Source organism: Balaenoptera ricei, chromosome 7 (genome assembly GCF_028023285.1).
Source record: "Balaenoptera ricei isolate mBalRic1 chromosome 7, mBalRic1.hap2, whole genome shotgun sequence".
NCBI lineage: Eukaryota > Metazoa > Chordata > Mammalia > Artiodactyla > Balaenopteridae > Balaenoptera > Balaenoptera ricei.
This window is the reverse complement of record NC_082645.1, coordinates 68,588,797-68,660,885: the sequence shown is the minus strand read 5'-3', so window position 1 is coordinate 68,660,885 and position 72,089 is coordinate 68,588,797.

Below are 72,089 nucleotides of genomic sequence, written 5' to 3'. Positions count from 1 at the left end.
GCATTGGGACTTTTCCAAGAGTATACCCCATAATCATCTAAAAAATAAATATCTAAAGTAAAAATCATTTCCCCCAACAACACTATTATATATAAATCCCCTCACTGTCTCTTAGCACTCTTGTTTCCCCTTTATTCTTTTTACCACGATTGTAATTCAATATTTATTTGCTCATGCATTTTTCTCCATCACTAAAGTGGTAGCTCCACGAGGGCAGGGACAAAGTTTATTTTGTTCACACGATATTGTCAGTGGGTAGAACAGTATGTGATTTATAGTTGAAACCAAAAAAAAAAGCATTTGGTAAATGAATGAGTGAAAGAGCAAATGACACCTGTATCTCCTCCCGGATTTACTGACATGATAAATAGCAAGACCATCCACATTCACATGGTCCAAGCCAGAAAATGTCAAGTCAGCACAGACTTGCTCTTCTTCATTTCCACTCCAGTGACAGCCCAGGTCCTTTATTTTCTCTTTGTATCAATATAACTGCAATAGCCTCTTTACTGGGCTCCTTACTGCTGGTTTCATCTTCAAATGATTTTTTACACTCCTGCCAGAGTGGTCTTTCTAAAGCAGTATTTGTCACACTTTGTAACTTTCAAAAATGTTTTTTTCTTTACCTTCCATATAGTTCCATGAAGATCTTATCAAACTTTACTTTCTGCTGTTTATATCACAAAAACAAGAGGTATAGTGATATGCTTTGAAAAAGCAAATCCCCCAAGATTTGGGCATGGCTCTCCATAGGCCCTCCCACTTCAAGAACTAATACTGTTGTTAGCATAAATTTGCTTAAAATTCTTTAATGGTTCTACATTACCTAGCATTGATGTTCAGATCTATGATTTTCATAACGGTGGTGGTTTTGCTCAAGCTGGGGTCCCATTCTCTCATAGATCCCATGACTAAATAAAAATATATTTTACATTTGTATTTTCAGTTTCATGATGATCTAAGATGATATAAACAAGTGTATTCTGGAAGATCTCAATGACTACCTTATTTAGTGTCCTTGTCTACTTTTATGTTTATGAGAGCATGCCCAAAAAATAGTACAAGTTTTTGTGTTGTGGGTGAATTATAAAAGAAAATAATGAAATGTGGCAGAGATTGCAATTTGTCTACCAATAATCTGTCACAGTCTGTTGTTCCCTTTTCCTCAGTAATAGAAACACTGCCTTTAATAAAGGCTCTTATTTTCCAGCATCCCTTGCAGCTAGGTGTGGCCATGGGATATAATTAAACATGGAACATGCAACCTGTGGGGAGTGCCCTTAAACAAAGAAAGCATGACCTTTTCCTTCCCTTTTCTCTATTCTGTTGTGTGGAATGTAGTCTCATGACTGGAGTTGGAGTACCCCTCTTAGATGATGAGATACTTAGTGCTCATTTAGGGCTGAGCAACAGGATAGTGTACAAGAAGCCTGAGTTTCTGACACTGTGGAGACTATACCAAGCCTGTATCACCTTCCCAGACTTATATAAGAGAGTAATAAACATCTATCCAGTTTAATTATTTGGGTTACTGCCACTTGTAAATGAACTTAATCCTAATAAGTACATGGACTCAATATCCAAAAAATTTTTAAGTGGAGGTCAGATGACATCCAAGTGGGCTGCATAAATTAGAATTCACAGTAGTTCAAATAGGAAAAAATGTTGGATGAACTGAGTCATCACATGATATACAATCTTATCCATATGCTAAACCCTGAAGATCTATCACTACAGCAGCAGGAAGAATCGTAGTCACTAAGAAAGCAACAATTTGTCTCAACAAACAACATCATCGCACAATTGAAATTGATGTTACTAGATTTAAATTTCATTGGTTTCTCAATTTTTTGTTTGTATTTTATTTAGAAATAATTGTGGTCAATTAAAATTTATTTTTCCTACAAAAATGGTCCATATGTTCACTAATTTTAGAAACACTGACTAGGAGAGCTTACTATAATGTCTAATTCTCAGTCCACAGAATCTGATTAAATGGGTCTCTGGTGGGAAATAAGAATCTATAATTCTACTAAGTGTTCTAGGTGATTCTAATGTAGCTAGTGTTCTGGAAACAAATTGGTATATCTGAATTCTTAAATTGGTTCACAAATTCTTTTAAGATCTGCCCCTGCCAATCCCTCTAGCTTCTTTTCTGTCTCACTGTCACCACACACCCTTTTCCTTACAGCCGTAATAAACAACTTGATGCCTCTGAAGTTGTAAACTCTGTTTCTGCCTTGTGCTTTGACATACATCTATCTAAGATTTCCTCAAGCTTTCCTTTAGTTGACAAAATCCTATTTATCCTTCAAAATCAGTCATGACTTCCTAAAAGAAGCTTCCTCTCATCCTCCTACTACCCCTCCTCTGTGCTAACAGCACCCACAACCAACTGCTATTTCTGTTCATTTATCACCTTCTATTATCATGATTGGTTTGTCTATCCTATTAGACCTTACATTTCTGGAGCACAGAATTAGCAATATTCCTCTTGCTATCCCCATTGCCTAGTGTAATGTTTGATCATAATAGGGGCTCAACAGATGCTTTCTAACTGAATTAATGGGAAAGTGAATGAATGAAGTAGTGAACAAAACATATAATACATTCCAAACATATAGAAGTTCTTAACATTTTAAGATAGATGCATCTAAGCATAGTGGTAATGGTACTATAAATACTAAAGTACTGGAGTTGTGTTTGTTTGTTTATTTATTTTTTTGCATTATCAGGAGTTTCATCAAGATCTTTGAAATAAATTTACCCACATCACACAGAACACAACAGGGCGTTGTAATCTACTAAGATTGATTATAAAAATTTCCACCGAAAATCAGACTATAATGATGTGTTTCTCCACAGAAGACCGAATTTTATATAGTGAGCGGCCCCATTCCAAATACCCAAAATATGACTGGACAAATTTCAGGACAGAACGAAAACAGATGTACTATATAGCACACAATGTTATGTTGTATTAGTTATTTATTGCCATGTAACAAATAACCCCAAAACTCAGTGTGTGGAAACAACAAACATTTATTACCTCACACAGATTCTGTGGCTCAGGAATCTGGGAGTGGCTTATCTGGATGGTTTTGGCTCAAGGTTACTCCTGAGATTACAGTCCAGCTGTCAGCCAGAGCAGTAGTTTCATCTATAGGAGTATCCACTTCAGAGCTTACTCATGTGGCTCTTGGCCGGCCTCAGAAGATTCACTTCCAAGATTACACATATGCATCTTTTCACAGGACTGCCTCACTTATGGCAGTTGGCTTCCCCAAGGTGAGTCAAGAGAGAGCAAGATTCAAAATAGAACAAGAGAGTGAGCAAGAGTACCCAAGACAGAAGCCACAGTCTTTTTATAACCTCATATCAAAAGGGGTAAAACATTACTTCTGCCATATTGTATTTTTTAGAAATGAGTCACTAAGTCCAGCCCACACTCAAGGGGAGGTAATACACAGTATGAATACTAGGAGGTGGGGATCATTGGGGGCCATCTCACAGGCTGCCAACCAAAAACATATTCTCTGTATTTCAGATATATTTTAAACAGAACAAAATAACAGCATTTTACAGGTTAATTACATAGAAATTTAGTTGATAGAAACAAATAATAAAGAAGAAAGGCCTAGGGAGTTCCCTGGTGGTCCAGTTGGTAAGACTCTGCTCTCCCAATGCAGTGGGCCCCAGTTCGATCCCTGGTCGGGGAACTAGCTCCCTCATGCATGCCACAACTAAAAGTCTGCATGCTGCAACTAAAGATCCCACATGCCACAACAAAGATCCCACATGCTTGGGCTTCCCTGGTGGCACAGTGGTTGGGAATCTGCCTGCCAATGCAGGGGACATGGGTTCGAGCCCTGGTCTGGGAAGATCCCACATGCCGCGGAGCAACTAAGCCCGTGAGCCACAATTACTGAGCTTGCATGTCTGGAGCCTGTGCTCCACAACAAGAGAGGCCGCGATAGTGAGAGGCCCGCGCACCGCGATGAAGAGTGGCCTCCGCTTGCCACAACTAGAGAAAGCCCTCGCACAGAAACAAAGACCCAACACAGCCATAAATAAATAAATAAAAACTTAAAAAAAAATAAAAGAAAATTATAAAAAAAAAAAAAAAAAAAAAAAGATCCCACATGCTGCAACTAAGACCCGGTGCATCCAAAATAAATATATAAATAAATGTTTTTTAAAAAAGAAGAAAGTCCTTAAAATAATGTTTAAACTCAATTTTTCCCAGTTTTATTGAGATATAATTGACTTAGAATATTAAATTAGTTTCAGGTGTACAACATAATGATTTGATATACGTCTACACTGCAAAACGATTACCGCAATAAGATTAGTTAACAACTGTCACCTCACATAGTTACATTTTTTCCCCCCTTATGACGAGAACTTTTAAGATCTACTCTCTTAGCAACTTTCAAATATACAATATCTATTAACTATAGTCATCATATTGTGCATTACACCCCCAAAACTTATTTATCTTATAACTGGAAGTTTATATTTTTTTTATTACCTTCACCTAATTCCCCCCACTCCCACCTCTGGCAACCACCAGTCTCACCTCTGTTTCTCTGAGCTTGGTTTTTTTTAGATTCCATATAGAATCTTGTCTTTCTAAACTCAGAGTTTAAAATGAATTCATGTTATGTAGAGGTGGCTTCTGAGATAATATATCGTGGGCACAATCCATCTAATAGTCATTAAAATTGTAATGGTTTATGCCTATTTTGGAATTACAGTCAGGTTAAGGCATTAGTTCTAACTACAATTCAGGTTCCTTACCATCAAAATATAGCAACTGAAAACAATCATTTGCTATAGATATTGTATACTCTATTTAACTATTACCATTAGCATCATTTGACTTTTCCTCTTAACTGAAGGGGAAATAATATTCTTTTAATTACTAGGTTAACCATATTCTACCTACCCACTAACATATGTCTCTAGGCGGTTCAGTATGATTCCTTAAAATAAACTAGCAGTAAAGTAACCATGAAGTATTAACTGTCTTCTGTTTCTGATGTGCTCAAAGAAATAAATATTAGTTTAGTTAGGAACACAAGATTTTGAATTTCATATTGTTAAAAAAACAGCAAAAAACAAACAAAAAAACAACAAAAAACCCCCTAATATCCATGTCTGAATCATAGCAGAAATTTCCAATCCTGTTTAAAAGCAATTTTATGTTATTAGCTTCATTTTCTTCATTCATATTTAATAGTAGAACTAGACCTACAATAGGAAAAACACATATCCATTATTTGTTGTATCCTTTCTTGAATAATTATGAGTTTCTAAATTGAACACACTTTAATATATGTGAGTCTCAGTCCTAAATTTTCTAATCCTTTTTGATGGAGGTCTATTTTTGGTTCTCCAAAGCCCTAAGACCCTTGGGAAAGGGGGGCTGTGATGGTCAGAGAGGAGAGGAATGCTGAAGGTGGATACTGAGAGTGAGAATTTGAGCACCTAACCCAGAAGCAAGTTAGCATCACGGCAGCTACTAGAAATCAACTAGATCAGGTTTTATAGGGGATCAATCAGGGACTCCTATTTCAGGCAATCAAATAGGATTTGGTGAACTCCTTTGGGGGGATTCAAATAAGTAGAGAAAGGTCATGAAGTACACAGTCTAGTTGGAGAGAGATGACAAATCCATAACAAGATGGCAATACAAGGTAACATATAATAGACAATGAATAGTATTGCAATTGGGCAACCCACTATATTTTTATCCATTTATTTTACTCCACCATGTTCCCCAAATTATTTAAGGTAGCTCATAAATATTGCGTGAATATGACATTAAAAAATACTTATATAAGGCTTCAAAAGAGAAGCGGCTTCCCATGGGTGGGTTTTAAAAGGAAGAATTGATGTAGATAAGCAGAGAGCAGTGGAAAGCATTGTAGTCAGGAAATAGGAAAACAAGAAAGGTGATAGTCCTCTTGTGTGTCTGGGGACAACAGTTTATCTCAAATGAAAAAATTAAAGTTAATAGCTTCTATGAGTTTGCTAGGACTGCCATAACAGAGTATCACAAGCTGAGTGCCTTAAACAACAGAAATACCTCACATGGAGCACAGAAGTCTGAGACCAAGCTGTTGGCATAGTCATGCTCCCTCTGAAGGTACAAGCAAAGCATCTGTTCTAGGGCTGTCTTCTAGCTTCTGGTATTTCCTTGGCTTGTGGCAGCATTAACTCCAATCTGTACATGGCGCTCTCCCTCTATGCACACGTCTGTGTCCAAATTTCCCCTTTTTATAAGGATATGAGTTATATGGATTAGCAGTCCACCATATCCCAGAATGACCTTTCGTTCACTATTACATCTATTTCCAAATAAGGTCACTATTTCCCCTGTCTCCAAATAAGGTCACATTTTGAGATCCTAGGGGTAGAGACTTCAACATACAAATTTTGGGGGGACACAATTCAACCCAAATCAAAGTCCAAGGAGTCTACTGAGTCTGTAGGCAGTGGTGAGCTTCTAAGTGATAATTTTTTTTTTTTCTGTTTTCTTTGTGTCAGGAAACTGATGTGTTCCAGCAGATCTTTTAGAAAGATGTATCTAGTTGTAGTGGGCAATAGTAGTTCTATAACCTGGAGGCAGAGGCTAACTTTAGGCTGTTCAAGGGCTACAATCTAGTACATAGCCTACAAGGGGCAGCATGATCTGGCCACCCTACCTTGCCAGCCTCAGGGTAGACCTCCTCTCTTTGTCCTCCATCCAAATGGCTTTGCCCCAGTATTCTGAATGCCCCAGGTCCTTTTCTCCTCAGTTTCTTTGAACATACTTTTCTTTATGCCTAGATTGCTTCTCCCTGCTTCCTGTAGTTAATGCCACCACTTCAGAGCTCAAGGTAAATGGCACCTCCTCAAGAAATCTTCACTTGAGCCCTCCAGACTAGATCTGCCTCTCTAGTTACTTTCTGTTAACAATTCTTAGTTCTTCTTTGAAGCAACTGTAGTTACATGATTAATTGTATAATTAATTGTATAACTGTCTGTCCACCCAACTATACTATATATTCCACAAGGGTAGAAACAACATCTGTCCTAATATCATTGCCACAGTGGAATGCCTTGTACAGACTAGGTGTTCCATAAATATTTGTTGCATAAAAGAGGTAATAAAAACCTGTGATAGGGTGGGCGCTATGGGAATGGAAAAGAAAGGACTGAAAACAGGTTCAGGAGAGTTTATGATTTGGTAACTGGATATGGTAGGCAAAGAAGGAGAAAGTCAAAGCTAGCTCAAAGGTTTCAAGTGTGAGAGAAGGACGGTACCACTGGTAGAAATGAGGCTAATGGAAGCTAGGTTTGGAGTCCCATTTTTAATGTAAGATGGATGATGATACACTTAAGTAGAAACACCTACCAATCAAAGAAAGGAAGGTAAACAGATATTTGAGGTTGACATATGGGTCTCATGCTGGTTCCAAGAAACTCTAACAATCACTGTTGAGGGATGAGAGGTTATATCTCATTTGATCTGCATTTCTAATACTGTATCTTCACAGCCATTTTTCTAACATATGTAAGTATTTTTTATTATTAAAATATTTTTGTTTAATTCAGATAATTTGGACAATAAAGAAAAATACAAAGAAGATCTGGTAAGCTAGGTACACATGTAGAAACTGGCTTGCTTACAATAAAAATATATAAGTTGGTATAATACCTCTGGATGGTCATTTGAAAATGTGACATAAAACACTTAAAAATAGCAATATTCCTCATATCATTTCTACGTTTAGGAATTTACTCAAAATAATTAATCAAATATTATTTGTAATATTAATTATTAAATATTTATATAATATTTGTAAAGAAGGATGCAATCTCTTCACCTAGATATGACTGCTACATGGTTGAATTTCCTTCCAGTAATTTAAAAATATTGAGTCTTATTATATAAATAATTTTAAAAATTCATATCATATATACATGTAATGCATCAAACTCTACCTTTTTGTACCCTATCTTTGATTATAACTATGTATTAGATTATGTCCTAACAATTTAATAATTAGGTTATTCCCATTTTTTTCTTTTATAAATATGCTATTACAAACATCACTTTATATAAATCTACTTTATCCAAAGGAGGTGATCAGATGTGAGCACAAAGTAGAATTGCTGTGCCTTTAAAAACTCTTGATACATTATCAAATGATCTTCCAAATGGTTGAACCAACTTACATTCTCACTACCAGGATATGACATTTTATAGTGACACCAAATTCTGGCCAAATTTAAAGTTACCTCTGATTAGATCTAGATGACTCACTGGGTCCATTCAATGTCAAACAGCCATTTTTCTGGGCTTTGAGAAAGGAGAGAAGGAAAGGAGGTCACCACTACACATCGGTCATTAGTGCCATAAATTTTAGGATAAATGGACTTAAACCAATGTAATAAGTATTTCAGTCTATTTACATTGAGTTAATTTGAATTGCTTAAAAATTGCATATATAATTGCATATATAAACATAGAACTAACATCTATTTTGGAAATGTCTTATTACCCTCCACTTTTATTTTTTAGAGAATCATTAGTTTTTGATTGAGGTATTATAGCACTATATGTGCAATAGGTGAATATCAGCATTTTTTAAAATAGATCTTTATTGGAGTATAATTGCTTCACAATACTGTGTTAGTTTCTGTGTGCACCAAAGTGAATCAGCCATATGCATACATATGTCCCCTTATCCCCTCCCTCTTGAGCCTCCCTCCCATCCTCCCTATCCCACCCCTCTAGGTCATCGCAAAGCACCGAGCTGATCTCCCTGTGCTATGGTGCTGCTTCCCACTAGCTAACTATTTTACATTTGGAAGTGTATATATGTCGATACTACAACCACTATGGAAAACAGTATGGAGGTTCCTTAAAAAACTAAAAACAGAACTACCATATGACCCAGCAATCCCACTACTGGGCATATACCCTGAGAAAACCATAATTCAAAAAGAGTCATGTATCACAATGTTCATTGCAGCACTATTTACAATAGCCAGGACATGGAACCAACCTAAATGTCCACTGACAGATGAATATCAGCATCTTAACTGCACAGTAGCCCCTCGGTATCTGTCGGGGATTGGTTCCAGGACTCCCTCACCCTCAAGGATACCAAAATCCGAGGATGCTCAAGTCCCTTATATAAAATGGTGTAGTATTTGCATATAACCCACACACATCCTCCTGTATACTTTTTTTTTAAATTAATTAATTAATTAATTTATTGGCTGCGTTGGGTCTTCGTTGTTGCACACGGGCTCTCTCTAGTTGTGGCGAGCGGGGGCTACTCTTCGTGTGGTGAGCGGGCTTCTCATTGCGGGGGCTTCTCTTGTTTCAGAGCACAGGCTCTAGGTGCGTGAGCTCAGTAGCTGTGGTGTACGGGCTCAGTTGCTCCGGCCTGTGGGATCTTCCCGGACCAGGGCTCGAACCCGTGTCCCCTGCATTGGCAGGTGGATTCTTAACCACTGTGTCACCAGGGAAGTCCCCTCCTGTATGCTTTAAATCATCTCTAGATTACTTACAATAGCTAATACAATGTAAATGCTATGTAAATAGTTGTAAATACAATGTAAATGCTATGTAAATAGTTGCCGGCATAGGGCAAATTTAAGTTTTGCTTTTTTGAATTTTTTTTTCTGAATATTTTTAATCCATGGTTGGTTGAATCCTCAGATGTGAAACCCAGGCATATGAAGAGCTAACTGTATATGTTGGTCTTTCCCTGATTTCCGTCTACTCTCTGGTGTATTTAGAGGTGGATTCACCAGTATTAACAGTTACCAAAAGGAAACTATTCTGAGGACATTTTTCTTCCCAAATGGGGATTCAGACTAAATAAGCCATGCTCAAACGTATTATGCAAGGGTTATTCTCCAATGAACTCTTACATATTACATCACGGATGTTTTTAAACTGGGAGCATAACTTATTGCATTGCATTTGCTGCACTAGAAACTATGAAAAGCCTCTTTGCAGAGACAGATGAGAATTCCATTTTCTAGAGAAGAGATAAGTAATGCTGGGCAATCTGGAGAAAAGCTCTCTACTGCTCTTGTAAAAATTCTGTTCTGAAATAGAGAAAAAAATTAAAAGTCAAACAAAAATAGACAAAGACAGAATGGAAACTGAATATCACTCTAGAAAAGCAGCACAACCAGGAAGAGCAAAATGTAATTACCTCAAAATGGCAGGTAACTCTGAAATTCAAGATTTTTTTAAGTTGAAAATTCCTTTATGTTTGATTGCCTCAACTAAGATAGTTTTACAGTTTTTAATTATGCCCTTCCTCTCCCCACAAACACTACAAAAATTAATTTTACATTCACAAAAAGCTTTTATGTGAACATCAATGAGGAACATTTTTTTCTGCATGGATGAAGAAATTTGGCTTAGAAATTTGATTAGTTATACATGTTTGGAAACAGCTTATACATAATACAACGGCTTCCACTTAAACATGAGGTTGTGATTATATACATCCTTGCAGATGTGAAATTTAAATATAACATTTACTGAGTGACACAATACATTTATTTAAAAACTCATAGCAGAGTGCACTGTACTTTGCTATTTTAAGACTTTTTGGTAAATGTTAAGAATTCGTCGGTAGAGCCAATTCTATCCAATTTTTGATAGTTTTTAGATGAGTCTGGTAAGTGCTACCCAACCAATATTTATTTTTCCCCTCCACCCTTACTAACAAATTCTCACTTTGCTCAAGGCAACAAAGTGCATCACTAAAAATACTGACCTCCTGATGCTGCCTGGCACCCAGCTAGGTAACGTGACACACTTCTGGCCAAAGATAAGCAGAAGTCTGCTGTGTATGTGCTCTCCTAAAACAGATAACTACTCCTTCACTCTTCCATCTTATTCTTTTCTGAAACTTAGATGTGAAACGGAGGGGTTTAAGAACCATCTTGCAATGACGAGGCAACAAGCGTGATGAGGATGGCTAGGATGGTGGAAGACAAAGATGAAAGGAGCCTGGGTCCCTGATGATGTCACTGTGTATCCCTATGTCCACACCCTAGACTTCTCATAGCTAGTCTGTTTTATCATGACATGAAAAAACTCTTCTGTTTAAGCCACTGTGGTAGAGTTGTCTATTATTTGCAGCTATGCACATTCCAAACCTCATACAGTGACCAATAATTTTACAAACACTTTTCACTTTCTACTTAGAAAAGTGGGGGGGGGGGGGAGGAACATTTTATTTAAAATAGTGGAATACTTCCATACAGTTTGTAAAAAGCTACTGCCCCAAGGCTTCCAAGTGCCAGACCCTTGCCCCAGTGGTCTTGATTATTCCCCTGAGATCTACTGAACTTCCCAAGATCCAGCATGAACTCCACCAGGTCAATGTCAGGCACAGCAAAGGGCCTCCAGAACCCTGCACCCTAGAGGCCCTGCATCCTTCCAAATAGGTCTTTCTCATGCCTTAAGGTTGTTAAATATTATGAATGTCATCTCAGATGAATTCCCCTCTCTTTCAGTTCTAACTAGATATCCATGAACTTATTTTCTTTATGGCAGATAATATGGATAATAAGAGTCTTTTGTTCAGTTTTGGATCTATCAATGCTTTCTGATTTTCTGTATCCAACGTTATTCAATCTTATGCTCCCGGGACCTGTACCTTGGTCAGGACTCATGTCTCCTGTCTTACCTCCTTGCTGCTTTAGCTAAGGGATGGAAAAGAACTTGGATTGAACTGGAAAAAAACCATGAGTCATCTGTGTTTAATACACTCACCATCATAAAGCAGGTATTTCTTACTCTCTCCAAATACTCAGTTTTATAAAGTCTCAGTTCCTTCTATGATCACTTTAAGCCAAAGAACATGTATTTGGCTTCCTTCCTTTCTCCTTACAGATGTCAAAAGAAGGCATTCTTGAAGCCTACATTTACTTTTCCCCCTCTTATTCTTTTTAAATTTTATATCTCTTTGTAGGGGGGGAAAAACCCCCTATTTTTACTTCTCCACCTCTATTTCATTTCTACTCTCTATTTTCCTCTCCCAAATCTTTTCCTAATTAGATGCAATGAGAGGGGATCACCACTGTCTTACATTAGAGCTGAAATTCTCACAGTCATTGAAAATATATACAGAAGGGAATTTCATAGTTGGACAGGGTAAGGAAGAGATTACTGAATTCAGTGAGCTGCTTTGTTAGGTAACAATTTTTAAAGTGATTTCAAATTATACTGTAATATACATGGGTTAAAGGATAGATTTTTTAAAGGGTAAAATCATAATTCTCATACAAATATAAAATGAAGATATGTCAAAGATTTTATTTAACTCACTAATTAATGAGGGAATAAGTAGATGCTACAAGCAGTTCAAATGACAACTTACAGTCAGATGAGGAATGCTGAAATGAATATATAAATGGATAAAACTGGCCAAAAGAAGCCATTGTCCACAGGGCAATAATCAAGCATTCCACCAGACACAGTTTGCATTTCTATGGACAGGAATTATTTGCATTACTATCCATTTTCTACAAGTTAATTTCTATATCTACAAAGCTGTAAAATAGCTCAGTCAAAGACAAGCAAAGGTGGTCACTAGCTGTATAAACTAGCAAGGACATCCCATAATTTCCAAGTCTTTCACAGTTTTTCCTTATACATGGAACCTGGTGCAGTATAACCAAAAGGTGGTGCTCTTTCCTGACTCCCATCCTGGAAACTGGCTTATTAGTCTTTCCTAGGAGATAAAAATGGGGGTGAGGGAGAGTGGGGAGAGAGGACAGTTTCAAAGGTCAAAACTTGGAAACTGAGTAAGAGTGAGGCAAACTGTCCTTTCTCACTTGACTTGCGGTGGTGTTAAGAGCTTGGGCCGTAGAACCACAGCATATCGTTCAAATCCCATTTTTATCACAGTACACAAGCTGCCGATTAGGCAATTTACTTAATCCTTTGAAGCCCCAGTTTCTTTATCTAGATAATGGAGTTATTAGTAGTACCTAATAGTTGGTTAAGTTGGTTGATGGGGATCAAGTGAGATGACCTAAGTAACAGGCTTAACATAACTGGCATGGCAAAGTGCCCAATAAATATTAGTTGTCATCGTTAATAGTTTTTTCAACATTATACTTTTAAGTGAAACTAATATGTCCAAGCTAAACAAGCTCAGATATATAATAACATCAAATTAATTTTTTAAACAGCTTTGTTTAGATATAATTGGTATATAATAAACTGGATATACTTGAAGTATACAATTGAAGTTTGGCATCTGTATACAGTAGTCACCCCTTATCTGTGGGAGGATATGTTCCAAGACCCCTAGTGGATGCCTGAAACCTTAGATAGTACCGAACCCTATTCATACTATGTTCTTTCCTATACATATATACCTATGATAAAGTTTAATTTATAAATTAGGCACAGTAAGAGATTAACAATAACTACTACTAATAATAAAATAGAACAATTACAACAATATACTGTAATAAAAGTTATGTGAATGTAGTCTCTTTCTCAAAATATCTTATTGTACAAATTTAATGCCTTTTCCATCTTAACTAAGTACTTATCACACACCTTTGCAGTTTGGAGTGCAACAGTAAAGCTAGCGTGAATTCCTTTTTCCTTTTTCACTATTTTACGGAGAGAAGATTGGTAGATCTTGGCAACCTCAGATATGACTTTTTCTGTTCCTTATTAAGTCAAGCACTGTCACCTTTTTACATAAAGAAAGCACTCTGGCTGGCTTCTCTTTGGCATACTGGAATTGCCAGCATCATTACTCTTGGCGCTGGGGCCATTTTTAAGTAAAGTAATGGTTATTTGAATGCAAGCACTGAGATAGGCAACAGTCGATCAGGTAACTGAGATGCCTACTAAGTGACTAACAGGTAGGATATACAGGACAAAGGGATGATTCACCTTCTCGGCAGGATGGAGTGGGACAGCATGAGACTTCATCATGCTACTCAGAACAGCACGCAATTTAAAATTTATGAATTGTTGGTTTCTAGAATTTTCTATTTAATACTTTCAGACCCCATTGACCTCAGGTAACTGAAACTACAAAAAGCAAAACTGCAGATAAGGAGGAACTACTGTAGTGTGAAACCATCACCGTAATGAACATGGCCATCACCTCCAGCAGCCCCCTAACTCCATAATTTCTCCCTCCCACCTTCCCCTATTTCCCATCCTCATCCCCAGACAACTACTGATCTACTTTTTGACACTATAGATTAGTTTACATTTTCTAGAATGTTTATAAATAAAATGTAGTATGCTTTTTTGTCTGGCTTCTTTTACTCAGCTTAATTATTTTGAGATTTAGTCATACTGATGTTTGTATTAATAGCCCGTTCTTTTTAATTCCCAAGTAGCATTGCCTTGTATATATATACCACAGTTTATTTACCTATCCAGCTGTTGATGGAATTTGGACTGTTTCTCATTTTTGGCTGTTACAAATAAAGATGTCATAAACATTCATGTACCAGTATTTATATGGAGGAATGCATTAATTGGATAAATACCAAAGAGTGGACTGGCTAAATCATATATGTAGGTATACGCTTAACTTTTTAAAAAACTGCTAAGCTATTTTCCAAATTGGTTGTATAATTTTTCATTCTCACCAGCAATGTATGAACACTCCTGTTGTTCTATATCACTGTTAACACTTGGTATGATCAGTCTTTAATTTTAGCTATTCTAATAATTGTGGGGTAGCATCTCATTGTGGTTTTAATTTATATTTTCCTAATGACTAACGATATTGAGCATCTTTTCATGTGCTTACTGTCATGTACTTTTGAACTAATATAAGGTGCTTTGCTAAAACCATTGTGGGCTTTGGTCAGTTGGGTAGTAGATCCATGTGTAATATATTTCACCTAGATGAAACCCATAACAGATTAAGTGGAAAAGCCATAGACAGAGTCCAAAACATGTAAACATCTTCAAGGCTCATAAACAGACAGAAATGTGAACGAGTAAGTGAGACTGAAGCTGAAGGCCTGCCAGATGATGGGCCTGGAAATAGAAGTGGGGAATGGATGGCTCCTGCTGGTAATGAACATTTTAACTTCTCCCCAGGAGATGGGGGATCTGGCCTGTTTCATAGTTTGAAGCCAGTGGCTGGAGTGGGGCCTCTCTGCCTCACCTTTTTGAAAGGAAGCTGAAAAAGAAAAGCTCTATTTTCCTGCTTTTCTCCTTGTTGCTGACCTGCTGTCTGAGGCCTACAGGAAGCTATAGGCTAAGGAAGCAAGAGGACTTGTGACTAGGAACTGAGTCAAGCTGCTTCTGGTGCCAAGGCCTAAATTCATTATAAACCCATAGGTCATAATAGTGTAGGAATCTCAAAACACATTATAAGACTCAACCCTGGACCTGAGGTCTGAAGGAGTGGGAGAGAAGGCAAAAGTAAGATGGGTACAGGAGAGAGACTGAGAACAAACCAAAACAACAAATCAAAACAAAATCTACCCCTCAAAATAAATCTCATGAAAAAAGTAATGATAAAACAGATAACAAAATCAAGAATCAGAAAATAAATCCACCCCGTATGAAATCAATTGCATGGCACAATATGCCAAAGACCTTAAAATAAGTTTGTTCTTTCAAGGAAAGAAAGGAATTCATTACAAGGAACAAGATTTCATGAAATAAAATAGGCATAGAAATGAATATGTGGATATGAAAAAGAACTAGTTAGAAATACTGGAAAAGAAAAACTATATTTGCAATACAAAATATAGAAGATGGATAAACTCTAGCCAGGTATGGTAAACTGCAAAGATTGGCCAAACGTGCTTTGTACCTCCTACTATCAAAAGGTGGAGTCCATTTCTCCATCCCTTGAATCTGGGCTAGGCAACATGACTTGTTTTAGCCAACGGATCACTAGCAAAAGTGACTCAAGTAGAGGTTTGAAAAAGTACTTGAGTATGGGGGTCTTTCATACCCTTGCTTCTGGGAACACTAAAGCCACCATGAAAGAAGCCTGGGTTGCTACCTCCTGGGTAGTGAGAGAGCACGTGGAATAAGGCGTTCAGCCATCTCAGCTGTCCGACAGCCCAGTGAAGTCCAGACCCTAGCTGACCTGCCAGACAAATGGAGTTACATGAAGGAGTCCAGGCATGAAAACACCTAGCCAACCTACAAAATCATGAAAAATAAGAGATTGCTCTTATTTCAAACCACTAGTTTTGATGTGATTTGTTAGGCAGCAATAGATAATTGATACACTGTTGTCGTAAAAGAGAGAATTTCGGAATGAGAAGATAGTCTGAGAAATTCACCTAAAACACAGCATAGGGAGACAAAAGAGGTTAAAATATGAAAAGCCAATTAAGAGATATAGAGGATAGACATGAAAATTCTAATGTCCTTCTAACAAGAGTTCTCACGGAAGAGAATGGAGGGACTGGCAGAGAGGTAACACTTGAAATAGTGATACCTTGGAACTTTCCAGAACTGAAGAAAGTCATGAGTCTCTAGCTCCAAAACTATTAGGGTATATTTTATGGGTTTAATAATATAATTCACATACCAATTAAAGTTTACCACTCTTAGAAGATGTTTGCATATTGAGTTGAAGAAAATGTGAATTCTGCTCAAGTTAAACCGAAATGGGTCAGTTTCTCATTTTGAAATCCAAGTTTCTCAAAGTTTGACAGGTGGCCAGGATGGCGGTGGGGAAGGCCTCCTTGTAGCAAGTGTCAGCATATTGAACATGCTTTGTTTTTGTTGGTCAAGGCCCCCTTTCTTTTAGGAATTAACCCTGCCACAAGCCACATGGCTTTGATTGTCTCTACATCATGAATCCTCAACCCCAGCTCCAGTACTGCAGGGAACAATATATTCCAAACGGTGTGTTCTCTCCTAGGAATTTTCCACTTCAGATAAATTCATTATAAACGTGCCATATATTCTCATATTGCACACATACAGCATATTATTTCTTCCATTTCTAAGGATTTGGGAAAAGAAAGACGAGGCATACACACGTGGTCAGTCTACCATTTTGATCTAATCTTTTGTATGGATTCTTTTTCTGCTTAAATTATCCATTTTTCAAAACAGAGGCAGATAAAAAGCAGCAAATTTAATGTCAGGAAAAAGTCTGCTAGAGATAGACTTATTAACAGGATTGAAGAATGACAGACTAGATTCTGATAGTAAGGAAGAAAACCAAAAAACTTTAAAAAGGAGACACTACTAGTCAAAACACACATCAATGGGATGTTAATGTAGGGATACATATATATATATATATATATATATATATATACACACACACACACACACACACACACACACACACGTGTTTCAGCAGACTCCAAGGGCATCAGTGTAAGCTGAGTATAGAGTGATAATTGTGTGGGTCAGAAAGGCACTTTAAAATACGTTTTTGTAGTCTGTGTTTAACAAGACAGGAAAGTGGCAAATGTGCCTATAAGTTTGTAAAAAGATTTCTATCAAAACAAAACTTTTATTGTTTAAAGGAATAAACACTCGTGTAAAATTTATTCTATAAGGACTTGAGATTTTATTCCATTAGCTAAACTCTGATGGTTTATAAATGTATCAACATTTTTGTTTTTTTTTCACTTTGTCATGCTTGTTTTCATAGAAAACACTCTATAGTCCCATGTTGATAAAAATATAACATTTTCTTTCCTTGATATGGTATGTAATGTTTTAAATTTTATCCAAGGGAAATTTCTCTTCTTTGTGTAATTCAGAGTAGTTCTATTTTTCACAAGGGAACTCTGTGTCCTCTAAGGTTGTTTTGTATTTAATGTATTGACTACTGGTTGTTCTGAGTCACAGAAAGATCAGGACCTAATTATTTTTGCCACTAGAAGATTGTGAATACAGCTTTTCCCAGATATTCTCTTTCAGATGTGTTTTCAGTTATGTTTAAAAGTGTGGTGTGTAAGGACTGATTTATCATATTAGGAAATAAAAAGATGAAATGAAAGACCAGGCTTCCCAAGTTAGTTACCTACCCAGATTAACTAATTTAGTTGTCATTTGGTACTACCCTTCTTTTAAAATAGGAATGAATCTTCTGTACAAAACTCTGACGGCTGTCATCCAGTCTCTGCTTGAATGCTTGTGGTTACAAGGGTTCATAACTTTACAAGGCATCCCATTTTACCTTTAGACAGTTCACACTGTTAAAACACTATGTTGCTTATCCTGAAGAAAATATGCCTCCCTATACCTTATATCACTGAATTCAAAATGAGTTCTTTTTGTATTTCTATACATGGGTCCTTAAACTATCTGAAGACAATGATCATAGTTCCTTTTCTGTTTTCCTTTGTCTAAAATAAATTCCCCTAATTTCTTATATAGCCCTCTTTCAAAAAAAAATAAATGAAAACCAAGCTTTCTTCTTTACTCCCTCTCTGTTCATCCCTCCTTCCCTTCCATCCTTTCTTCCTGTCTTTTTTCCTAATTCAGTCCAAAAGCCATGAAATGGAGCTAAGCAAAGCAGGGGTATATGTGGTGGGGAGAGGAGTGATGTCACAGTACAGGGTATTGGAGCCTGACTGAGGTGAGGACAGTAGGCTTGACTGGAGATGCAAGGTCAAATGATCAACAGGTGTCCCTCCATCTCTTGGCTTCCAAGCAGTGGCAACATGGCCATCTTAGCTCCAGACTTACTCAGACAAAAGTCTGGGGCTTGACTCTCTCAATCCCATCCCTGAATCAGTATCTGTGACTGTCTGGGAATACGATTGGCTGAGATTAGGTCACATGCCTACCCCTTTGTTGAGCTTGGGTTTGAGTTAATTTTACCCAATCATTGGGCAGAAGATAAGAAAGGGATAATTGGAAAGCCTGCGTCTTGTGGTTAGGAGAAGGAGAAATGGGTCCTGGATGAGCCAAAACAACCGATGTCCACGCTAGCATAGCTGTTCATATTTTGAGTAATGATATCTACATTTAAAAAATAAACATAGGGGCTTCCCTGGCGGCGCAGTGGTTGAGAATCTGCCTGCCAATGCAGGGGACACGGGTTCGAGCCTTGGTCTGGGAAGATCCCACATGCCGCGGAGCAACTGGGCCCGTGAGCCACAACTACTGAGCCTGCGCGTCTGGAGCCTGTGCTCCGCAGCAAGAGAGGCCGCGATAGTGAGAGGCCCGCGCACCGCGATGAAGAGTGGCCCCCGCTCGCCGCAACTAGAGAAAGCCCTTGCACAGAAACGAAGACCCAACACAGCTAAAAATAAATAAATTAATTAATTAATTAAAAAAAATAAAAAAATAAAAAAATAAACATATATTTTCTACAGTGGGATCATTATATGGAAACTCTATTTTGTGACTTGTTTTCATTTTATTTAAAACCAATAATAAAAATCTTTCCCCATGTCAATGAATATTCTTTAGAAAATCATTTTGACAGCTACTAAATACAAATTTTATTTAACAGTCCCTTACTTCTGAACAAGGTAAGTTCTTTGCATGTTTTTCTTTGCTGAACAACACTGTGAAAAGACCCTTTGCACACAATTCTTTGTGCACTTATCCAGGTATTTTCTCAGGATAAATCTATAAAGGTAGGATCATCAAGTCAAAGAATATGCTAATTTTAAGATTTTCAACCATCTGTAAGTACCATTCTTCATTTGGCATTTGAGAAACACTCAACAATGTTTGTTGGCTATTACCTTGCCTACTTACTCCAGTTTGTCAATGCCTTTCTATATCAGTGTCAGAAAGGAACATAAAACTCCCAGTGTGTGTGCAGATATTATTGGGACAAATACTTCATTTTAAAAAGTATATATTTTCCACTGCTTATGAGTCTATTAATTTGTGCATTTAGCAATACTGGTATTCACACCAATAGAATCAATAGACTACAACAGAAATTATGGCATGTTACTTCTGAGATTTGGTTATAAAAGACATCATGGGATATTCTCTCTCTCTCTCTCCACACACTCACACACACACACACACACATACATTACTGTATCACTTACTCTAGGGTAAGTCAGCTGCCATGCTGTGAGGACAGTGAGGTAGCCTATGAAGAAGCCCACAAGGGGAGGAACTGGGGTTTCCAGCCAATGACCAGCAAGGTACTGAGGCTGCCAAAAACCACATGAGTGGTTTGAGGTGGACTCTCCTCCAGTTGAATCTTCAGATGATGGCAGCTTAGGCTGACATTTTGACCGAAATCTCACAAGAGATTCTGAGCCAGAAGCACCCAGTTAAGCTGCTCCCTGATTTCTGACCCATAGAAACTATGAGATAATAAATGTTTGTTCTTTTAACTGCTAAGTTTTAGGGATAATTTGTTACACAGCAATAAAAGTCAATATAACTAATACTTTAAAGAGATTGAAATTTTAATAAAAGCCTTTCCACAAAGAAAATTCCTGGCCCAGATGGCTTCAGTGGTGAGTTCTGTCAAATGTTTAATTAAGAAATAATATTAAACTTACACAAAGTCTTTCAGAAAATAGAGGCGAAAAAGGTAATTCTCATTTTGTAAGGCCAGCATTATGCTATTACCAAAACCAGATAAAAATACTGCAAGAAAAAAATTATGAACTAGTATTTCTCATAACCATAGTTGTAGGAAATCTTAATAAAATCTTAGCACATCAAATTAAGTAATATATTTTAAAACCATAATACATCATGACCACATAGTGTTGACATAAATGCAAGATTCTTTTAAATTTCAGAAATCAACGTAATTCAGATTACATTGCAATAGTTTATTAAAGTAGGAAAACCCTCACAATCATTGCAAGAAATGCAGAAATAGTATTTGGCAAAATTTAGCACCTATTCATGATAAAAATTCACACCAAACTACAGATGGATGGAAACATCACCCATCTGATAGAATGCCCTTTATGAAAAGCTTACTGCTCAGTGTTGAAATTTTAAGTTTCCCCTACTTCTGTATAACATTGTACGAGATAGACATTCTAGCCAATGCATTAAGAAAAAAAAGAGACAAGATTTTAAGGGAAACACAAAACTATTTTCAGATAATATGGTTGTGTACAGAAAATTCTAAAAAATCTCCAAACATAAAATACTTAGAAATAAATTTAACAAAATGTATAGAACCTCTACTCTGAAAACTACAAAATATTGCTGAGAGCAACTAAATTAAGCTTAAATAAATAAAAAGATATACCATGTTCTTGGATGGGCAGACTCAATATCTTTAAGATATAAATTCTTCCCAAATTGATCTGCATTTTCAATGAAATCTTAATAAAAACAACTGCAAGATTTTTGAGAAATTGACAAGCTGATTCTAAAACTTATATGGAAGATTTGGGCAAATCTCTAAAATGGCTAAAATAATCTTAAAAGTTGAAGGGCTTACATTACTTAATTTCAAAACTTGTATAAAGGTTTAGTAATCAAAATAGTGTGGTATTGGTCAAATATAGACAAATAGATCAATGGCATAGAATAAAGAGCCCCCAAATAGACCTATGTACATATGGTCAAATGCTTTAATACAAAATTACTGAAGTAGTTTTATGGAGAAGGAAGGTTTTTCAACAAATGGTGTAGGAACATTTGGATATCCACATGGGAAAAAAATGAACATACCACCCTACTTATTCCATACTACACGTCAAAATTAATTCAAGAGGGCTTATAGACTTAAAGGCTAATTTATAAAGCTTCTAGACAAATTCATTGTAAAATAGCTTTGCAATCTTGAGCAAAATGAAAATTTCTTAGCAATGAAACAGAAAGCACTAATCATAAAAGAAAAAAAAATGTTGTTGATTGAAGTTCATCAAAATCAAAACCTGTTTTTCCAAAGACACCACCAAGAAATGAATAGTCAATTCATGAACTGGGAGAAAATATTCACGACATATATCTGACAAAGAACTTATCGCTCAGCATCATGAAGCACAGGAAAGCAAATTAAAACCACGAGATACCTCTTATTAGGAGGGTTAAAATTTAAAACAAAAACAAAATAAAAAAAACAACTTGCAACACCAAATACTGGCAAGGATATGGAGCTTTCAAAATTCTCATAATGCTAGTGGAAATAAATATGGTAAACCACTCTGGGAAATAGTGTGGCAGTTTCTTACAGAGTTAAAGTTTAAAATCATATATTTACATAGCATTGTACTTCCTAATGTTTATCCAAGAGAAATGAAAATATATATCAACAGAAAGCCTAGTAGAAGAATGTTTATAGCAGCTCTATTCATAATAGTAAAAACTGGAAACCACCCAGGTGTTTGTCCATCAACTGGAGAATAGATAAACAAACTAGCATATTCATACAATGGAATACTATTCAGCAAAAAAAGGATCAAATTAGTAGCATACTCTGCAGTATGGATGCATCTCAAAAAATATTATGCTAAGTGAAAGAGGCCAGAGTCCAAAAAGTACATATTGCATGATTTCACTTATATGAAGTTCTCAACCATGCAAAATTAATTTTTTTGTGATAGGAATCAGAGCAGAGTTATTTTCTAGGTGGAAGGGACTGACTGCAGAAAGGGGCACAGGGAACTTCCTGAAGAGAGAAATACCCTATGCCTTGAGAGATGGGTGGGTTACTTCGGTGCCTGCATTTGTTAAAAGTGAAAGATACCTTAAAATCTGTGCACTTCTATGTGCCTTAAGCATCTATCAATAACTTTTAAAACAGCATATAACATTTTAATTGTTGTTCTCCATTAGAGCCTCCCCTTCCTCAATCCATTAATTAGCACATGTTGGGCAGGGCAATTCAGTTGCCATTGAATCAATCTATCTGAATCTTATGCAGTCAGTGTTTGCCCATTGTCTCCAAGGATATCATGAGTTACTTGATCATGTTAAATAAAGTTATGTTATATTTGTGATACTCCTTAATACATAAAAAGGTCCAGTAATTCTAACCACTGATGAGATTAGACACAGAAGTCAGTTTTAAGTTTCATAATTAACTGTTCATTTTTTGACCTTATTTTCTCTTTGCTTCTTATATCTTGTTCTATATTTATATAACTTATTGTGATGTTTAACTCCTTTAATACATCATAGAGTCTATTTCCTAGCAACTTGGATTCTGTCCCCAAATGTGAAATATACAGAACGTTAAAAAGGAAGAATAACAGAATAGGAGTAACAAAATCCTTCTAAACTTAAAGGTGGTGGTGGGGTGGCTGGGAGAAGTATTGGAGCTGGGCATTGAACAAGAGGGAGAACGAGAGGAGTAAGGGAGTCACAGAATGAGAAATTTAGGGGCTGTGCAAGGAGCTGTCCAAGGTGTAAATCAAACAGATGTCAGGCAGCCACCTTTTTCAGAATGGTGCAAAAAATGGTAGAAGACACCATGAGAAAGAAGTCTTACTTTATTAACAGCAAGTCCATTACAAGCCTCTTCAGTGAGAGAGTCAATTATAGTAGAATATTATCATCCAAAAATGAAAAATGTATTTTGTAGAGGCCCAGACTTAACTAAAGCTATATTATTAGAAGTATTCCAGTCTGTAATGCTGTACAGATTTCTTGGTTTCAATAGCTCATGAGTTAATGAGACGCTTTTGGTCCCATCAATATCTGTCAATATTCAATACAAGGGCATTTGTGTACTATATTATATAATACTATTAAGGATTAAATATGTCATGTTATTTTAGAATCTAATTATTTTAGATAGTTATTACTGCAATGTATAAGGATTATTTATAACAGTGATGATGACGATGACAGCAGCTAATACTCCTTGAGTCCTTAATATGTACCAAGTAGTAGTCAAATATTTTCCATGGATTTATCTAAATAATTCTTCACAACAACACTAGGACACAGTACTGTTATTATTTCTGTTTTACAGATAAGGCAAGTGAAATTACAAGTGCGTATAACACACATTCAATGTTACTTAGCTAGCAATGACTAAGTCCAAAGCTTTCCTCTTAACCAAAGTGGTTTCAAAGATGCCCATTTGCATGTAACTGAATGCTTATATAGATGCTCTTTTCTTTTTAAAGTATTCTACTCAAAACATGTTGCTAGTTTTAAAGTCCTTTTTTCTTCGGGTTGTTTATTGTTTACTTGTGACAGCATCTTCAAAGAACAGGGACAGAAATCTTATTTCTGTGTTCTTCCATGTAAAAATGGAGATTTTGCCCAGCATGAAAGTATTAATACAATCTTTTCCCAGAGAGATGGATTATCAGTGAAAGTAAACAACAATATTCTCTGGCAATAAAAATAACGAGACAGACAGGACAAAAGTAATGACATCCTCTAGCATAATCTTGGCAGAAAATATCTAAATCACCTTGAAGGAGATAAATTGTTACAAAACACCATCCTTGTTTAATGTGGATTGACAGGGAATGACAGGATCCTTCAAGAGGATGGCAGCCCATAGGCCCATGTGCTTTCAAGGGATCAAAGGGACTGATACCGTCCACCAGCCCCATCTAAGCAGAAAACAACTAGATTCTCTCTAGGCGGATATTTACTCTAAGATATTATTTCTGGGAAAAGAGAGCTTATTTGGGAAGGGTGACAGCATCTTTCCTACACATCCTGTCATCTGTTAGAGTAGGACTGGGGTGGGGGGAGAATCTACCAAACCTGTCCTTGGGATCCAAATTAGTCATAAATCTTTAGCAAGCTAGGGAAACTGAATGTGACACGCTGTTTTAAAGATAGAACATGTGGAACATTTAGTTTACAGATTGTTATTGATTTCCCTTCTATCGATAGAAAACTTTTTAAAAAGTTTTACATAGACTCAGTTTATCATCCTCCAAAGTGGATTTTAATTATGATCTAGAAAGCAAAATAGTGATAATAAAACAATAAAAGTTCCAGAAAAAGAAGCCATGGAAGAATGTTTTTATATTCTTGGGAATAGAGAAGATTTTTCTAAACATGATATGAAATCCTGAATCCCTATGAAAAAGACTGATTTGATTTTATGAAATTACAAAACACTATTAAAAAGTTGAAGACAGGATAAACTAGTGAAATTAACATTTACAATCAATATTACATTGGTTATTGTTCTGAACATAATAATTCTTATAAATGATTAAGAAAAAAATGACATCTGAAATGGCAAAGTGTATGAACAGGCACTTTAAAGAGAATGAAATTCAAATGGTTATTGAATATATGAAAGGATGTTCAACCTCTCTACCAGTCAAAGGAATGAAAATCCCAACAGCAAGGAGATCTCATTTCTTACTTATCAGACTCCATTCAAAAGTAGGACAGTGTTCACTGATGTTGAGGTATCAGAAAATGTGCTATCTTCTGTGTCATCTGTGGACTGTCAAATAGTACACAGGAGAAAAATAGAATTTTGTTATTTTCTCTGAAAATCTAAGATGTGTGTATTCTTTGATTTAACAATTCCACTTGGAATTTATCCCACAATAACACCTTTAGAATAACACAAATATTTATATGTATTGATGTTCACTAGAGTACTGTTTATAAAATTTACTGTTCCTACATTCTGAGATTTATAGAAAAATTGCAAGAATAACCAAAGAATACAGCTTTTACCTGGAATTCTCAAATATTAACATTTTATCGTATTTCTTCTCCTTCTTTTCCTCTCACGCTCTCTCCACACACACTCACACACTTCTTTTTTTCTGCACTGGGAGTAAATTGCAGACAAAGCACTCCTTTACCCCTCAGTACTTCATAGTGTATTTCCTAATAATCCAGAACATTTTCATACAATCTCAGTACATTCATCAAAGTTCAGAAATTAATATTGATACAATACTATAATCTTATCTAGAGAACTGAATAAGTTCTCTAGGTAAGATTCAGATTTCTTCAATTGTCCCAGTAATGCTCTTTATCGCAAGAAAATCCATGAGTTGTATTCATTGGCTTATCTCTTTAGTGTCATTTAATCTGGAACAGTTACTGTGTCTTTCTTCGTATGTCATGACTTTGACATTTTTGAAAGAGTACAGGCCAGGTAGTTTGTAGAGTTTTTCTCATTTTGGGTTAATCTGATGTTTTCTGGTGATTAGGTTCATGTCCTGCACTTTTGGCAAGAATACCACAGAAGTGTTGCTGTATTTTCCTTAGTGAACCACACTGAGAGGCACATGCTGCAGTTTTGTCTACTTACTGGTATTAACTTTGATCACTTGGCTAAGGTGTTTGCCAGGTTATTTTAGTGTAAAGATACTACATTTCTCTTTGTAATTAATAAGTATCTTGTGGGTATACTTTGAGACCAAAAGAAAAAAAAATTGGTTATTCCTCAAACTTTCACCCACTAATTTTAGTGTCCAATGCTGATTCGTACATGAGTCAATTATTAATATGATGGTTGCCAAATGGTGATTTTCTAATTCTATCATTTCTTCTATATTTTTTGCTTTGTACTCTAAGGAAGAGCTTTCTCTTTTTCTCTATGTATTTGGTTTTTCTTTATATCCATGTGGACTAATAGATTCTAATTTTAGATAATAAAATAATCTTTATTAACATGTAATATTAACAATATTATATTAATTATTAAGATATAATCTTTATTATTTTGGTGCTCAAATTGGACCAGATTGGCAAATAGGACCACTTCAAGCAAGCTTCTGTGTTCTTCTGATATATCCCGATCATTTTTAGAACACTTTCCTACTTTCTGGCACAACATGATAGTCTAGACTCACTGTTTTTGTGCAAGCCCTGGAATCAGCCATTTTCCCAAGGATCCCTGGTTCCATTTAGTGGAGAAAGGTATTTTGAAACCAGGATCTGGGCAGTAGGTGTGTAGAGCACTGCTCTTTCTTTGTTTTTATTGTTTTGTTTTTTTGAGCACCATTTTAAATAGTAAACAAATGAGAAACAATTTAACATTTATCAGAAGAATGAGTTAAAGTATATCCATGGAATGGAATATTATACGCTATTAAAAATCATTAAGACCCTTTATTGAACTGATATGGAAGAGGGTCTAATATATATTACATTTGGGATAAGCAAGTTAGTGAAAAGTATAGTTTATTTTAAATATACATAAGTAGTATGCATTCAAATAGAATATTTTAAAAATCTGGAAGATTATATACCAAACCACAGCATTTAAAAAAAACTTCTGGCAGTGGGATACGAAAGGTATAACTTTCATTTATTCATAGGCTCCTATAACTTTATTTTTTTGCATTAAGTATTTATGAATTTTAATTTAGATGTATAAATCTGAAACGAATACAAAATAAAACAACAAAAAAACTGAGTATTAATGGCTTGCAAGAGAATAAAAGTCATCTATGGGAAGCTTAGGGAAACTTGACCTCATTGTACATTAGTATTGAATAAAATTGCTAGGATTAGTACTGACTAGTCAATTTGTTTGTAATAATTGCCTCAATCAGTTAGTCAACTTTCTCCAAGTGTCATTCGGTATCGTCATTAGTTAAGTGTTTTCATCTGTAAATACAATTTCATTTCCCAGGGCACAGACTTGTTAACATATCCCCAAATCAAGACTAGTAGATGCTTCTGAGGCATGCTTTACACTCTCTCAGCCCACTCTGCATTTCAGCTGAAGCTACAAGGGCAGTTCTGTGCCAGTTCAGACTCACCTTGCACGGACACTGACCAGCGCGAGGTCCCTAGATCACATGCAGCATAACTCCCCATTTAGCCACGGGCTTCTCAACTCTGTAAGGCATTACTTGCCCTTCTTACAAGCAAGGCCAGGAAGTGAGGAAGATATAAAACTCCTTCTGGAAATCCTTCAACAGTTGTGGATAGGAACTTGAGGATAAATGCTCTTAAATAGGAGTAGACAAATTTGTTCTGAAGAGGGCCAGATGGTAATTATTTCAGGTTTGTAGGCTGTATGGTCGCTGTGGCAATTACTCAACTCTGTCCTTATTGCCCCAACACAGCCACAAGCAATAAGTAAACAAATCAGCGTGGCTATGTTCCAATAAAACTTTATTTACAAGTCACTGTCCAGATTTGGCCCATGGGCCACAGTTGGTCTACCCCTGCTCTAATTGTCTGCCTTCAGGTGGACAATCCTGGGAGGACCCTTATACAGGCTTCTGAGGAAGTCCCAGTGACATTGGGACTGTTGCCCACAGCAGTGACGTGGATAATATCCCTTTATATTGGCCTTTTCCTCCTTTTCTCTTCACTCTACGTGCTTCCTCCCTCCTGCTTCCTATGGTAGCTTCTAAAATCAACCACATACACCCAAGTCAGAATCTCACATCCTAAAGGAAGACACAGAGTTCCCATATTACATTGCTTTGCGAATGAACTGAGAATAAAGTGGAGAAGATAGCATCTGCCTGATGACTATGGAGTCATAAAAAGACTGAAATAAATTTGGAGATTATGCTACAGACAATAGCTCACACTCCAAAGAGGACATAGCTAAAGTGTAAAATGAGTAGGAAGGGAGGTAGCATTATGCTCTATTTTTTATTGTCAAAATTACTTAAATGATCTCCCATGCATAGTGTAGAATGTGGAGGCTCGCTGACATTTCACACTGAAAAATAAATGATACAGAGCTAACTTTAGGGAAAATGCACACTAGACAAAATTTATCTTTAGTACCTGTATATTCCCAATTAGGTCCTACTTCTTTCCTCTCTCATACACCTTTCCAGCATCTCTCATGCTGCTTTCTCATCACCCGAACTCCTCCTGGCATCAGAAATTCATTCATTCACAAAATAGTTGCTATATGCCAGGCACTGTTCCTGGCACTGGAGGCACAAGAGTGAACAAAACAGACAAAGTCCCTGCCCTCTAGGAACTAGTGTTTAAGTAGCAGGAGAATGACGCAAATAAATATGCGATTAGTCAGGGGGTGGTCAGGGCTAAGAGGTAGAAATAAAGGTGGGAAAGTGGGATGGAGGGTTAGATGCTATTTTGTTTAGTGTGCTCAGGGAAGCCTTTTTGATAAGGTGTTATTTGAGCAGACAGTTGAATTAAAGTGTAAAGTTCACTGGGGGATGACCTTTTTGAAGCAGAGAAGCAGATGCAAGTGTCCTGAGGTGGCAGCAGGTAGGAGGCCAGTGTGGATGGTAGTGACTGAGGACCAGAGGGTGAGAGATGAGACCTGAGAAGAAGGGAGAAAATGTGTGTGAGGGGGCAACCAGGAGGGGGGGAGGAGGGGGAGATAATAAACATTAATTTTCCTTCGAGAAAGCCGATGAGTTGAGACATTTTATTTTAAAATGATCCCATCAGCTCCTGTATGTGGAGAATACACTAGCAAGAGGCCAGTTGGAGGGGATTTCAATAGAAGCCCATTGCAACAATCAGATAAGAGAGGTGATGGTTTAGGATATAGGATAAAAGTGGAGGTAAAGTAGTTAGAGTCTGGGTATAATCTGAAGGCGGAGTTGACAAGATTTGCCAACTGAATATAGCTCATGAGAAAAAATTGAGGAGACATGGACAATCTTGAGGTCTTCGCCTGAGCAGTGAGAAGGCAATTATCATTTACTGACGTAGAAAAGACAGTAAAGAGAAGTCTTGGGGAAAATTCAAATGGTGTGTTTTGTCATGTTAGATGTGATATCCCTATTCAGTATCAAAGAGGAGATGTAGGATATATGAGCCTGGAGTTCACAGGAGAGATTGGGACTGGAGATAAAAATATAGTTGTTCCTTTGTAGATTGTTTTTAAAGTCATGGGACTGGATATGACCACCTAGAGTGTGACTGTAGTTGGAGTGATGAAGAGAAGTGTCTCAGGCTCGACCCTAGGCACTCTAATGCTGGGTTGGGGAGAAGATGCAGTAACGTGCATTGACGTTAGGTTTTACATGTGTGTGTGTGTGTGTGTGTGTGTGTGTGAGATAAGCTAGCAGTTCGGTATGTTCATACTTTGGGCTCTTTCCCTTTTTTCTTCCTGTATCAAAACATACCCACACCTTGTTGATGTGGTAAATGAAATCATCCTAGTATTGATAGTATCAACTCCCGACTAAACTTAGTATTTTAACTGGAACCTTAAGTGCCTAGAATGAAAAAGGTTAGGATTATAGGCTGTGTCTGAAAAGGCCAGTGGAAAGAAATATTTTGAGGTATTGCTGATATGGGGATTCAGTATATAACGTATAGGTAAAGCAATTTCCCAACATGTGAGCTTGAAGTTAACTCTAAAAGAAATATACCTGGAGTAAAATAATCTCATCCTCTTAAGTAAAGAAATTAAAGTTTTAAATTTTAGTAATGAGACAAAAAATACCAGAAATTATTCTTTAGAGAATGCACAAATGAAAATGCAGGTTATGACCACTGGCAAAGCTATCAGTTCAGACATAAAATACAAATATTTCTTTTCTTGTAAAAAAAACAAAACAAAACAGCTAAAGATTAAAATTAGAAGTAACTAACTCCCCGTGACTTTCAATTTTGAAGTAGCAAATTTAAGTGGAATAGGCTCTTTTGATTTTCAAAATTCTTTTGGAATTACTGGGGAACTCTTAAGTGTGATAGGAATAATTGGAAAGATTCTTAGAACTAGGGGAATTTCTGGGAAAATTTTTAGCTTTACTTAAAAAAAAAAGGTATGTATTTTTTGCTTTCCTCAATGGGACACTTTGCTTATGAAGAACTTTGTCACTGCTGCATCTGTAAGTATTAAGCACCAACTATGTGTAAAATTTCATGACTTTTCATATATATCTATAGATATTTCTCAAGCATTTGACTGTGTATCATTTCAATTTCCCAGTTTCTATTTTACTGGTATCACATTCTTTGGAAATATTTAAATCCCATGTCATTTTAATGTTATTTAAAAAGATAATAAATGAATAGGACAATCATTATTAAGAGGCTGAATGAATGTACATTTCACTATTTATCCAGTTCTTTTAGGATAAACACATAGAAGGAGGGATATATCTGTCAGCAGAGTATAGGTTATACTGCAGTAACAAACAACCCCAGCATTTTTAGTGGTCATAACCACAAAAGTTTCTCACTCATGGTATATGCTCATTGCAAGCGGGCTGTGGCTCTCCTCCATATTTCCATATCTCTAGAAACCAGGCTGAAGGAGCTACCTTTATGTTGTTGTTCTTGAGGCAGAGAAAAGTGACACAGCAAAGCATAAGCTGGCTCTTAACAGCTTCCACACTAAAGCCACACATTCACTTCTAAGTTTCATGAACAACTTCTAAGTGCAACAGGAAAGGAATGTATAATCCTCCCACAGGGAGGACCCTGAGATGAGGAACACTGCAGGGAGAGGAATCAATATTTGGCGAACAGAAGTATAGTTTACGACAAAGGATAAAGAGTTGAAGTTGGAAAAGTCTTTGTCTTTCCACTTCTCCAATATAATGACTATAAACTACTATATCTTTTCTTTTTTTGATTCATTATCTGGTACTTTTCTCCATTGATTCACAATGCCTAATGAAATATTTCCCAGCAACCAAGGACCCCAATCAGCCTTTCAAATGTATCTTAGGGTTCATCCAAATGAGAATAAGAGCAAATTCTAGGACATGGGCCGTTGACATTCTTATCATGGGATAGTTCTCATCTAATCCTTCTGTATAACAGTTCTTTAAGTTCTTTGTTTTCTTTTTATTCCAATTGAGGCTCTTGCTATTTAGGTCTATCCTCCTCTAATGTCATTTATTCTAGACCTATACCACCTAACCTCTGGCTCTATCTCTTCTTCGAATCCTTCTGATGGAATTTTTAAAGAAACCATAAATTTCCTCATAGTTGTAATATAGTGAAAAGAATACGCTATTCAAAATTGATGGAGATCTGTGTCCACTGATGTCCTCACGCTGTCACTCTCTAGCTTCTTCACTTGAGGCAAGTGATTTACACTCTAAGAACCTCAGTTTTCTTATCTGTACAATTGGAATAGTTACACCTACCTTACAGGCGCTTGTGAGGATCAAATCAGATAGCATACGTAAGGTGCTTTATGAATTATAAAGGAGGAAAATGTTGATTGATGTTATGGTTGCTTTCACCTCAGATGAGTTCGGAATCTGCAATTCTGACATGTTATTAATTCTGGAGTGAGGGAAATAACAAAGAGATTTTATGGGACCCTACCATGTTGTTTTTCATCACATTTTCTGGTGACTAAAATATCCTATTTTGGAAAGAGACTAGATGATTAAGTAAATGGAAAGAAAGAATCTTCTAACCTACAGGTCTGGCATCACTGTACTATGTACACAAAAGACTGATTATAACAAAATGAATTTCTACTTGTCAAGGTTCCAATTCCTTTTTGTCTACCACTTGTCAAGTTTCCCGAGTGACTTTGGTGGAAGCAGCCTTTACGTTAGCAAACTTGTCTCTGGTCAGCGTCGCTGTAACTGATTAGCTCCTGAGGTAGCGAATCCACAATGATACGGCTTATTTCTACATGTTAGGATTTCAGAAAAGACTAAGTGTTCTATGCCTTAATACATATAAAATACCAAGTCCTAAAGATATCAAGTCTGAATACATGGGGAATTTAATAATTGTCATGTACCTCTTCAAATTTTCCACCATATGGAATAATAATTCTAAGGTAAAGGCATGTTAGCAATAATAGTAATAAAACTTCATTGAATAACGGCTTACATTTACAAAGACCTTTCTCATCCCATTTGGTGCTGCCAAAGCTTTATCCATAAGAAATCTGTATGAATTGGGAAGAGTAGTTCCCCAGATTTTTCTGCTTAAACCAAAGAGAAAAACATCCGGTCAAACTCATTTATCACAACTGTTTGTCTATAGTATGAAGGTTTCCTTGGCCATATTCTTGGCTAATTTGTACTTGCCAGTAACTCAAAGATCATAAAAAAGTATTAAAGTAGGAAAACAGATTTCAAATTTCTCAGTGAAAAGACAGATACATTTCTAAATTAGGGACTCTAAAATGATATACGGCATACAATGGGTAAGAGATTTCTGGTTTGTTTTTTTTTTATTTTTTAGAAACATCGTTGAGGGTTGGAGATTTGCAAAAATGGCACTGAAAATGAAATTCCTCAAAGAAAGAGGATACAAGGTAGCATTAGTAAAAAATCAGTATGACTGTTTCTGATTAACATCTTTTGTTTAAAAAGACGTGCAAAAAGATGAAGAAGAGACTCAAAAATAAGGGCTAATTCAAAAGGGCATCACAAATATCTAGAAATAATATTAGAAAGATTAAGATCTGGAATAAACTGAAGGTTTGAAAAAAGTTACTGGAAACAACCCACGCTGTGTTTAGAGCAGGCAGAAGAATAAGAAAGGGTTAGACTCAATGTTAGAGGAAAATGATTTCAGGTTTATAGAGGTCACAAACAATATCCAAAACCTGTTTTGCATCCATATTTGCTACCAAATGGCAAGCTTTCCAAATAAAAATGGAAAATCAACAAATTATAGAAGGAATCAAAGACCAAGATATGTAAGAAGGTTATATGAAACTTCTGATAACTTCAAATGAGTTTTAATCTCCAGAAGCAAATAAAGTGTCATTTCAGAATGGCAAAGAAACTTTCATCAGTTACCTAAGATTTTCTATTAGCAAAATACCAAAAAAATCATAGAGTCCTGCAAAGTTTTGGACTGGAAACTTGAAAGATAACATCCCCATTTCAGAGAGTAAAAACCTATTCATTGTGAGATGGTAGAACAAATTATTAAATAAATGATTAATATTTAGAAAAGAGCATAAGATTTTACATGGATTCTTTAGGATAAAACATTCCAAAATACTTTATTATATTTTATCAGAGTTACTAGACTGGTAGGGATGGAATGTTAGGACTGGTATACAATAATTTTAGAAAAAAGAATTACGTCTCATGATATCCTTATGGATAAGATGGTTATATAGGTGAATAATAGTCCAGATATATTCACAGCTTATTTAACATCTGTAGCTAAAACACTCATGGCTGTATTACTTTAAATATTGGCTCTCTTGGTTTATCATGAATGGAGTGCATATGAGTTTAGGGGATACTGAAGATGTTCCTTTCTTCCTGTTACAGCCTGGATCTCAATGGCAGCCATGTTGGTAGTGATGGAGCCTGTTTCCCTCCTCAGAGTAAGCATGAATCCCATTGAAACCTACAATAGGACATAAGGGGAGAAATTAGGCTGTGCTCTAGTCCTAACTGTGACTTTTGGTAGCTGTGTGGTCTTGCAAGTATACTTATCTCTAAAATAAAGATACAACAGTTGCTATAAGTAAATCTTTCAGGTGGTTGTGAGGTTTAAAAGGCTTTACAAAGTATACCTAGGCATCAAAATACAAGACAAGGCTATCATCACTGTCTCTGTTTCAATCTGGAATGAGCGCAAATATGGAAGACCAGAGGGTTGCCTTCCTAAAGCGATCCTGACCAATACTCTCATCAATGGAAACAGAAGACATTAGAAATAAAAAGCTTGGCAACGGTAGCCTCAAGATTCAAAACTTTACTCCCCAACTCTGCCAAATTATATTTCCAGGCAAAAAAATATCAGACCGAAACAAGATGAAATTTAGCAGGAATAAAGGGCTGCCGCTTAGATTGGAGATGCTAATATACAAGCACAAAACAGTAGGAAAAAGCAATCAGGTAGCAGTTTATGTGAAACAATCTGCAGTGTTTGGTTGACCACATGGTTCATAAGAATATTATGAAAAGCTCAGTTCTCTTCAGTCTCAGACAGACCACATTGGTCGAATGCCTGGAATGTAAGAGATACATGAAAAAGTTACTTTGCTCAATTCAGCACCCCTTTCCCCTTAATTCAAGGCAGGCATCTATGGTCTGTTACGTGACCAGTAGATCTGGCAGTGTCAGGAAACTATGATCTACAGGAAGAGTGGAAGGAACTAAGACAGGTTAACCTTAGGAATCAGACTAGTGAAAAACCTTAATAGCTATCTTCAAATATCTAAAGGACTGTCAAGTGTTGTCACAGGGTTTATTTTCACTCTGTGTCATTCCAGAGAGCAGAGCAGGAATCAGTGGATGAAAGCAAAAAGGAGGCAGACGGTTGGCTCACAGAAACAACTTTATAATAACACCTCTCTCGGTACAACAATAAGAAGGGCTGCTTGGTGAAAAAATAAGATCTCTATTGTTGAAGGTTTCAGCCAAGGCTGGCTGCAATCTATTAAGGAATCTATACAGCACGTTTCTGCTTTGGACTGGTCCCTAAGGTCCTTACCAACTCTCAGGTTCTATGATTTTATTAGAAATTTGTCTTTATTTCCAAGACTATTATATGTCCAAATGTTTATTTTTACTTCTCTTATTACATAGATATCAATAGACAGTTTGCACTAGAAGGTATGTTGTTTTTCTGCCCACAGGACATCTTGCAGAAGCTAGTCAGCCCTTAAAAATTGCTGATTTACCATCTTAGAGGTTTCTTTACTCCACAGAAATAATTTATTGTGCACAATTATGATATATAATATCTCCAGCTTATTAAGCATGAAAAAGCCATGTTTCTGTAGTATTATGGTTGAGTTTTCTACTTTAGAAATCCTTAATGTTCATAGTTAAGGTTACTATGGTAACCATAACTCAGTTCTCTGTGACTATAAATTACTTTTTATTCCTATACATTAACTTTGATTCTTTATGTCCATGTGATACCTAGCTATTCAAAGTGACAAACTATAGTCTCTCCATAAAGATAAGTTAAATGGGTTAAAGATCTTTCCCCCTAATGATTATAAAAAGAACTGTTTGAAGTAGATAGCTATTATGAGCAAGAATAGAAAAATTAGTATGTTGTGTGATAAGGGAGGGAAAGCAGAGGGTCATGGTAGATTACAGCATGGATTGTAGTGAAAAATAAAGTGACCATAAATCAGTAAAATTGTATTGTAGGTAAAATGTATAAACTGTGCAGCTCTACAGATGATTGGGGACGAAAAATACTTTAGCTGTATACAAGTACTTCCCCTTTCTACGCCCATGGTAACATCAATGATTAATTATGGCACTTTTTTTTTTTTTTGCACTTTTTAAAATTAATCTCAAACAAGGCTTCAGATCCTTTTCAGCACAATATTGTAAGAAGTGACTATTAATTGACCTCAGTTCTTCTCAATTCTCATTTCTGAATACAGAGAAGGCAATCCTCTCCATAAATTTTGCATAGATCAGATTCTACTCTTCCTGGGGCTAGATCTAGGCAGTTGGTTGGGGGATCTACTAAAGGAACAATGATTCTGACATTAGTGGTTCCATAGTGACCATGTTTTATTGACAAGATTGGGACTTAGACTCAAAAGGAATCCTAGATGTGGCACTTGGGCAAAGAACCTAACTTCTCCGAGTCCTAATTTCTTGGTATGTAAAATGTACATAATAAAATCTATCTATCAGTGTTGTTCAGAGGAAAGCACTTTGGACATTTTATGACGGGTGCTCTATGCTGGGCTAAGAGGTGAAGGGAAACAGATACATTTGTCAAGTCAGTCAGATCAACTAAATCAATACTGGTGATTGGGGCTTCCCTGGTGGCGCAGTGGTTGAGAGTCTGCCTGCCAATGCAGGGGACACGGGTTCGAGCCCTGGTCTGGGAAGACCCCACAGGCCGCGGAGCAACTGGGCCCGTGAGCCACAACTACTGAGCCTGCGCGTCTGGAGCCTGTGCTCCGCAGCAAGAGAGGCCGCGATAGTGAGAGGCCCGCGCACCGCGATGAAGAGAGGCCCCCACTCGCCACAACTAGAGAAAGCCCTCGCACAGAAACGAAGACCCAACACAGCCAAAAATAAATAAATAAATAAATTAATTTGAAAAAAAAATACTGGTGATTAATGAGGTCTGGACTGTTGCAGCCACATTATCTTCGTATTCAAGTGAATATGAAGTTTACACGTCACAGTTTACACTGACAATCCAAAAGAACTTGGATTAAATTTAACTAGTAACCAAGTTTGGGTTATTATACTTTGTTTTATTTCCCTAGCTAGACTGAAATTTCCCTGAGGTCAGAGATAATGTTTAGTTTGACTTCATGTCTGCAAAAGAGCCTTGTATTTATAAGATTTGAAAAATTTTTGTTAAGATAAATTAAAAAGTTAGTGATAAGACACAGGAAGGATAATTTCAACCTAATATACCTTAAACTATAGATAAAAACAGAGATTAATGTTACTGGTTAGAGAATATCATGACACAGGCTTAAATGACAGCATGATGAATGTAGCTTAGGTGCAAAATAATAAAACACCACTATAGAAGACTATAGGAAACTGAAAGAAGAGTGGTTAAAATCCAGTTCCACAAATTAACAAACAATGTCATTTCTATTATATTATCCTGAATTTTCCAAGATTACTGAGTATCAGATTAGGCTGCCTACAGAAATGGTACACTCCCACCTAGATTATTGAAAATGCAAACATTTTTCTGATATTATTACCTAGGCCATCCTCAATATCATATTTAATATGCATTCCTTTGGGCTGTTATTAGTATACTGTTTGTACATATGTTTGCTTTTAAATGTTAGTAATAGATTACTGATAACTATATCAATAATAATAAGCAATAATAATAATAAAAAGAATAATAATGAAAATATCTAGGAAGCTATGTATTATCAGATTGGGAAAAATAATTGTAATAGCACAATAACAATAATTTCTAAAATGCAATCAGGTGACATTCATGTGGAATGTAAACTTAGAAAGGAAAGAAAAGGTGCAAAAATGTAATGAAAAGGAAAGCCATACCTGGCTGAAAAGCTTAACTATTGCATATGTTAGAAAGAATTTCTCATTTCTCCAAAATAGGTCCTTAGTCAAGGAGAACTATAGGACAACAGAAGTGAGTCATACAAGACTAAACAGATATCAGTAAATTATGGGTAGAAAAAAAATGGATCAACAAGAGGGCAAGGATTTTGACAGTATTACAGACCTCATCAGAGAGGCTACTTTAGTTCAGGAGGAAATCTATCTTTATGGGCAGTACTGTAAATTTTTACTATGGGGCATATGACTACTGAGGTTTGTCCATAATGGTTTTACTTAAAAATAAAGTTTCTTCTGGGTATTTTATGACCAGAGTGCTTACAAGAATCCTCTAGGTTTCTGGATAGGATCTAGAATTGTAAGCAGTCTAATGTGTCTAACCTGGATCCTCTGGTCACCTGGCCACAAGGGTCTGATATAATAATAAGTCAGCAATAAAATTTATAAAACCCATCACTTGTGAGAATAGATTTAATCGGGTGCCTTGCTTTTGCTAAAAACTGTGGCGTCATTCAAGTTCTGAATATTCTTTTGTACGTCACTGGATAGATATAGTAGGATTATGTGATTCTTGAAAACAGTGGAAATTTTTTAGTAACTTTCTCTTATTACACAAGCGTTACATGGAGTAACTTCAGAAATGAGATTAAAAAAAAAGAAAAAGAAAGAAAAATCACACTGCAATTCTGCCTCGCTGAGATAGAGTCACTGGTCCACGTGCTTCATGAGGGCCAGGCCCAGGCCCTTCTTGTTCACCACTGTACCCATGGTGAAGACCCCAGTGCCTGGCACGTGGCAGTGATAATAAATATCTGCTAAATAAAATAAATGTTGGCATTTTGGTGTCTGCCCTCCTAGAATTCGTTTATATGTAAATATTCTTTGAAAAATGAGGTCATAGTGTGCACATTTTGAATCCTGGAACATAACTGAATTTTGAACACTAATCTTGGATTGAGAATATGTTCTCTTATTATAATAAGATTTTGCAGAATCATAAAGTATGAGAATTAGAAGGGAACTCAAGATATTTAGTCCAAAGCTTTCATATTAGATACAAGGGAAAACTTACTCTTAGAGTCTGAGACAAAATGGGTGTTGTAAAGTCCAGGTCTTTGAATTTCAGCCAGACTTTTTTCTGCCATATAATATGACTCCTATACAGTATCTTAATACAAGCTATTTGAGATTGAAATTGAAAATTCATGCTTCTTCATGAATTTTGGTCACTTATTTTTGGGTATTCCTTTGAATACTTCTCACTCTAATATAAATTTTAAAATGTTTGGCTATAGACTCTGTGAAGATATTTGGTGCTAATTACCAAGTCTAGGTAATTTCTAATATTTACTTTATCTCTTCTGTTATTCAATAAGTTATATTTATTTTAGTATTTAAAATTTAATTTTTTGTTCCACTTCAGGATACATACATATTTATTATTATAACTTGATGCATGTTTTGAAAACTCCATGGCTTTTCCATTACCAAAAAAGCATGCAATTTCCATAATTAAAGTAAGTTACTATCCTTAAGAGCAAGCGCCTGCTTTCCGCCAAACACCAGTCGGTAATTAGATTTATTTTCCTACCAAATATTTTCATTCTTCATGTACACTGTTTCTTATACTATTCATCTTATTTGATAAAACATTTCAATTAGGTTTTTAACGGTCAAGATACATGTTTCAAGATTTTGAAGGTGAGTATTTTACAAGTATGCCCAGCATTTTCTGTCAGAATACTAATGCCTCAGGCTATTTAAGTGGTAGCCTCAAAAAAGAAAACATGAAATTAAGATCATTAGCATGGTATATTCTGCATGTCATTGTGCAATATTTTTAAATATAATCAGGACAAACCAGGTAATAATAATGCAACAGTTCTGCACTTAACCCAACTTGCCCCTCTCATCCCCGTTAAAGGTGGGTGATTTCCCAAGCCGGAAATTTACAACTAGTTTTCCTTGAAAGTGAACCTGGTAAATCTCTAAGCCATATTAGCCCCTTCCCTCTCCTGCTTTATTCAGATTTGCTAGATTTACTGAACATGAAAAAAATAAATGTTAGTGGCCAATCCCGTTCTACCTCATCCTCCCATCCTTTTAAGCATAGGTTCTTTTCCTCTCTCCTTTACAATATTAACCCAAGACTGCAGTTGGGAGGACGTCTGTGCCCTTTTCTGACAAAATGAAGAAAATGACAAAGCTGCAAAACAAATCCTGACTTTTTGTGAGAAGTAAACAGGAGAAGGTAGAAGAGAAGGAGAGGGACGGGGTGGGAAGCAGGAGAGAAAGAGTGAACTATATACTATGACTTAAAGTGGACTTTCATCTTCTAGCACCGCTTAAGATATTTTTCAACCTTAAAGTTCTTAATTATTTTTTTATTTTATTTTTTTAACTGACAAGGTAAGGTGAAACTGGAGCTGGAGGAAGCAATTTCTATTCGTCCTCTCTCGGTCCTCGCATTCTCGGGCTCCCATCATCCGCTCTTCTCCAGTCGGGAACTGTTTGCGGTGGTGCTTCTAGCTTAGCGTTCCCTCTAATTGCTATCCATCTGTTTCCATTAAGCGTCTAAGCCATTTGTCTCATTTAAATATCTCGTTCCTCTTTCTAAACACTTCAAACCAAATTCCGACCTCAAATATTTGCATAGCATTTCCCTGGATTTCTGCACCTGAGGACAGTGTGATTTGCTATTTTTAAAAGACTGTTAATTCAGCACCTTTCACACTGTGAGTGCTAAATGTGCAATGATTATTACTTTGATAGTATGATAGTAAAAAAAAAGTTGAATGGAGCACTAAGTTCCTCCTTTTATAAGAGATTCTGTAATTTAATTTAAGGACAATAGTATCTTCCCTGATTCAACTTCAAGATAATTATTTTGACAAATTCTTTTGAGATTTTTAGATCATAGAAATATGATTAAATAAAACCAGTTGGCAATTGGAGTTATTACAATAGCTCCAGAGTGTTCCTCCAGCGATCTAAAACAATGTTTTAACAACATTCCTTGTCTCCAAATTCTGTCTTGTTACATATGAAATAAAAGTCTCAATAAAAGCCTTTCCTCTAGTTAACTTTAAAATTGTCTGTGGCTTAAGATGGAGTCACTTTGCCACTACTTGGCTATGGTTTACGTTCATATTTCTTGCCCGTTAGGGAACTGGGTCCCTGTTCTGCATGATTTTGGCTCCTGTCAAATTAATTTTCCTAAACTTTTATGCTATAGCATCAGCCAGCTTAGAGAGATGCTATAAGAAAAGGCCTGTGACACTTATCACTAGTGTAGAGGTGGTGCTGATGATGCCATTTACTGTATCAAAGAGGGTCTACTTTATGACGACGCATGGGAGAGAGGTCTCACATATGTCAGCACGGGAAGTAACCACACCACCTGAGCATCTAGACCTGATGGATGATTAACCCATCCTATTTCCCCCTTAAAGCTAAATCTGTAGCCCTTCTCTGGCAAGGGCTCTGAGCCACGTGCATTCTAAACTACTTAGAGCTTCGACTTATTTTTCAAACACTCATTATTCTATTTATCTCAGTTTTCTTGGCCAATTATTGTATGTTATGATGTAGCCATTTATAATAGGACATTGTAATTCTGTCTGGGAGAAAGAGAGGTATAAACAAAACAGACGAGCCAATAAAATCACATTGCCTGTTGCTTGCATATGTAAGGACAACCGTATAGGTATACTTTGAAGTAGATATCTCAACTTGGGGGAGAAGAAAAAGCTGTAGTACGGAAAATGATGGATATTGAGGAATCATCAAGTTTACATTCATACTTTAAATCTTAACATTTAACAGTAATTTTCTTAAAGATGTGGAATTAGTATGTTTGAAATGGAAACAAGAAATTAGTTATATATCTAAATAGATAAAAGAAGGCAAGTCCCCATATTTGTATAATAAAAATATTTTTGTTAATTACAGTCATAATTTATGGGTAATACTAAAATTGTCCCAATTAAAATATTATTTGTGATTTTCAGTATTCAAGTCATAGCTAGTTCTAAATTATTATTATTCAATTGTTCTGATAAATCATCCACTGAGGCTTATTTATAATTTATTATTTAGGATTGCTGTATAATTTTATATTTGTGAAGTTTAAAAAATTTACATGTCATTCATTCTCACACGATTCAATATCATGTTCATACTTTCCAATTAGTATTGAATGCTACAGACATTTTGAAATTCTTCCACATATCTTGCAGCCCTCCACATTGCTTCAGGGTGTGCAATACTGACAGCTCTATGTACACTATTAGAAATCTTTTGCTACTAAATCTAAAGCTTAAAAATTTAGTGCCAGCTCAACTGAAGCGCCCTTGAATGGAAAGGCTAGATGTAGAAATAAAATGTACCTTTTAGATTTTTAAAAGGAAAACTGTAAATGGCATCCAATATTTGCGTGCCACGTGGCTCTATATGCCAAGGGAGCTGGCCATTTCCATGAGTTATAATTAATAGGATTCATCAGTGTCAGCAAATATGTCCAAGTCATTTTCAATTTGGAAACCATCAGCCTTCGATTAACTGATTCTCCATACAGTAGTTCTGATGATGGGAAACTTGTTCTAGATATATAAACTATGAGTTTTTTTTAAAAGTTAGTTTCATAGACCTATAAGTAGGCAATTAAAAATCTAAGAATTGAATTTTTAAAATGGTAATAATTATGATAACAAAATGTTTAGTACTTTGTAGCATACAGTGCTTTCTCATATTAGTATTTATTTTTATTCCTCAGAATATTATTATCTTAAATTTACACATGAGGAAACTGATATAGAACTCATCCAGGGTCAAATAACCAGTAAGTAGAATAGCAGAGACGTGAACAGAAGTCCTCTACTTCTGCTCTCATATTGTTTCCAGAATTTTCCCCTATATCACAGTTGGATATTAACTGTAATACCCAGCTTTGCTCAGGAACATCATTAACTGTTGTTAAATACAGTTTAATTGAAACTATAAGTATTAATGTGGAATTTTGAGAACGTTTCATAATTATAGTAATTAATATAAAGCTTAATGATTTTTAATTTTTTAATTTGTGTCAAGTCCTCTTTAAAGAACACATCTGTCATATCCACTATCCTTTCTAATACGAAAGGGTCTCTGCTGCTCTTTCCCTTGGTTTACACCATATAGAATTCCTCCTTCTAGAAGCATTTCAACACAGAGTAATGCCTGAAATTTAGAGCATTTTTTTCTTGCATCTTATTAATAGCCACGAAAAAGTAAAAGGATCATTTGAGAGAATCAGTGATATTCAAAAGATAAAATATTGATTTCTTTTTAAACACAGCACGTGGAAAACCACCTATGGTATTTTTAAACTGCCTGGGTTCTGAATATTGCTCAAATAATTAAGATTTAGGAGGTTCTGAGGGCTCAGAAACTGGCTTTAAAATAACCTCACCATTAGAATAGCATAAATCTTTGGGTTTACTTTGCCTTTATGGGGCTCAGAAGAGTGTCACATTTCAGACACTGAACTGCTGTTACATTCCTTAGTGTAATATGGTGCTCCTCATTGCATACTGCACTCTAGAACCTTCCAGGATAATTATGATCATCCTAACTCAAAAAAGTCAGAATCACTGCAGGTAGGGCTGGACATTGAACATTTTTAAAACTCCCCACTTAGTTCTAATCTGCAATCAGGGGTTAAAAACCATAAACCTACTTGGAACTCATATGGGAAAGGAATGATTGTTTTCTTGGCCACAGGAGTCTCTATGTAAGGCGTTTCCCTGCAGTTGGTAGCCAGTCTTCCTTTGCATTGCATTTTGCTTTCAACTGCCCTTGACAGAGCATGGTTCTTCTGACTGGAAGTCATTTAAGCCTCTGTTGTTTCCTAGGAACGCCCCTCAAATGAAATGAAAACAAAACAAACTTTTCATTTTGAAATAATTATTGATTCACAGGAAGTTGTAAAGGTAGTACGTGGAAGACCCATGTATCCTTCATTCAGTTTCTCCCAATGGTCCATCTTACATAATTTAATATCAAAGACAGGAATTTTAGACATTGACATGATGTGTGTGCAGAATTCTATGTTATTTTATCTCATGTGTAGACTCGTGTAACCATCAGTGCAATTAAAATACAGAACTATTCCACCACCACAAAGATCTCCCTCGTGCTACCCTTTTATTGCCACACCCAATTCCCTCCCCCCACCACCATTGCTAACCCCTGGCAACTATTAATCTGTTTCCCGTCTCTAAAATTTTATCATTTCAAGAATGTTACAGAAGTGGACTCACAGTGTATGTGTCCTTTTGAGATTTTATTTTTTCCCCTTAGCATGATGTCCTTGAGATCCAAGTTCTTGTGTGTTATCAATAGTTCATTTCTTTTTACTGCTCAGCAGTATTACATTTTGGTTGTTTCTAGTTTTTGGCTCTTACAATGAAGCTACTACAATAATGTTTCATTTCTCCCAGATAAATGCCCAGGAGTACAATTGCTGGGTTGTTCGGCAAGCGTATGTTTAATTAACAAACGGTCAAAGTGTTTTCCAGAGTCACTGTGCCATTGTATACTCCTACCAGCAATGTATAGGATATCAAGTATCTGCATTCTGGCGAGTATTTGGTGTTGTCACTATATTTTTTTTATTTTACCAAGCTGAGACATATATAATATCTCATTATGACTTTAATTTGCATTTCCCTAATAGCTAGTGATGCTGAACATCTTTTCACATGCATACTTGCCATTTGTATATCCTCTTCAGTGAAATGTCTCTTCATGTTTTTTGCCCATTTTCTAATTGGATTATTTGTTTTTACTGTTCAGTTTTAAGAGTTCTAGATGAGGGCTTCCCTGGTGGCACAGTGGTTAAGAATCCGCCTGCCAATGCAGGGGACATGGGTTCCTGCCCTGGTTGGGGAAGAGCCCACATGCCGCGGAGCAACTAAGCCCGTGTGCCACAACTACTGAGCCCACGTGTTACAACTACTGCTGAAGCCCACGTGCCTAGAGCCTGTGCTCTGCAACAAGAGAAGCCACTGCAATGAGAAGCCCACGCACCGCAACGAAGAATAGCCCCTGTCCGCCACAACCAGAGAAAGCCCGCGCGCAGCAACGAAGACCCAAAGCAGCCAAAATAATAAATAAATTTAAAAAAGAGTTCTAGATGAGTGCTTTGTCAGATACGTTTGCAAATTTTTTTTTTCTCCTACTCTGTAGCTTGTCTTTTCATCCTCTTAACAAGATCTTTCACAGAACAAAAGTTTTCATTTTGATGAGGTAGAATTTATTGATTTTTCGCTTTTATGGATTGTGTTTTTGGTGCCACGTCTGCGAACTCTTCACCAAGTCTAGGTCCCCCCAGTTTTCTCCTATGTTATTTTCTAAAAGTCTTACAGTTCTACATTTTATTTTTAAATCTATGATTTATTTTGAGTTTTTTTGCTAAGTGGTTTGAGGCTTGGGTCGGGGTTTATATATTTTTTTGCTTACAGATGTCCAGTTGCGCCAGTGCTATTTGTTAAAAAGCCTACGCTCCTCCACTGAACTGCTTCTACGCTTGGCTCAAAAATCCCCTCCCCTCTTGGCCTCTGTGGATATCACCCTGGCTGGGAGGAAGAGGGACATCTCCTTACTGCTTCCCACAAGGCCTCCACCAGCACTGCTGGGGTGGCCGTGTTGCCACTGCACCGCGGTGAAAGTCCTGACTCCACTACAGGCCTCCTCTGACACCACGGACGTGGGGATGGGGCTGAGGCACCTCCTGACAGCCTGCATGGGGGAAAGTCTAGACTCTCCAGTGGGCCTTTGTGTGTGGGGGGGGGGGGGGGCGCGGCTGACGCTTTCCTGTGATTATTGTCTAAATGTTGGCTGTCTTGCTAAGCTGCCCCTCTGCTGGGCCACTGGAAAGGAGGACAGGCTTTTCTTGGAGGTTTTTTATTGTCTCTGTCATTAGCATTTTCAGGGTACTGGCTTCTTCAGTACCCAGCCTGGGATGTATGAGGCGAGAAAAAAATGCAGGGAATTCACCATGGTGTAGATCCTGGGAGTCTAGCTCCCTAGATGGCCTGCCTTCTTCTTTCTACCTTTGAAAAGCTTCCTATGTTGGTTTTACATATAATGTCTAGGATTTTTAGCTGTACCCAGTGGGAGGAATAGGGAAAAGTATTTCTACCCTCTCCTTTCAGAGACTGAAGTCAGCATGACTTTTGAATAGGACACCTGGCTTATCATTTACACGAGCTTAGTCTCCAAATTTGATACGAATCCAGCAGCAGTTTTTGAAGGCTATGATAATATACAGAAAATAAATTTTACTTAAACATATAATAATAATAAATAGTTTTCTGGCACTTAACCATGCTCTATGTTATATAAAACTCCCAATAATACTATGTCATAAAGAATGGTGTTATTCTTTTTCTTCTTTTAATCGATGGTTGTTCAGCAGTTAGTGTGCTTGTGATAGGAGGTGAGCTCAAGGTCCTTCTACTCTACCATTCTCGTCTCCTTCTCCAAAACTTAGCTCTTTTAAGAGAGAAGAGTAATTTTCTTAAGTAATCAAAGGCTGCAAGTAGTAAATCCTTTTTCCACTCTTCACCTTAGTTGTGTCTTTTGGCTCGACACCTTCTGAGAGGTGAAACCAGTTTTCAGGTTACACCAGTGTCCCAGCCTTGATGGTCCCTCTTCAGAGAGAATGGTGTTATTCTTTTAATGAATAAACTAAGCTTAGAGAGGTCAAATGAGACTCCTTTTGTTACCTTAGTCCTTCTAACTTCAAAACTTGTATTCATTAACCATAATGAAATATATTTTTAGCTATACTTCCAAGGTTTCTTAGAAAAATGCAGTGAAAAAAATTGTATTAGAGCCAAGAGGCACTGTATTTTCATACACATTTACACAAAATTTATTCTCTGAATCTGGGCAAGTACTTTCAACTTTCTGGCTCTCAGTTTTCTCAACTTTAAAGTGAAGGGTTAATCTTGATTTCTAAAATCTTTTCTTGAGTAATAATTTTATGACTATCTAAAAATACAGAGAGAAATATAATTTGGAATCTCCAGATTGGAGGGGATTTCTGAGTAGTCCTTGGAGCTCAATCTGTAATAGTGTAGCTAGTGATGGCAATGCCAAGTGAGAATGAATTAAGTAGGCTGTTTCTGAAGTCTCTTCTTCTATCTTTAATATTTATCACCAGATGTAGAGTTCCAAACACCTGTTTCTGAACGCACAGGTTATGTGAGTCATGGCGGAGATCCAATGAGCCTTTGGAGAGCGTCAAGGATGAAATGACAAGACGTGAAAACCATTGTCATTGTGTTTTAATGGGGGAGGTACATGTGGATATATGTGCTGGAAATCTGCTGCTCCAAGTATATAGCAGGATTATTATATCTTTAGATGCTTCGTTAAATGGTGAACATCAATGGTTAATGCGCCAGTTAATGCTCACCTATGTGACATCGCTTATGATTGTTTCATTATTTTGTGCCAATCACCATCATTTTCTCTGCTTTGCATTTTAGCCTATTTGTATTATCTTATGTTCCAAACTTGCTCAAATTTTCTGAAAGGAGGAACATATTGCCATGAGAAAAGATAATGGATCTGTACATCTGCTGAGTGTTCTTGTTCTCACAGAACAACTTCGTATGTACAAGAAAAATAATTCAACATAAGTTCTGTGATTTTTTTTCTGTAGCTCCCCTCAGCTGTTATCTTGCTTTAAAACTATATTATATAAATGTCTAGCAATGAACAAAACAATTTTTAACAGATGTTTAGTGAGATTTCATAAACCTTTGTAAAACATCTAAAATTTGCCTGGATTGGTGGTAGGTTTTGGAGGGGATAATAATGTAATGCATAATGGGCTTTTCTAGAAAGATATGTACCTGTTAAAGAGTAAGTGTGCATATATTTTTTTCTAAAAGTTTTTTAATGATACCATATATTCCATAGTTTCACAAACTGTTTTCCTTATAATATTAATTTTCCTGGATAGGTGGATTCAATAAATTTAATGTTTCTTTGCTGCGAGAATTCTGCTTTTAACACAACCCTCTACATTATTAATCTTCAAGAAGATTAATTAATATGCAGCATTTGAAAAACTGTTTACCCACTGAACTTTTTTTCCTTCATAGTAAACATCAGTCATCTAACATTCTATGAGCTGGATTTTGGATAATGGTGCTATAAACTAATATAATTCAATATCCATATTCAAAGTCCAAATTACTGTAAAGTAGGGTTGTTCAAGATGATTCATAGGGAAAATGAAGTTAGCCAGGACTTGGAATTTCAGGTTGTTCCAGATTTATATTCACTCCATTTATATACATCTTTTATATATGAGAAAGGAAAAGGTGGTAGTTATGTGAATCCTTATTCTTTTCCCTTTTATTCTTCCTTTCTCCTCTGCTAACTGGTCCCGGTGCTGATATTCACAGGACTCTGATCCAACTCTAGGAAAGCAACTGTCAAAGGAATTAATCAAAAAAGCAAGCAAGTAATTTGTACAAAAATATTTATAACAGCACTATCTTAAGCAGTGAAAAAATAGAAAAAATTTAAGGCCATAAATTTGGAGACAGTTAAGAAATCCACTATGGAATACCACAAGGGCATTACAAAAGACAAACATGTGGACAAATTTGCTACAAGGTATAGTGTGTTAAAAAATGTCAGTCAAAAAAATCTGAATCCAATATCATATGTACATGCCAATTACAGCCATGTATAATTCAGGTTGAAATTGACAGAGCTCAAAGAGTTATGTTGCAAATAGTTTTTTGCATTAGTTTTTTGTTGTTGTTGTTGTTTAGAATAATAATTGTAAAAAGAAAAAGTGTCATCTAGTTTACCTCTCTGTCTCAGGTTGGGTTTTTGGGAAGCAAATGTGGAGATGGGCTTTGGAGTGAGAGATGCGAAAGGAAGAGGGAGTAAGCAGGGCTGGGCGTCAGGAGAAATTGAACCGATGCGGGCCAACAAATCTTGGACTGATCCCGCAGGAGTTATACAGGAATACTGCCCTTCAGAGTTGTTTGACTTAGATCAAAATGCCGAGGGCCCTTCAACTCCTGCCCTGCTCATCCAGCAGATGTGGATGGCCTTGAAAGGACGTGATGTCAGTGGAGGTGGTTCTTTACAGCTGAGGTGAACCCTGAAGGAGCTGACAGCTGTCAGCGTGCTGACTGGATTCCCCAGAGTCGGGCAGCAAGTACTTTCTTGAAAGGGTTCTGGCAGAGCATCTCTGAGTCTACCAAACATCCCTATTGCCAAATTATGTTGAACTGCACCCAGATAACCTGAGAGGCAGGCCGTTTCCAAAAGATTATTTTTCCTACTTTTTGGAGACTTTCCTTAGTGGCAACTAGATAATGATTCCCTTTGCAGTAGTTTTGGTTCAAACTGTCAAGTTGTTCTGTAGTGTTCCAGACTGGAGTTACTCCAGACTACAGCAAGCTTCAAACCCCAGGCAGAGATGAAGATGAAACTGGTATTTAACCTTAATGGTCAGGAAATGTTCGGCTCTGTTTAGATGATAACATTCACAGTCACATTTCTCGCACTTTGCAGAGGAATAACTATGATTAGTTTGGACGGGGCAGAGATGATCCCCACTAATTTTTTGTATCATTTCTCTCTCAGTTGTTCCCTGGGCAACTACCTCCTTCACAGAACCCAGAGAATTTCCTGGGTTTAGAATTTTCCATTCTAATTCTTGTTTACTAAATTAATGCAAAAATCCATGATCAGAAAAATACTGACATTTTAAATAAGAACAGGATGAGTAACAGACCCATGCTGAAGCATATTAGAACCAGAGGTAAGAGAGAAAAATCTATAACACTGGCCCTATTTTTATTTAAAATTTTGATACTATGTTCACCATGGAGTTTTTGCACGAGTTTTTATTTTTAATTATTTTTAATAAATTAATATATTTATTTTTAGCTGCGTTGGGTCTTCATTTCTGTGCGCGGTCTTCTTCTAGTTGCAGCGAGCGGAGGCTACTCTTTGTTGCGGTGCGCGGGCTTCTCATTGTGGTGGCTTCTCTTGTTGCGGAGCACAGGCTCTAGGCGCGCGGCTTCAGTAGTTGTGGCATGCGGGCTCAGTAGTTGTGGCGCATGGGCTTAGTTGCTCCACGGCATGTGGGATCTTCCCAGACCAGGGATCAAACCCGTGTCCCCTGCATTGGCAGGTGGATTCTTAACCTCTGCACCACCAGGGAAGCCCGAATTTTGATTTTAAAAATATTGCATTAGAATGTGATTTCTCTAAATTACTGAGCTCTGGCACCCCTTAAATTTTGCACCTTGAGGTGAATACCTTACTCACCTCACCCTAGTCCCAGTCCTGGTAATTAAAAAATCCTCTTCGTACAAAGTTTCTTACTGTTATCTGTGGGGACACTGGTTTGATAAGAACGAATTCTGTTACTAGAAGCGAAACCCACAATACTTAGAGGCAGTAGTTTTGTATAATAAAAAGTGAAGGCTTTCAAGTAGCCTGTACAGTTTCTCTTACATACCAAATAGAAAGACCTCAGTTTCTAGAATATCAGACATTCTTTTTGTAATTAAGAGGACTCATCAATTGTGCCCTGCCACGTTTAAATCATTCTCACCCATTAGCCTGATGGTGGCGCTGTGTGCTATTCATCTTGTCCTCCCCCCAATTTTCTAGTCCCCCAACTCCCAAGCAGATATTAAATGTTTATTCCAGATATTGAAAAAATATAAGTGGCACTCTGAAGTAAGAAATATATTAACCAATGAGTATTGGTATATCTCCTTTTAATTTTAGCATTTGTTGTTATGTGAAGAGTATAATCTTGACCATATAAACAATGTCACCGAACACTATAGATTTTATAACGGAATTACACTTAATAGTATACTCAATAACCTAAACAGTACCTAAAAAGGTCCAGCTATTATGTTCAGTACTGATGGACATCTTTAACTGGATAGTAGGTATATATTTGAATTATATTATGAAGTCTGGGGTAGGAAGAAGGGAACACATATAATACAAAGAGCTGTAAGTATTTACTACTTTTTCAAGTTGCATTTTTTTTTAATGGAAAACTGATATATAATGAAAGCATGTAATAGACAGGTGCATCATTCTGGGAAGTCTGGGAAGGCTTCTCCTTTTCATCTGGGTCCTGAATATAACTGGACCATCTTGAGGCTTGCCTCTTTTACCCTGTCGCATCCAAAAGAAACAAATATGGCACACCAAATAAAACAGAAGAAGTCTTGAAAAGCAATGGAAAACTTTATTACATTTTATCAAGGGTATTATGGGGAGTACTAAACAAACATCACACAGGAAAACATATTAAAATTTTCTGCCCAAATTCCCGCCTTTATTATAATCACACATTTTGTTTCCTCATCTCCCAACTAGAACTGTCTACTTCTGAGTCAGTTTCTCCCTGGCTCTTCTATGTCAATCCCCAATTCTCTGCTCCCCTACTTTTTTTGTTCCCTCTGTTAATACTTAAAGAGCCTTTAATTTGCTCCTTCTTTGCTCCCTACACTTTATTTTGTTGCACAGCAAAATCACCCTCTTTATGTGGCTTTTTCATTCTCCACCCATACCTATAACCTCCAGCACCAACATCATCTAAATCAGCATAATGAAGAAGTATAGTTGAGCAACTAAAAGTCTCTCTTTCATAAGCAGAAGAAGAGGAAAGATGGTGAACGTTTGACTTTTAATGTTTGACCTCTTCACATCATTTGTTTTTGGTGATTATTACCTTGTTGCATATAATTTGGGTTGGGGCAAGTACCTAGAGACTATTGAGATCTTAGAGGTGATTGAACATCTATAGTTTATGTACATTTATACTCAAACATGAGTATGCAATGTTTTTATGCCAAATTCATAGTGTATTATTTGATATGTAGACTTAAAGTAGATCCTGAGTTTTTAGCATCCTTTTCATAATCACTGGATGTGGCTAAATCTGACACCAAGGAAGCTAGTGTCACATGTGTTAATTTCTTTTTTTTATCATGAGGTTTTGCATGACTGATTATCATGTCAAGCTTCTGACTTCCACAAATAAGCGTTTCAAATATGTCTAAGCAGTCTTTGGGGGCTATGGTCAGGCAAGCTGTAGGAAGACTATGAATATATAAGATACTCATCAAGCTCTTGTGTCCGAATGGGACACGTGTCCAGTGAAATGTGTTTAAAACCATTTCTGCTCGGTGCTTTGTGACCACCTAGAGGGCTGGGATAGGGAGGGTGGGAGGGAGGGAGACGCAAGAGGGAAGAGATATGGGAACATATGTATATGTATAACTGATTCACTTTGTTATAAAGCAGAAACTAACACACCATTGTAAAGCAATTATACTCCAATAAAGATGTTTAAAAAAAAAAAAAAACTATTTCTACTCAACCCACTACTCCAGAAATCATCACAAAATCGGGGGAAAGAGAATAACATTCTTGTTGTATGACAATTTTAGGAGAAACCAATAATGAGAGACTTTCAATTGGTTTTTGTTATTTGCTTTTACTTTTGTTGTCAAGTCTTGTATTATTCATGGTACAATTAGGGGATGGGAACCACAACAGTAATTTGAACAGGAAAACATAAATGATTATCAACTAGATATAGGATGGTTAACTACTAAAAAACGTAAAAGAGAACTCGAAGGTATTCTGAGGTAGCAACTGTAGAAAGAAGGACTCTTGGGACTTAGCAAAATGCAAGAAAGAAGGGACTTCTGGAAGAAAGGATCTCTTACCAGGCTGAGATTCAGATCTCTGATGAGAGGCTGTGTCTCTGGCACAAACATGCTACCTGATGCTGGGCTGATGGAGAAGTAGATGGAGGTTGTCTGCTGCTATAGAACTATGAGAGCTGCCACTACTGGGGAAGACTTCCAGGACCCCCAAGGCCCGCCCCCACCCCCGGCCGATTTTCTCACCACAGCATGAAAAACAGAGCCCTGGAAGAGAAAAATCTCCCTCCTTCTTCCCGCCTTGCAGTCTCTCCCAGCTCCCTCTGTTGGCAGAACCTAACACTAAGCCAGCTGGCAAAGGAGAAATGTGGTCTGCAGAGCCCAGTTCTGGTATCACAAGGCAGGGCTAAAAGAATGTGTGGAGATAAAAGGTAATAAATTAGGAACTAGAAGGACCCAATTCATCATTGTCACTAAAGAAAGTTAACTCACTAGGCAGTATTACCTCACTTCTAGCACTTTTAATTTGGTGCTTGATAGCTTGGATAATAATCATGGTATCAACAAACATATAAATCAAGTTTCCCAAATTTATTCTAACTTTTATGTGACACGTATGATTCAGAAGAGAAGGCGTTTTAGATTAGCCGTTGCTCATTTATAAACATCATAAAATCAAGGAATGCGAAAATGGGAAAATTTTTCAGAGATCAAGCCTAGACAGTAGGATTCCATTATGTATGGGAATTTTGACTATAGGTCACCATCTAAAAATTCTTTTTGAATACTTCCAATTACTAGGGTTTAGTTCCTGAGCTGATAAACCACTTTTTTTAAATCTAGAAAGTTCTAATTTTCACAAAGTTTCTCCTTATGCTGTGCCAAAATCTGCTTCTTCTTAACTGCCCGCCACTGGGCCTCATTCTGTCATCTGGAATGTACTAACCATTCTGTGATAACCATTATGACAGCCCTCCAAATACTTGAAGGTTCTGTCTTATCTTGTCTCTAACCGTGGTCATTAACCATTCCTCATATGGCAGTTTCTGTAACCCCACATCATTGAGGTCATGATCTTATAACAATCTCTTCTCAAAATTTCTTTTAAAATGTGATGTTCAGAAATGAACTTTATTCGTTAGACATGATAGGTTTGATGCAAAATACACTAGATATATTACTTTTAAGATCTGGATACTATATTTCCATGAATGCTGCCTTAAGATTTGACTGGCTCTTTCAAATAATTACATCACATTTTTGTTTTAGAAAGTACTCCTCTCCCCCCACCCCATCATTAAAAAAACCTAGGAATCTCTTTTTTCAGGCATCAAGGAATCACTGAATTGTTTTTATATTAAAATATATATATATAACACACATGAAAAGGTGCCCAACATCACTAATTATTAGAGAAGTGCAAATCAAAACTATAGTGAGGTATCACCTCACATTGGTCAGAATGGCCATCATCAAAAAGTCTACAAATAATAAATGCTAGAAAGGGCGTGGAGAAAAGGGAACCCTCCTATACTGTTGGTGGGAGTGTAAATTGGCGCAGCCACTATGGAGAACAGTATGAACATTCCTTAAAAAACTAAAAATAGAGTTGCCATATGATCCCACAATCCCACTCCTGGGCATATATCCAGAAAAGATAAAAACTCTAATTCGAAAAGATACATGCACCCCAACGTTCATAGCAGCACTACTGATGATAGCCAAGACATGGAAACAACCTAAGTGTCCATCCACAGATGAATGGATAAAGGAGATGTGGTACATATACACAATGGAATGTTACTCAGCCATAAAAAAGAATGAAATAATGCCATTTGCAGCAACATGGATGGACCTAGAGATTATCATACTAAGTAAGTCAGATACAGAGAGACAAATATCATATGATATTACTTGTATGTGGAATCTAAAAAAATGATGCAGGTAAACTTGTTTATAGAACAGAAACAGACTCACAGACTTAAGAGGGTGGGATTGTGGTTGCCAAGCAGGAAAGGTGGGGGGGAGGGATGAATTGGGAGGTTGGGATTGGCATATGTACACTACTGTATGTAAAATAGATAATCAACAAAGGCCTACTGTATAGCACAGGGAACTATACTCAATGCTCTGTAATAACCTATATGGGAAAAGACTCTGAAAAAGAATAGATATATGAATATGTATAACTAAATCACTTTGCTATATACCTGAAACTAATACAACATTGTGAATCAACTATACTCCAAAATAAAATTAATAAAAATATATAACATACTTTGTTCTAAGAACAATATCATTTTAAGTACTAAATCATTTTTCACTTCTCCTAAGACAACCCTCCCAGCTGGGATGGTAGAGAGAGTCAGGATGGAAGCTCTCCTTGACTCTTCCAAGCCTCCTCATAAGCTTTTTTTTTTTTTTAAATTTATTTTTTTATGTATTTATTTTTGGCTGCATTGGGTCTTCGTTGCTGCATGTGGGCTTTCTCTAGTTGCGGTGAGCGGGGACTACTCTTCGTTGCAGCGCGCGGGCTTCTCACTGTGGTGGCTTCTCTTGTTGCGGAGCATGGGCTCTAGGCGCACGGGCTTCAGTAGTTGTGGCACCTGGGCTCAGTAGTTGTGGCACGTGGGCTCTAGAGCACAGGCTCAGTAGTTGTGGCGCACGGGCTTAGCTGCTCCGAGGCATGTGGGATCCTCCCGGACTAGGGCTCGAACCCGTGTTCCCTGCATTGGCAGGCAGACTTTTAACCACTGCGCCACCAGGGAAGTCCTCTCATAAGCTTTTAACATTTGCCTTAGAACCGGGGAAAGCAGAATGTACCTGGGACTACAAAGTCAAAAGTGAAAGTTGGATATTAAGCTAAATTATTTTTTAATTACTCCTCAGGGAGGGTTCATGACCTATTTACTTCCTCTACATTATCTAATATACTGTGAAACATGCTGGGACAGAAATGATCCCTCACAAAGCAGCATTCTGTAATGGGTGCTGCTCCTCTGAAGCTGATCCTATATTCTGGGATCCAGAATCTTGACTGTGGTTGTTAGTTAAGGTCCAAGAAGCCATGGAATCTATTTCTAGTGACACCTGTAAGCGTTCTTTTATTTAGTTGAAGGTAGGAAAAGGATTTGCCTGAATGATAATTCATGCTTAAAATATATTTTAACATATTTATAATGATCACGTAAATGAATAAAATACTCATTTTACTACACGGAAACGTAAGTACCGACAACAATGCCTGAGCTGGATACTCTTTTTTTTTTTTTAATAAATAAACCCACAACTCTGGGGGTTTTTCTTTTTCTTTTTTTTAAAGATTTATTGATTGATTGATTGCTATGTTGGGTCTTCGTTTCTGTGCTAGGGCCTTCTCCAGCTGCAGCAAGCGGGGGCCACTCTTCATCGCAGTGCGCGGGCCTCTCACTATCGTGGCCTCTCTTGTTGCGGAGCACAGGCTCCAGACGCGCAGGCTCAGTAGTTGTGGCTCACGGGTCCAGTTGCTCCGCGGCATGTGGGATCTTCCCAGACCAGGGCTCGAACCCGTGTCCCCTGCATTAGCAGGCAGACTCTCAACCACTGCGCCACCAGGGAAGCCCCTGAGCTGGATACTCTTAACATAGTGTCCTCTTCCTTCAGACAGCTGTTGAGGAATTCCTTCATCTCCTTCAAGTCTTTGCTCAAATGTCCGCTTATCAATGAGGCTGACTTGAACAACTCTTTAACATTGTGAATCACCCCTTCTCCATCTTCCCTTTCCTACTGGACTTTTTCTTTTCCCACAGCACTTAGCATTTTCTAACATACTATATCATTTACATGTTCCTTGTGTTTAATGCTTGATGCCAATCATCTCTCCCCTCCCCCTCATAGCCCCTGTGGTGTAAGTACCCTGAGAGCAGGTATCTTTGTCTCCTTGTTTTCTTTGCACCCTGATGTAACACAATAAATATTTGTTGAATTAACAACATTACCTTTCAGTCTCTTCTCACAAGCTGGTGATAATTATTGCAGATAACAGTATATTCTTTGTCCTGGTTGGGTTGAATTTTCTTTTTCTCTATTGTCCAAATTTTGTAGCTTCTTTTGTGTGTACTCCACACTATTTTACTCTTTCAGACTGCCCTGATTGATACTTTTGTTGTTTTAGCCTATTGTCAAGCTCTGTAAAATTAAAGAAAGTACATCTTTTAACAAATTGAACCTGAGGCTTTGCTTGCCTTTGAAATGCTCTGCAAAATGCAGGCAGCCGGCTCTGTTCGCCCTGTAGCTCCTTCTAAATCAATCAGCTCCATCCAGCCTTCTTTACTGGTCTCTGAGGAAGGAGACACTATAATTGTCCTCTTTGGTAAGAAAAGTCACTTTCTGACTTTCTGTAAGAAAGTCACATTGCACTTTCTGCAATGACACTCATGTCTTAGGATGCGATATTGTGATACTTCCTATGGAACATCGTTAGACATCCTCTTTGTGCAAGCAGTAACATTGGACCATTACTGCTTAACTATTTCCTCTCTGGCTTCTGACCAATCTCCCTAACCACTTTGCATAAAACCTCCTGTATTAGTCAATTTGGGCTGCTATAACAAAGTATAGACTTGGTGGCTTACAAACAACAGGAATTTATTTCTCATGGTCTGGAGACTTGGAGGTCCAAGATCAGGGTGAGGACTCTCTTCAAGCCTGCAGAGTGCCTACTTCTCACTGCATCCTCATATGGCACAGAGCAGAGAGAGGGAGCAAGCTCTCTCTCACTCTTATAAGGGCACTAATCATATTCATGAGGGCTCCACCCTCATGACCTCATCTAATCCTAAATACCTTCCAAAGGCCCCACCTCATAAGGCCATCACACTGAGGGGTATGGTTTCAACATGAATTTTGGGGGAACACAAACATTCAGTCCATAACACCTTCTTCCCCATTAGTCACATTACTGACCCCTCTATCCTTCAGATCTCAACTTAAATGTTAATTCCCCAGAGAACCTTTCTTGGGCCATTTACGATGGATAATTACCCTTTATACAAATACACTGTGTCCTGGTTATTTCTTCACAATACATATTACAATTCATAATATATACTGTTCATTAACTGTCTCTCCCATTGGACACTGAACTGTAGCCTCCAATATGTCTGTTTCATGTGCCCAGTCCGAGGATAGTACTAGAGCAGTCATCCAATATATAAATAGATCTGAGGGCATACCAGCGTGTTGTCAATTTATAATACCTACTGAGTTGGCCTAAATTGGTGCTTATTTAGGTGTGGGCCTGTAGCTCCTAAAGACTGGTGCTATATACTCCAGTCACTCGTATATTTAGTAACTTATTAATGGATACTTTCTTGATCAGAAGCCCAGGACAAACCTGGGAACATTTAGCTGTCTGCATTCATAACTCTTCTTGTTTATTATTGTATTTATTGTCTTTATTAAAATGTGGCCACAGATGTTTGATGAGGGGGTACCATCATATGCCTATGGGACATCTGGTTTAAGTAATTTGCCATATATATAGAACATAGATTCAACAGTTTACATAGATAAGTAATTAAATGTGAACACATTCAATGCAAAAACCACCTAGCATGTATAAATATTAGAAGTATACATAGGTTCAATAAAATCTTTAAAAAATTGAATAGTGCATTGCACAACCTATACTAGAAGGTACACATATTATAATTCATTTTGTACAAAACAATAATAAGTCTCCATATGCCTTATCTCATTCAACCTTAATTCTATGAATTCAGTATTATCTTTTTTTCATTTTTGTTTTCCTTTCACGAATGAAAGGGTTAATTAGTGGTTAAAAATAGCTTACCCAAGGTCTTACAACTAGAAAGCAGCAGGCTTGTGAGAGAACCATTAATCTTAACCATTTTGCCCTACTCTTCTAGAAGATTATTCAAATGATCACTTCCTGGTACCATTGTTTATGAAAGTAAGAAATTTTAGTAGATGGAATACAAAAACAGCATTAAATGAATTTGTTTTACTTTTTTGCTGACTGTCTAAAAATGAAGGTTATGGGTCTTCAGATGAAGAAGGCAATAAATAGGTTTTTCGCATAATTTGAGGACAGTATCAATGTTTTCCTCTAGACATCTGAGTCAGGGTCGGGATGGGTGGAACAATGTAGAACCATCTTTGTGAGTTTGTATTCATTGCCTTCTCCAATATTGTGCATCTACCACCTTGCACTCCTGTCAAGTCAAGGTTATAGAATGTCTATTCTGTAGTCCAAATACCATGCAGGAAATACCCATAAGTAGTCTGTTTTCATGGGACTAATTCACTTTTATAGCTGTTCCCCTGAGGCCCTAAAGAGAGAACTAACACTGAAGGTGGGATTTCCAAGGTAATTATATCTGACAGACAGCCAAAAATGTGAGACAGACATTGAAAAATTAGAATAACTTGAAATCCAGAGCTAATACTCCATCTCTTCCTACTGTGATTAGTTTAGTTTGACACTTTTCAAAGCATAAATCTAAGCTATTGAAGTGATGTGTGTTTCATTCCAGTTTGCAGATGCTTATTTTTCCTTAGAAAGTTTCCAAGCTTTGACTTGACTGACAGCCAGTTGAGTCTTATATAAGAGAGAAGAGGAGACAATGGGACAAATTACAGTTCTGTGCCTTTCTGCTTTAAGGAACAAGTACTAGTAACCGAACTAGGTTCTGATCTAACTCATTTTGTATCAGATGGTCAAATTTTGGTCAAATGGATTCTTTATGTGTGGCAGTTAACATGACTGCAATATCTCTGAGTTCTTAAAGGACCAAAGAAAATGAATTGCTTTGACTGACATGGTCTAAATAATTTTGAAAGTGTTCTGCTTCTGTAGAGGCAGCCTTTGGGGACGTGATCACCAAATGGTTAAACAGGAAGACCCCAGGCACCTGAGCTGGGATGGCAGTGGGGAGGGGAATGTGTAAGCCTAACAGAAGGATCCCAAAGGGAGACTTTTACATGTCAGATCAAGCCTGGAGGCTGTTCTGTTCTCCTTTTGCCGAAAGCTAGAGTGAGATATAAAACTCCTCCAGCCGCTACATTATACCTTAGAAAAAAACTGTACAAAACTGTAAACAGAGAGGGGTCATCCCCAGGAAGCTGGCAACTGCAGTAGCCATTTTACTCAGTTTCCACACATGTATATCAAGGCTTAAAATGAAATAAATGAGGAGAGTGGTTTGTTTTTTTTTTTGCAGAAGGGCAGAGCTTTGCTTATGTCAACAACTCGAGACAAATTACCACAGTTCTGGTCTTCTTAGAGCATTGATAAAGAATCGGTGCTGAAAGAATAGATTTGGAGCAGATGTAGACAGAGTTAGATAATTTCTTCATTTAATATCAGAAGCTCTGACAACAGAGTTGCTCTTGTTAAAGTAGACATGAACGGGATTCAGTAAGGACGCTCAGCAGGTGATGAAAAAAGACGTCTATATGGCCTGTCATAGACCTAGGTGTTTTCCAAGTGGCTGAGGGTTTCACTACATCCTGATGAGGAGGGGTTGATAATCAATCAATCAATACCAGAACAATACTGTTTAATTTTTGAAGATTATTGTGTTACAGTTGCCTCTCAAGTAAACAGTATACAGTTCTTACTACATACTGTGTGCTTTGTTCATACTCAGGGAATATTTTGAGTGTCTTTGAGTTCCAAGTTAGAGAATTCCAAGTTATCTGTAACAATACCTAAAAATGTTAGAATATTCTGGCATTAACAATACTTAGAAAAGTTAAAGGATTGTTAACAATACTAGGTATTGGTAAAGATAAATACTTGAATTGGACAGACCTCTAAATAGTATTCGATGTGAGCAAACTAGATAACCTTCTCAAATATTGCAGAGTAGTGGGGGAATAAGGTCAGTTCCATCAGTGTTACAAGTTACACAAGTGACTATTGTGTTTTGTGATGCAATGTCAGTTAAAATAGGAGGAGGCAGCTGCCTGCAGAATGTAAACTACGCTGCCAGTTGTTCAAGGGGGTTGCCAGCCCACCTGCCTCTTACTACGTAACAAAAACACAAGCCTCTTATTGATATACAGAGTACAGCACGCCTTTGGTGCCAACATGGGTATGCATTTTCCTACTTGACTTGAATATGATTTTATAAGTGATTGCACACAATTACACATGTATTTTTTCAGCATTTTTTAGAGGAAGACGTGTTTTGGAGCATGGTATTTGCAGAAGCCTTTGAATAGTACATGATCAGATACATACATACAAACAATTATGTACTATATGTTTACATACTGAACTAGCAAAGACCTGTAACTTGTCTCCATGGGAAGAGCAGTTTCCTATAATCTGAGCTTGTGTGAAGGCATTGCTGACTACATTTGGACAATTAGGTCAAAAGAGAATTCTTCCAAACAGCACTCAGCAGTTCCTCTATTGCAGATAGTGTTTTATTTACTAGAGCTGTCAGAATTCAAAAGCTGAACTTCAGTAACAGTTGATGTGGCACTTTATAAATAGCATAAATCAATTGAAAAATGAATTACTCATGGTTTGTGACCAAAACAAAATAACAGTGATAAACCCATCACACAACTGTCTAGGAATGGGAGAAAATGTGACAAGGGCAAAATATTGGTAACAGATTATGCAAAGAAGACAAAACTATGACTTTGGAAGAAGGAAACTCAACTTTTACATGAAATATTGGTTTACTCTAGAGCTGCTCTGAAGTACGGCATGTTGAATATTTTGGACCTTTCAACATAAAATATGTGTTAAGTATGTTTACCTTTACTATCTAATTGGTTGAAAGACGTACTCAGGAAAAAGTGATATAGTTTATTGGATAAATATTTTCAAATGCCCTTTGAGTCTAAGTTGGTTCAAAAGCATGCTTTACTTTTTATTTAAACCACGTTGTAAAGAGCATTTTGCTAAAAATTGAATCCCCCATGAAATCATAATGCCTGAAGGAGTTCTAAAGGTTACAGAATGAGTTTTCTAGTTAAATATTCATGACAAGTCCTTGCTCTTTTTGAATGATAGTATGCGTATATATTTTTCTTATTCAGTTATGCCTATACATATATAGTGTTGGGAGGGAAAAAAAAAAGAAATTCGGACCCAAAGGGGACATGCCAATTCATAAATTCAGAATTAGTAGATTTTATGGTTGAGCAAAGCAAATACCCCAAATGCATGCAGGTAGCCATCAAGTGGATTTTCAGCTCTATTTATATAGAATTAAAACTACGGTTGTTATATATCATCCTACTTCTAGTAAATGGTCAGCAGAAATTCAATTTGCATCAGTAGTTACATTGAGCTTACTCTGAGGTTTTGTTCTTCATAATTCTTTATTAGTACTTCCTAAGGTTGCCCCTGACAGTGTATCTAATATATCTGATTAGTCAAATCCTTCAACATTCCTCAGTGAGGTCAGATTAAGTTCAGTTTTCTCACAACAGGCAATCCCCAATATTTCAATTGCTTGCTCAAGTATCTGGATCTTGTACATTTAGCCTTGCATCCTTCCTGGTGTCCCACACAATACCAGGCACATATGAGGCACTCAGTAAGTACATGCTAAAACGAAACAAGAGTCTTTCACAAACAGCAGATTCACTGGCTAGAATTCCCTCTCTTTCTGCTGACTATTGAGCTTGTCCTTTTTCATTCTCTTCTATTTCAACGTTGCAGAACACACAGCTGAAGATGCCCTGATGACACTGTCTTCTCATCCCACTTCACAGCTCATTCAAGTGATGGTAGGGGGCGGAAGGACTTAACAGTGGCTTCTTGGGCCAAGAGGGAAAGGTAGGAGAAGAGGGGAAAACCCCTGCACCGCAGATGCCCGGCAGCCCTCTTCTCTCCCCTCCTCTCTGCCCGCTACCTTCCCACTTTCTTACTTCCGGGCCTTTGCAGCAGCTGCAATAAGGTATGCACCGGCGAAGTAGAGTCTCCACATCAGCTGCAAATAGTTACTACACAAGAGACGTGCCCACACATTCAAAGGGGAAACTCCGAATGCGTTTCCAAGAGAAATTCTATTCCATTTTATGATTAGCCTACGAAAGTATTGCCTCTAGTATGCTTTAGTAGCACTATGGAGGAACTACACCATGGTGGTCCATCTCTGAAAGTTACCTACCATCTCAAAAAGTGTTTCTAATTTTTGTGTTTTTAAAAAATATATTAAAAAAGCTTTAAAATTCCCCAGTTTTGACACATAAAACTCTGCAACTTGATCTGTCAATAAGAGAAGGATTTTAGTGGATGCGCCAGTGTGCCACTTAAATCACCCCATCGGGACTGACACACTCGTTGTCAGCTGAGGGCAGTGTTGGCAGATAGCTCTGAGCTGAATCCCTCTCCAGGAACTTCCCGCCTTCAGAGGAAGCTGCCTCACTTAATGTTACGTCCAAGGTTACATCTCCTCTCTGAGATGGATCCCCACCCAGTGACTGGTCAATGGAGTCAAAGACCTGGGCCACTTGCTTTCTTTGGGGCAACTGTGAGGGGCCATCCTAGCTCTGGGGCTCCCTGGGAGGCATCTGTGGCAACTGTTTCTCACCTTAACCCCTTCCTTTTTCCAGTACCACTCCCCTCACTCCCTTGGGAATGTTGTTCCCACAGACGCTCACCCCCAAATCTCTTCCACACAATATTTCCTCTCACAAGGAACCCAAGCTGAAATAGAGAAAAATAATATACATATTACTTCTGTCAACTTAAGGCTAAGTAATCTCACATGACTCCTAATACTTCTTCATACTTGTACGATAATTATATTAGCATTTACACAATTTAAATTTTTATTCAAACAATATGTATACATGGCGTTAGAAGGTACATAGTACTGCAGTATTTACAATGGAAACAGCAGTGCCCTGTCCCAGGCCTCCCTGAGAGCTTTTACTGCAATTTCATGGATTTTAAAATTATAATCATTATTTACTGACTTTCTACTATAAAGGATTAAGATTTAAACCTCTTACACTCCTCCATATTTCCCACTATCTATTCCCTCATTAGCCAATTTGGAAAATAAATAGTCATTGTTTAGATTATCATTAATATGCACCATTCTCATAATAATCTTTACTGTTGAGCCACAGAATATAGTTTGGTTACGTTTCGTTTCCTTTCTTAAATAACCTTTTTCCCCCTGAGGCTAGTAATTTTCTTTTACTTTTTAAAATTTGGTTTGTTTAAGTTTTCTTGTACTTATTGCTAATTCATCCCCCAACTTTATGTGAAATTCCTCTCAGTATGATAAAGCATATTTGATCATCTTTCCGTTCTATTCCCTGCCCCCTCCCCCTTGGGGACATCTGACATCTATCTTAGTGCTCTCTGTCCTTCTACCCCAAACTAAACTTCTTGTTCTCCATGCCTGGCACATCAACTGTCATCTTGGGTCTTTTCTTCACTCTTGCCCTTGGATTTGCCTTTCTCTAGTGTTGAATTCTATGTATCTTAGATCACATGCTTTCCTTTTTCTTGGCTTACACGTTTGTTTTGCTGAAGTATATTCTTTGGAACTCTCCTGAGAATGAGTGTATCTCTAGAATAATTGTTGACGCTGTGAATGTCTAAACTTGTTTTTATTCTACTCTCATACTTGTTTGGGTGTATACTCATGGGTTGTAAATAATTTTTTTTTCCAGAAATTTGAAGGTATATCTCCATTATTGTTTTGAGAATTATAAGGTCATTCTGATTCTTTATTATTTGGAAATGACCTGTTTTGTTTGTTTCTTTGCTTTTTCCTGCTCATTTGCTTTCTTCTGAGGATTCTCTCTTTATTCCAGGTGTTCTAAAATTTAATAATAAGGTAGCTTGTTGTGGATCAGTTTTTACTCATTGGACTGAGAACTCTCTGAGCTCTTTCAACCTGAAAACTTGTGTACTTCAATTCTAAGAAAATTCCTAGTATTATTTTATCAACACTTTCCTCTTATTTCTCAGTTATTTAATTCTGGAATTCCTATTAGATATCTTGTATCTTCTGAAATGATCCTCTTATTAAAATTTTTTTCTAATATGTTCCTTGTCTTTGTGATTTTCATTTTATATTTTCATTTTATTTTACTTTACAGGTGATTTACTTAACTTTATCTCCCAAACTTGATAAATTCTGTTATCATATTTTTAATTTTTAAGGGCTCTTTGTTGTTCTCTGAATGTTATCCTACTTTTAAAAAGTAGCACTCTGTTCTTGTTTTATGAATGCCACATCTCTTATCTCTTGAAGGAGATGTATTATAGTTGCTTGAAGTTTTCTTCTGTTCCTTAATATGGTAATATGGTTTTTGTTTTCTCTAGTTTTCTTTCATTTTCTTATTTCTTTATTTTGGGCTGGTCTTGTAAGTTAGATTCCCTCTACTTATGTATCATGGTCTTCAGCCATCCATTCATATTTAAAAGTGAGACACTAAAAGATAAACTGGAATTTCTGTGCGCACTGGTGAGCTTTGCCAACTGGTAGGACTCACTGTGAGTAACTAGGCATGAAGACAAATTTTTTGGCAACACCAACTGACAGTATCGATAGGTATTTTTCTCATGGGCTTGTTGCATTCTTTAGAGAGGGATCTTCCAATCTCTTGCCTTGGGACAGGGGGAGGGTGTAAAAGGTAGGTAACAAGTGTTCTGAGAGCTGAAGGGAAAGCGGAAGAGTATCTTCCATTGCGTATACACAATTTCACTGGCTCCCTTTATTAGTCCTGTTGCCTCCCAGTAGAGCCTCTTGGGCTCAGGATCTCCAGAGAGTAATCCATCTGGCTGCTGCAGAGCAGAGGGGCCTAAATATTTTTCATTCAGACTTTAATCAATCCAGTTGTCTTCAGCCTCAATTTCCACACCTGATCTCAGAGACAGCTGGTTCTTCCCCCCAGGATTTTTGTGGAGTTCTGATCAGTTTATCTCTTAACGACCTCCTCACATTGCCCCTTGCATCTACCTCTCCTCCCTATCCAGGCACTCAGCAGAGAGGAGAAGGTTGAAACCTAAGCCATCTACTTTCCTTTTTTTTTTTTTTTTTCAATTTTGTTGACTTATACTATCTGTTACCTGTTCTCTCCTATTCTCTTTGCCTTTGTGATTTTGTGCATTTTACTGTCATTTTCATGGTGTTTCAGGAGGAAACAGATATACACTGTTGTGTTCAATCTGTATGGCTAACAGGAAGTTTATAAATATTTGTTTAATTCTGTCTTCCCTGCTCCACATCTATCTGGTTGACTATCGAATTTCTAGGAGTTGAGCAATGAGTAGCACATGCAAGAGGCACAATACATTTTTGTAAAATAAATTAAGGGACATATATTTATTTTAGTTATCTGTACAGATGCAATTTAACTAAAACTCTCCTCAAATTATAAATTATTTGGTAATGCCAGGAAGGGAATTTCTAGAAGTTTAACACGGTTGAGCTATTGAAGAAGAATAAAACTTCAGGGGTGTGATTAGCTAAGACTAGCTCTGTGGTGATAAATTCTAAAATGAATATTGAATTTGTATTATATTGGAGTGGAACAAACATTTCATCTCTTTTCCTCAACTTTAACAGAAGCAATTCACACCACGAAGAGAATCTACAGATATTACTAATGTCCTGGCAGATGATTAAGCAATTATTTGGTCTGTATATGATACACTCAAGAAAATTATTGATTAAAGAAAGAAAGCATTATATTTGGGAGTTTTATTTTCATAATGGTATTTCTCTTCAATTTTATGAATTTTTGGTACAGTGTCTTCATAACATATTATCCTCATAGTCAGAAGATTACAATTGTAGTATTTTTTCCTTTGGTAATTAGCAATTGAAAAATGACACAATAAAATCTGAATATGGTCTTGCATGATAAATAGGAAATGACATTTTACAAGCTATAAATTGTACTGCTTTTTTTGTAAAATATATACAGTCTATTTTTAGGAGGATGGGTTTTGAAGTGACATATATAGATAATTCACCAGGTTAAAAATTCAGTTACTTGATAGTTTTCACATGTGTGTATATCTACGAAAATCTAAAATTGCGTTGCTACAAAGTTAGTCTCCCACATGCCACACTACGCCATGCAACATATGGCCTGGTATACAGCAATAATCACCAAAGTTTGTGTCAGTGCCTTCAGAAAAAGTGATAAATTGTAACTGTCGTGGATCAGTGTTAGTATAGCAGTCCCCCTTATCTGCGGAGTATATGTTCCGAGATGCCTGGGGGATGCCTGAAACTGAGGATAGTACTGAACCCAATATATACTACCTTTCCCCTATACGTATGTATCTTTTTTTTTTTTTTTTTTTTAATTTATTTTTATGTATTTATTTATGGCTGTGTTGGGTCTTCGTTTCTGTGCGAGGGCTTTCTCTAGTTGTGGCAAGCGGGGGCCACTCTTCATTGCGGTGCGCGGGCCTCTCACTATCGCGGCCTCTACTTCTTGCGGAGCACAGGCTCCAGACGCGCAGGCTCAGTAGTTGTGGCTCACGGGCCTAGTTGCTCCGCGGCATGTGGGATCCTCCCAGACCAGGGCTCGAACCCGTGTCCCCCGCATCAGCAGGCAGACTCTCAACCACTGCGCCACCAGGGAAGCCCTACATATGTATCTTGATAAAGTTTAATTTATAAATTAGGCATAGAAAGAGATTAACAGAATAACTAGTAATAAAATAGAACAATTATAATAAACTGTAATAAAGGATATGTGAATGTAGTCTCTCTCTCTCTCTCAAAATATTGTATGAATTTAATGCCTTTTCCATTTTAACTAAGCATTTATCATGCACTGTGGCCCTAACTCTGGCAGTTTGAAGTACAATAGCAAAACTAGCATAAATTTCTTTCTCCTTCTTCACAATTTTACAGATAGAAGATCTGCTCTTACCATAGATTCTAGCAACCCCAGCATACAATCTTTTTCTTTCTTTATTAAGTCAAGAACTTTTACCTTTTCACTTAAAGGAAGTACTTTATGGCTTCTATTCGGAAGATCTAGATTGCCAGCATCACTGCTCTGGCACTTTGGGGTCATGATTAAGTAAAATAAGGGTTACTTGAACACAAGCACTGTGATACCATGACAGTCAATCTGCTAATGGACATGGCTACTGAATGACTAATGGATGGAACACTCTGAACAAAGGGTTGAGTCACATCTGGGCAGGACGGAGTGGGACAGCGTGAGATTTCATTACGCTACTTTCAACGGAGCACAATTTAAAACTTATGGATTGTTTATTTTTGTAGTTTTCCATCTAATGTTTTTGGAGCCTGGTTGACCACAGGTAACTGAAACCATGGAAAACAAATCATGGATAAGGGGAACTACTGTAAATAAAAACAAAGTCTTAACTTTCACTAACATTTAAGTCCATTTCTTAAGGTTTAAAATATGACCTGGATAAGCTGTTTAGCTTATATGTATAGGTCTAAATCTTTAAGGAATTTCCCCACTATACACAATTAAAATGATTATTAAATAGCTTTATTTTGAAAACTGATTTTGTAAGTTAACCTCACCTTAATAATTCTTTTGTGCAGATTCAGTTACATTTTTTTCTCTTTGTTACTTTGAAACATTAATTTGTTCTATTGCTGGACTTTGAATAAATTCTATTTATTCTTAAGAGGCACTTAAAATGGTAATATTTTTGTTTGTTTTTAGTTATTTTGACTCATAAAAACCTTATAAGTTTTGAACATTGGAATAGAGCCTAGTGCAAATGATCATATTTTACAGGTTGAAAATCAAATATGTTGCTGCACAAAATTAATTTCGTTATGTTCATGATTACTTACAATTAATGTATATTCATTTGATTCAATAATGACATTTTACCAACTAAAATTATTTTTATGTGATTTTTTCCTAAGAAATGGTATGAAAGATGGCCAAGGTGGTATTGTAGGAAGACTCTGAGTTCACCTCCTCCCATGGCACACCAAAATTACAACTATTTACAGAGCAACTATTGATGAGAAAGACTGGAAGACTCACGAAAAAGATCTTCTACAACTAAAGATATAAAGAAGGAACAACAACAACAGGTAGGAGGATGGAGATGTGGTATAGTCAAGACCTATACCCCCAGGGTAAGAGAATGGGAGAATAATTACAATTGCAGAGGTTCTCCTCAATGAGCAAGTTATCTGACTCCCACATTGGGCTCCCCAGCCGGGGGTCCTGCACTGGGAAGACAAGCCCCCAGAACATCTGGCTTTGAAGCCCGGCAGGGCTTACTTTCAGGAGAGCCAGAGAGCTGTGGGAAAGAGACTCAACTCTTAAAAGGCACACACAAAATCTCTTATGCTCCGGGACCCAGGGCAGGAGCAGTAATTTGAAAGGAACCTGGATCAGATCCACTTGCTGTCTTGGAGAACCTCCTGGAGAGGCAGCAGGCAACCTGAGTTCACCCTGGGGACATGAGCACAGGTGGTAACCATTTTGGGGAGCTCGTTCTATCATATGGACACTGGTGCTGGCAAGCACCATTTCAGATCCTCTCTTGAGTTTATTTGCACTGGGACCTGACCCCACCCAGTAGCCTTTTGGCACCAGTACTGGGATGCCTCAGGCCAAGCAACTAGCCAGCCAAGGACATAGCCCCACCCACCAGCAGGCCTGCTGCCTTAAGACCCCTGAGCTCACAGCCGCCCCAGGACCTGGCCCTGTTCACCAGAGGGCTCCGGACACCGACCCACACAATGATGCCCTGGCACTAGCCCTGGGAGCCCCCAAAACCCAGGCACCTGCAGCCAGAGACCCTGGGATTCAGCTATGCCCATCAGTGAGCTGGCACTAGTTCTGGGAATCCCTGGGCCCCAGTCCCACCAACCAGCAGGCTGATACCAGCTCTGACACACTTTGGACCCCTCAGCCTGCTAGCCCAGGATCCAGCCCCACTCACCAGTGGGCCAACACTAGCTTTGGAACACACACCACAGCCAGCCACGTCAGGAACTAGCACCACATACCAGCAGGCTGACACTAGATTCTGGTCCCACAACCACTCACTCCAGAACCCTGCTTTGCCCAGCAGTGGGCCAGCACTAGCTCAGGGACCCCCTGGGGCACTGCAGCCAGCAGCCCCATAATGTGACCCCACCAATCAGTGGCCAGCAGCCTCTGCACAAGGCAGTGCCTGGCAATCAACTGAACTGGGGGCCAGCCATGCCTACAAGACCGCCCAAAGTAGTCAGTCAGTCTGCCACAAGAGAAGGACCCACACAGCCCACATAGGGGGAACCCCTAGAACATATAGCTCTGGTGACTAGAGTGGAAAGCACCGTTGGGATGCATAGGATGTCTCCTACAAAAGGTCACTTTGTCTAAGGTTGGTAAATGTAACCAACCTATCAGATATGTAGAAATAAAAATAGCAAATTAGGCAAAATGAGGCAACAGAGGAATAGCTTCCAAACAAAAGGATAAGATAAAACCCCAGAAGAAGAACTGAGGTGCAGATAGTCAATCTACCTGGTAAAGAGTTCAAGGTAATGATCATAAAGATGTTCAAAGAACTTGGGAGAAGAATGGAAGAACAGAGTGAGAAGTTTTTAATGAAGAGTTAGAAAATATAAAGAACACCCAAACAGAGATGAAGAATACAATAACTGAAATGAAAAATACACTAGAAGGAATCAATAGTAGATTAGATGACACAAAGGAACAGATCAGCGAGCTAGAAGACAGAGTAATGGAAACCCCTGAAGCAGAACAGAAAACAGAATAAAAAGAAATGAAGACAGTTTAAGGGACCTCTGGGACAAAATCAAGCATACTAATGTTCACATTATAGGAGTCTCAGAAGGAGAAGAGAGACAGAAAGGGGCAGAGAACATATCTGAAGACATAATAGCTGAAAATTTCCCTAACCTGGGAAAGGAAACAGACATCCAGGTCTAGGAAGCACAAAGAGTCTCAGATAGGATCAATCCAAAGAGGACCAGGTCAAGACACACTATAATTAAAATGGCAAAAATTAAAGAGAGAGAGAGAATATTAAAAGCAGCAAGGGAAAAGCAACAAGCTAGGTACAAGGAAACTCCCATAAGGCTATGAGCTGACTTCTCAGCAGAAACTCGGAAGGCCAGAAGGGAGTGGCATGATAATATTTAAAGTGATAAAAGGGAAAAACCTATAACCAAGAATATTCTACCTGGCAAGGCTTTCATTCAGATTGGATGTAGAGATCCAAAGCGTTAGAGACAAGCAAAAGCTAAAAGAGTTCAGCACCACCAAACCAGTGTTACAAGAAATGTTAGAGGGACTTCCCTAACCATAAAAGAAAAGGCCACAACTGGAAACATGAAAATTACAAATGGAAAAATCTCATTGGTAAAGGCAAATATACAGTAGAGGTAGTTAATCTGCTATGTATAAAGCTAGTAGGATGGTTAGGAGACAAAAGTAATAAAATCATCTATATAATAAGTAGATAAGGGACACACAAAACAAAAACTGTAATATAAGATGTCAAAACAGTAAACGTCTGGCGGGGGCGGGGCAGTAAAAATGCAGGGTTATCAAAATGCTTTTGAACTTAAGAGATCAGCAACTTAAAATAATTATATTTATACATATACATACATTGCCATGTACAGTGTGGAATATAGTCAATAATTGTGTAATATCTTTGTATGGTGACATATTATAACTAGACTTACTGCAGTGATCATTTTGAAATGTACAGAAATTCCAAATCACTATGTTGAGTAACAGGAACTAACATAGTGTTGTAGGTCAGTTACACTTAAAAAACAAACAAACTCACATAAAAAGAGATCAGATTTGTTTACCAGAGGCCTGGAAGTTGTGGGAGTGGGAATTGGATGAAAGTGGTCAAAGGGTACAGACTTCCAGTAATAAGATAAATAAGTACTAGGAATATAATAGTTAACACTGCTGTATGTTATATATGAAAGTGTTAAGAGAGTAACTCCTAAAAGTTCTCATTACAAGAAAAGTTTTTTTTTCTATTTCTTTACTTTTATATCTGTATGAGATGATAGATGTTCACTAAACTTATTGTGATAATCATTTCATGATGTATGTAAGTCAAATCATTGTGCTGTACACTTTAAACTTATACAGTGTTATATGTCAGTTATATCTCAATAAAACTGGAAAGAAAAAAAAAGAAATGTTATGAGAACCAGGTGTTGTAGAAAATTACTTATTACAAAAAGTTTCCAAGCTACTACTGATAATGCAGGAAGAGCTCCATCATTAGAACCTAACGGGCAACACTGCCCTGAATCGTATAAACAGAATGGAATACAATCAAAAACCTTGGCCTTGAATATCAATGACTTCCTCCAAAGATGAAGAGTTGGTACCTTCTTTGGCATGTGGCCCTCAGGGTCATCTCATCATTGTACAGGCTACTTTACTCTGCACTGTCTCTAAATACCTACTGTTTAACTCTTTCCATTGTACCTAATTTTTAAATTAGCTATGTCTGTTAAAAGAGATTTCTACATACTGTGCCTCCGAAGGTTTGTTTAGCCAACAAATATTTGTCATACACTGTGTATTTAATATTCTTTTAGGTACTAGAAATATAGCAACAAACAAAACAGACAAAAAGCCATGCCCTTATATTCACATTACGTTCTAGTT